Genomic DNA, 72,089 nt, shown 5'->3' on the forward strand with positions numbered 1-72,089 from the left:
TGGTATGGTGACAAGGAACAAAGCTCGACTCGTAGCCAAAGGGTATTCACAAGTCGAAGGTTTGGATTTCGGTGAAACCTATGCACCCGTAGCTAGGCTTGAGTCAATTCGCATATTATTGGCCTATGCTACTTACCATGGCTTTAAGCTCTATCAAATGGACGTGAAAAGTGCCTTCCTCAATGGACCGATCAAGGAAGAGGTCTATGTTGAGCAACCTCCCGGCTTTGAAGACAGTGAGTATCCTAATCATGTCTATAGGCTCTCTAAGGCGCTTTATGGGCTCAAGCAAGCCCCAAGAGCATGGTATGAATGCCTTAGAGATTTCCTTATTGCTAATGGCTTCAAAGTCGGCAAGGCCGATCCTACACTCTTTACTAAAACTCTTGAAAATGACTTGTTTGTATGCCAAATTTATGTTGATGATATTATATTTGGGTCTACTAACGAGTCTACATGTGAAGAGTTTAGTAGGATCATGACACAGAAATTCGAGATGTCGATGATGGGGGAGTTGAAGTATTTTCTAGGATTCCAAGTCAAGCAACTCCAAGAGGGCACCTTCATTAGCCAAACGAAGTACACTCAAGACATTCTTGCTAAGTTTGGGATGAAGGATGCCAAACCCATCAAGACACCCATGGGAACTAATGGGCATCTCGACCTCGACACGGGAGGTAAGTCCGTGGATCAAAAGGTATACCGGTCGATGATTGGTTCATTGCTTTATTTATGTGCATCTCGACCGGACATTATGCTTTCCGTTTGCATGTGTGCAAGATTCCAATCCGACCCTAAGGAATCACACCTTACGGCCGTAAAACGAATTTTGAGATATTTGGCTTATACACCTAAGTTTGGGCTTTGGTACCCTCGGGGATCCACATTTGATTTGATTGGTTATTCGGATGCCGATTGGGCGGGGTGCAAAATTAATAGGAAGAGCACATCAGGGACTTGCCAGTTCTTGGGAAGATCCTTGGTGTCTTGGGCTTCAAAGAAGCAAAATTCGGTCGCTCTTTCCACCGCCGAAGCCGAGTACATTGCCGCAGGACATTGTTGCGCGCAATTGCTTTGGATGAGGCAAACCCTGCGGGACTACGGTTACAAATTAACCAAAGTCCCTTTGCTATGTGATAATGAGAGTGCAATTAAAATGGCCGACAATCCCGTCGAGCATAGCCGCACTAAGCACATAGCCATTCGGTATCATTTTCTTAGGGATCACCAACAAAAGGGGGATATCGAGATTTCTTACATTAATACTAAAGATCAATTAGCCGACATCTTTACCAAGCCACTTGATGAACAATCTTTTACCAGACTTAGGCATGAGCTCAATATTCTTGATTCTAGAAATTTCTTTTGCTAAGCTTGCACACATAGCTCATTTGAATACCTTTGATCATATCTCCTTTATATGCTATGACTAATGTGTTTTCAAGTCTATTTCAAACCAAGTCATAGGTATATTGAAAGGGAATTGGAGTCTTCGGCGAAGACAAAGGCTTCCACTCCGTAACTCATGCTTCGCCATCACTCCGAGCAACTCTCTATTCCTTGGGGAGAAATGAGCATCAAAGAAAAGGACTTCATCCTTGGAGGAGAGAGTAAAAGCTCAAAAGCAAAAGGACCGGATTTCGTCTTTGGTATAATCTTAACTCATTTACTTATGACCAAAGGGGAAGAAATTACTAAGGAGGGCTCTAATGATTCCGTTTTTGGCGATTCATGCCAAAAAGGGGGAGAAATGAGCCCAAAGCAAAAGGACCGCACCACCACCACCAAATTCAAAAACTTAGTGCTTTCCAAAAGTCTTTATCATTTGGTATCCTATTGTGTTCAAAAGGGGGAGAAATTAGTATTTCAAAAATGGTATATCAAAACCCTCTTGAACACTAAGAGGTGGATCTCTTTTAGGGGGAGTTTTGTTTAGTCAAAGGAAAAGCATTTGAAATAGGTGGAGAAAATTTCAAATCTTGAAAATGCTTTACAAACTCTTATTCATTTACCTTTGACTATTTGCAAAAGATCTTTGAAATGGATTTACAAAAAGAATTTGCAAAAACAAAACATGTGGTGTAAACGTGGTCCAAAATGTTACATAAGAAAGGAACATTCCATGCATATCTTGTAAGTAGTTATATTGGCTCAATTCCAAGCAACCTTTACACTTACATTATGCAAACTAGTTCAATTATGCACTTCTATATTTGCTTTGGTTTGTGTTGGCATCAATCACCAAAAAGGGGGAGATTGAAAGGGAATTAGGCTTACACCTAAGTCCTAAATAATTTTGGTGGTTAAATTGCCCAACACAAATCTTTGGACTAACTAGTTTGCCCAAGTGTATAGATTATACAGGTGTAAAAGGTTCATACTCAGCCAATAAAAAGACCAAGTTTTGGATTCAACAAAGGAGCAAAGGGGCAACCGAAGGCACCCCTGGTCTGGCGCACCGGACTGTCCGGTGTGCCACCGGACAGTGAACAGTACCTGTCCGGTGCACCAGGGGACTCAGACTCAAACTCGCCACCTTCGGGAATTTCCAGGGGGACTCGGCTATAATTCACCGGACTGTCCGGTGTGCACCGGACATGTCCGGTGCTCCAAGGAAGCACGGTCTCCGGAACTCGCCAGCCTCGGGTTCGCGTGGCAGCCGCTCCGCTAAAATTCACCGGACTGTCCGGTGTGCACCGGACTGTCCGGTGAACCAGCGGAGCAACGGCTCTCTTCGGCGCCAACGGCTCCCTGCGGTGCATTTAATGCGCGCGCAGCGCGCGCAGACGTCAGACATGCCCATACCGGTGCACCGGACATCAAACAGTACATGTCCGGTGTGCACCGGACACTCAGGAGGGCCCACAAGTCAGAAGCTCCAACGGCTAGAATCCAACGGCAGTGATGACGTGGCAGGGGCACCGGACTGTCCGGTGTGCACCGGACTGTCCGGTGCGCCATCGAGCAGAAGCCTCCAGCCAACGGTCAAGTTTGGTGGTTGGGGCTATAAATACCCCAACCACCCCACCATTCATTGCATCCAAGTTTTCCACTTCTCAACTACTACAAGAGCTCTAGGCATTCAATTCTAGACACATTCAAAGAGATCAAATCCTCTTCCACACAAAACCCTAGTGACTAGAGAGAGTGATTTGCCGTGTTCATTTGAGCTCTTGCGCTTGGATTGCTTCTTTTCTTTCTCACTTGTTCTTAAGACTATAACTCCATTGTAATCAAGGCAAGAGGCACCAATTGTGTGGTGGCCCTTGCGGGGAAGTTTTGTTCCCGGCTTTGATTAGAGAAGAGAAGCTCACTCGGTCCGAGGGACCATTTGAGAGAGGGAAGGGTTGAAAGAGACCCGGCCTTTGTGGCCTCCTCAACGGGGAGTAGGTTTGCAAGAACCGAACCTCGGTAAAACAAATCTCCGTGTCTCTCTTGCTTATTCGCTTGGGATTTGTTTTGCGCCCTCTCTCTCGGACTCATTTATATTTCTAACGCTAACCCGGCTTGTAGTTGTGTTTATATTTGTAAATTTCAGTTTCGCCCTATTCACCCCCCCTCTAGGCGACTATCAGTGTCCCAAGAGGAATCCCCGAGTCTCAGAGCGTGTCCAGGGGATCCAGCCTGCAGCCTCGGCCAGCGGTGGCTTCCTCAAGGAGCCACCAGGCGATGGTAAAAGCCACGCGTGTTTGCGATCGCCTAGCTATTTCGTATTCTTTATTGCGGACGACATGGGCAGCATGGGGCCTGAGCGCCATTATTCGGGCTACACCGACCCCTGGCCTTTGTAACCTGGGGCTCAACACGGTTCGTCTTGTTATGGCCTGGCCGAGGTCTGTGCACTTAGGTCTAATACCGGTAGGTCATGAGTGTGCTGCAGGTCGAAGAGGTGCGCGGACCATAAATGTGCTGCAGTCCAAAGGGTTCGTAAGTCATGAGTGCTCTGTGGTCCGATGGGTTCGTAGGCTAGAGTGAGAGGCGGACCGGTGCCTCTACTGTGGCTCGACACCAGGGGCAGTTAATGCAGCCGGTCACTTATGACGGATCGGTCTCGAGCCATACAATGGATCCACTCGAGTGTTTTCCCTTCGGTACGCAGGCCCATGTTAGACTCTGCCACCTCCAACCCCGGCTCGATGCCGCGGGACTCGTCTGGTGGCAGCGGGTGCCTAAGGGTAGACACTACCTGTCTTCTCTAGCTGACCAACGGGACCCAGTTACCGATGGCTTTCCCCAGGTGCGCTCGCCGCTGGCTGACCGATGGATTCCAAGGACCGCATCCAAGTATATAGAATATTGTTAAAATAAGAATGGAGCTGTCCAATAGTGATAATGAAGACTTCCAAGTAGAAGTTGATCAAATGATCAATCGTAACGCTCAAGCCACAACAATGCTCCTCTCATCATTGGAGAGCAAAGAAGACATGGGGCGCCCTCAAGGTGACTCACGAAGCATCAAGGCCATTAAAAAGATAAGAATCACTACAGTAAACTCAGAAATGTCCGATGGCCAAAGCCGTCGGACATAAGGAATAAACCGTCGGAAATAGATTATTTCCGACGGTAAAGACTTATCTCCGACGGCTTTAAGCCGTCGGAGATAACGCGTCGGAAATAGTGCTATGTCCGACGGCTGCCGTCGGACATAAGTTATCTCCGACGGCTGCCTACGCCCGTCGGAGATAACAAATCCCAACCGTTTTACCGGTCGGGATGTGGGCCCCACAGTGTTAAGTCCGACGGCTCCCACTAAGCCGTCGGAGATAAGCATTGCTTATGTCCGACGGTTGTTAACGCCGTCGGAAATAACAAATGGGTTATGTCCGACGGCTACCATTAAGCCGTCGGACATAACAAATTACAGAATTTACACAAAATTCTGTTTTTTAAAAAATCTGACATTTACAAAACAAAAACAGATTCATGCACATATACAAATTCACATTCACAATCACAAATACACACATTCTAATAAGTATTCACAATCACAAATATTCTCACATAAATATTAACATTCACAAATTTAACATCAACATATAGGTTCGACGGTTGTTACAAACTGAAATTGTGTCTCACAAACAAGTGTTGCAAAGTGTTTCATAAAAAAACATCACGACACATCAATCATATCCATCGTCTGGATGGTTCGAGTAGCCACCTCCTCCGGCTGGACTCTGCGTGTTGAAAATGGTGTTCACCCACGAATTTGTTGTGTCGTCCTGACCAGACCCATCTCCAGGTGCGGCAACTGAAGCGGGTGGTGTCTGAAATCCCTATAACACAAGCACATGAAATAGTAACCACTCAGTTGTTCATTTAAACACATAAGACATTTATGAACATGTCACACACGCATATGTGTACATACCATAGGGAATTGTGACGGAGGCGGAGGCGGAGGTGGAGGCGCCAACATTGGCATTGGCAGTGCAAAGTCCGGAGGCGGCATCCCATATGTCGGCATCGGGACGCCCGCTTGTTGGGCTAGTTGCTACAAATATATACAAGTCATTGTTGAACAAACAAGATACACATCAAGTGTTTTGCAAAATAAGCTACAAAATGTTACTTCAACTTACCGAGAGAAGAGCTTGATTTTGGGCCTGGAGGCTTGCATAATACTCGTCCCTCTTCTTCTGGTACTCGGCTTGTTGTCTCTGGTATTCAGATTGTTGCCTCTGGTACTCCAATTGTTCCCTCAAGACTGATTGATGGTACTCTGCCTGTTGACGCAACACTGCAAGCTCTATCTCATGGGCTGCTGATCGTGAACGGGACGACTGTGAAGACGACGATGTGGATTGTCGTCCATGGCGTCTCAGCTCTCTGGAATCAATCGTAGAATCAAAAATACCCAACCTACAAGAGTGAACCATGCACTTAGTATAGTAACTCATGGCTCAGTTGAATCGCAAGCATATGATGACAATTTTGAAAACCAAATCAAATAATCTCACCGTCCATGGGCTTGTCCTCCTGCGCTAGCATAGGCTGCCTGCGGGTCGATTGGCTGGCTCCTCCAATCGTACTCCTCCCCATGGCGTTGAACCATCTCCTGCCCATACGAAGCCTGGAGGCAAACAATATCAAATATAAGTGCATAACACCTATGCCCTTGCAAACAATATCAACACACATAATAGAGTATCAAAAACTCACTAGACGGTCGGTGGCCGTCTGAGTGCATAACACATCAGGATTCTGAGGATCAGAACCCCTATGCCCTTGCATATACACCTCCACATCCGTGGGCGTACGGCCGGATTTGACTTCCTGTACATAAAAGTTATAATGACACATTTCTATGTGATTCAAAGTTACGACAAACTGTGACTTACCATTCGCTTAGCCAAGCGCACATGACCATCACCGCCGTAGTTGTGGAACGACTCAGTCCCACGGTTTCCCCTGTTCCTTTCGGAAATGGCACGAAAGTCAGGGGAAGCCCACCATCTGCACAATGCCCGATAACCGTCTGATCGGGTGGCCATCCACGGCACGGACACCTACATGAAATTTTTTAAATAAAGCAAGCAAATACATGGCTTTGTGCGATATGAGATGCAACAACCTGTTTACCTCTAGGTATTGCTCCTCCGTCAAGTAAATTGATGACCACTCGGCCTTTGTATTTGGCATCGGTCGATCATCAGCATTTGCTCTGTACCATGCCTTTATAGCCTGAATTCGTGCATAGTACATTGCATCTGCAACGACATCGTTCGCGTTAAACTCAAACACGTAACGAGCGTTCATATCATATGATCCATCGTCCGGCAACTTGTACCGTTTCTGCAAAAACCATAGTGTTATCATAAAAGCAAACATATATGGAATAACTAAAATAGTATAAACAAGTCATACCCAGAATGCATCCCAAACTAGTGCCTGTGTGTTGCCAAACGTTCTACAGACACCATAGCGATAATGCTCCCAAGTGGTGGCGGGGACAGACTCGCCAGTAGGCAAAGTCACAAGACCAGGCCAGTGCAGACGAACAAGATTACCAAGAACCATGTTCACCTGCCTGTAGTGTCCTGTGCCTGTGAACGAGTCGTCGATCCAAGTCCTGCAAACAGAAATCAATGTAGAAATTAAAACATAACTTTCAATAACATTTAAGCAAAGATATGTCACTCACTTTCCACTAGGCTTTATCACAACCCGAGATTCGGGTGGAAGCTCTGGAGGTGGTCCAACAAAATGCAGCTTCCTCGTTCTCTTAACTCGAGAAGTTCCAGACCCAGCTGCAGAATCTCCACCAGCCCCAGAATCCCCAGCCCCAGAATCCCCACCAGCGTCGTCTCCAGCATCATCTCCCACATTATCTCCACCATCATCTTCAACATCATCTCTTGCATGATCCTCTACCACTGGTTCCTCAATTTCAGCATCCTATGAAACAAATAGCTTACATCATATAATATTAAGTAACTCAAATAATGTAATTTAACAACTAACTTACATCTTGTGGAGGCAAATGTTCTGCCAGCGCTCTCCGTCTGCTCATGGTAGAACCTGTGCCCTGAAAAACTGAATCCTCACCCCTCGAGCTGCTCCTCGAGCTACTCCTTGACCCAAGCAAACTACGAGCTAAAGACTTCATTTTCTTTGACATCCTATTTTAACAAAAACAAGTTAGTACATAAATCGACAATAAAATAATAAAATATGCAATAAAATCATAAAATATGCAATAAAATCATGATCCATACTCGTCAATCGTAATCGTAATCAAAATCAGGATCTAGTTGCTTTCGTCGATTTAATGGACGCCAAGTAGCTTTCTTCTTTCTCGTCACTCGTTTTCTTTTTGGAGGAACCTCTACATCATTTTGATCGCCTAATAAAGATTCTTCCAACATTTCAGCTTGTACATTAAACGTGCTTGTAAGTTCTTCGTCTTGGAAAATCTCAGCAGCCCCCACTTCCTGCTCGATTTGACTTTCAACATAACCAGCATCACCAGGAGCATATAGTCGTTCACGCGGATTAACTTTGTACACTACCCTCCAATCAACCAAACCGTTTTTCTTAGATGGATATGTCATATAATACACCTGCTCGCATTGGTGGGCAAGGATTATAGTGTCGTGGCCTTTTAATCTATCGTTGTGTTTGACTTCCACCATGCCATATTGATTTTCTCGCGTTGTACTTGGAGAAAACCAATCACAATCGAAGAACACCACTTTGAGTTGTTTATCTCCAAAAAACTTGTACTCGATTATATCATTAATGACTCCATAATAATTAGTCACCTTCCCTTCATCATCGACAGCTCTAGTTACAACTCCGGAGTTTGTCGTGGCTGCTAGAGGATGATCATCTTCGAACCTTGTGGAACGGAATCTAAAACCATTGACATCATACCGACCATAACGTCTGCCAGTTACTGCTCCTAGGGATAATTGTCGAAGGTCCGGGTGTATATTGTCATTTTTATCTACATAATCTCGAAACCAACACAAGAAATTAAGTCCCCCATCTTTTCCCTCTCGACGAATCTGGTCACGTTCACAGCCAGAGATGCAATTTTGAGAATCAAATTCCCTGTTAGTACAAGGAAACAAACCTTTTAGTATCACAACAAAAATTCTAGCGGCAATGACTAAAATAAAGTTTACACTTACAGGAGAAACTGACTCATCTCTTCCATGTTGTTATACATGTAAAGTAAAGCAGTCTTCCATTCGTCGTTGGTGAAACAGTATGTTGTGCTGGGTCCTACAGTTTTGCCCCTCCATTGAAAAATTTCAATATCACTAATAGGGGGCTCGTCGACATGATACCGCAACGTATGGGCATTGACATTGTGTTCCTCTGCAAAGTACAGGCCCGTGAACGATGCTATCTCTTTGTATTTGAATTCTTCAGCGATGCACCCTTCAACTCGTCTCTTATTACCAACCATTGCACGTAGCTTTTTTAGTGTCCTTTCGATGTGATACATCCATCTATATTGCACAGGACCTCCTACCTTAGCTTCGTATGGTAGGTGAACAAGTAGATGTTGCATCGGATTGAAGAAACCTGGTGGAAATATTTTTTCAAGTTTGCATACCAAAATCGGTATTTCTTGCTCAAGCTTCTCCATCATCTCTTTCTTTATTTCTTTGGCACAAAGATGTCTATAAAAGTAGCTTAGCTCCGCTAATGCTTTCCAGACATCATTTTTTACAAAACCACGAAACATAACAGGAAGGAGTCTTTCCATTATTATGTGGTAGTCATGACTCTTCAACCCAGAAAACTTGCCCGTCTTCAAATTCACAGACCGTCTAAAGCCCGCGGCGTAACCATCTGGGAACTTTAAGTTTTTCAACCATTTCATCAATTGTTTCTTCCTTTTAGGTTTAATACTGAAAGGAGCACGTGGCTTCTTCTGATTCTCTCCTATCTCCATAGTTGGTCTTCTACAGATTAAGGCCAAGTCTTTCCTTGCCTTAGGGTTGTCTTTTGTTTTGTCGGTGATATTCATGCAAGTGCTGATAATGCTTTCACCCATATTTCGTTCCTGGTGCATGACATCAATGTTATGCATTAGAATCAAGGCTTTCATATAAGGGAGTTCCCATAGACCACATTTGTGAGTCCAATTATGCTCGGTTCCATAACCTTCAAAACGATTTCCATGTTCGTTTAGTTTCAAATCATTAAGTCTCGCGAGAATCTCTGGACCACTTAGACGCTTGGGTGGTCCCCTCGTCACAATCGTGTCCTTTTTAAAAGCGTTCCTATCGAACCTGAATGGGTGATCCTCTGGCAAAAAACATCTATGGCAATCGAAGTAACATATCTTTCCACCAAACTTTAGTCGAAAGCATAAAGTGTCTTCAACGCATATAGGACATGTCAAAATCCCATGACAACTCCATCCAGCAAAGATACCATAAGCCATAAAATCATGAATAGACCATAAAAACGCGGCTCTCAGGTTGAACTTCTGTTTCTTGTAACAATCGTACGCCTCGACTCCTTCCCACAAAATTTTCAATTCTTCAATCAGGGGTCTCATCATCACATCGATCTTTGTTCCAGGATGATCCGGACCAGGTATTACAAGACACAAGAAAATAAATTCATATTTCATGCAAAGAGCTGGTGGAAGGTTGTATGGAACAGCAAAGACGGGCCAACATGAGTACGACGTTGCAGTTAGATTGAATGGTGAGAAACCATCTGTTGCCAAACCGAAGCGGACATTGCGCACTTCATCAGCAAAGCTGGAATCAAAAGCATCTAGTGCCTTCCATGCATCTGTATCAGCTGGGTGCACCATGACATTTGGATTCTCACGTACCCCTTCTTTGTGCCACCTCATGTGTCTGGCTGTATTCTTGGAGATGAACAAACGTTTCAACCGAGGTATGAGAGGCATGTAACGAAGCTGCTTACGTGCAATCTTCGTAGTCACGGTCAAACCATCGTCATTTTCAACCTCAACGAATCTACGCTCACCACATACAGTACACTTCTTCTCACCTGCGGTCTCCTTCCAGAAAAGCATACAATTATTTTCACAGACATCGATTTTTTCGTAGTCCATACCAAGGCCAGATAACAGCTTTTTAGACTGATACATGTCCTTTGGCATCTTGTGATTCTCCGGAAGTACATCACTGATCAAGTTCAAAAGTTCCTTGTAACAGTTGTTTGAGAATGCAAACTTAGACTTAATAGCCATAAGTCGAGTCACAAATACAAGGACAGTCACTTTAGTGTGTTCATGCAACGGCTCTTCGGCAGCTTTAAGGAGCTCGAAGAACTTCTGAACCTCAGGTGTAGCTGGATCCTCAAACTCGGTGGGTTGACCGGGGTTCTCCGAATCGACGGTTAGAAACTCATGGCGTACATCGTCAAGCATCTCTTCCATCCTATCGTAGTCCTCCTCTTCATGTGACTGAACTTCCGATACAATACGAGGAGGTGGGTCCTCACCGTGGTGCACCCACACCTCATAGCCTGGCATATAACCGTTCTTGCAAATATGTATCGACATAGTCCTCCTGTCAAGGAAATTAATGTTCCGACACTTGCTACAAGGGCACCTAACATCGGTTCCAGTCTCTGACCGAGCAAAAGCATGGTCGAGAAAAGCATCAGTCTTGGCCACCCACTCACTTGATAGAGCACCTCTTTTCTTCCAACCTTCATACATCCATCGACGATTCTCCTCCATACTAGATACGAGACGTTAACTTAATTAGATAAGTAATGCACGTGCCATCCGTTTTTACGAAGAAATCACGCCCCTACATCTGTAGGAAAGGATAGGTCCTAAACCCACCCAGGAGTGACCGACGAGGCCGTGTTTATGACAAGACATATGGTCGTGCGAAATTTCGGCAGCATAACCCCGTTGTTCTCCAATCGCACGCCTAAAAATGGTGCAATTGGAGAACAGAGAGGTTATGCTGCCGAAACTAAGCAGGAGCACATGCTTTTGTCATAAACACGGACTCTGTCGGTCACCCCGAGGCTGTCCAATAAAGGGACAATTCCGGCCCAACATACCTCACATGCGTCGCATGTAAGGTGTGTTGGACCGAAACGGGTGACGCCTAAGTTTCGTTTGTTGACACTACGATACACTATGAATAACTAGAATCATCGTTAACCAAACTAATACAATAGCACTACAAAAAATCATTTCACGGGACCCTAAATCAAATAAAACAACCTTATTTCCGAGGGCTAATAATTACCCTCGAAAATTAAAAGTTTAAATTATATAGACACCACTACATAACATTATTACGGGTGACAAATCATATAAACTGACCTTAATTCCGAGGGCATAATAATTACCCTCGGAAATTAAAAATTTAAATTATCTAAGCAACACTAAGTAAACGAAAACAAACTTAATTAATTATATAACCAAATTTCGCCATATAATCAAATTTAGGCCCTCGGATATAATAAGATAAACATTATTTAACATACTAATAATTTAATAAAAACAGTGAAAACTACAAAATAAAAATAAAAATACTTACTTAGCAGTGGGCAGGGCAGTGGCGGCCGGCAGCGGGTGTCGACGGGGGGCGGGCGGCGGGTGTGGACGGCGGGCGAGCGGGGCGGCGGCGGCGACGGGCGGTGACGGGGCGGCGGCGGCGCCGGGCGGAGACGGCGCCGGGCGGTGACGGCGCTGGGCGGTGACGGGGCGGGCGGCGGGTGGGCGGGGCGGCGGCGGCGACCGGCGGTGACAGCACGGCGGCGGCGGCTACGGGCAGAAAGAAAGAGAGGAGAGAGCGAGCGCGCATGAAAATGAACCGCGTGCCGGGCTTGCCGTGTTAAAAAACATTACCTCCGACGGCTACGTACGAGGCCGTCGGACATAAGCTTATGTCCGACGGCTGTCAGGGTAGCCGTCGGAGATAAGGCGATATTTCCGAGAGTGCTTGGTGGCCGTCGGACATAACGCTATGTCCGACGGCATCGTAGACAGCCGTCGGAGATAAATTGACCGTCGGATTTTTGTTAGTTTACTGTAGTGAATGGAGCGAATTGAGGGTGAGATTGAAAGATTTGTGATGCTTGATGATGAGTAGCCCAAAGAGATGTATACAAGATAGAAGAAAATCATTAAAAGATACGAAATCACGGAAACAAATTATCGAGCTAAGGCTACGGAAGCAAACGACCACTTAGTTTTGTTGAGACCTGAGGTTTATGTTGATCAAATGGTAATTATCTGGCCTGGAGCAAATAACACGGCCTGATAATAATCATATTTCCATTGTTTCTTTGACAGCAACCCACCAAGGTATAATCTTGGTTACAATAACCAGATAAAATAGCTTTTCCTCTACAGGACAGAATATAACATATTGCAGTTAATTTTGGTTACAATAATAAGAGCAGAGCACCAAATTCACAGTGCACTGCTTTCCCTGACGAGAACATGGTCCCGGCATGATCACCACCACCAGTTCGAAAGTTTATTGCTGTATGTTTTGACAGGTCAAAATGGTAAATGTGTAAAAAAGGTGTCGAACGACTGCTATACCCCCATCACTGAGGGAATGATCCACGTGTTGAACTAAAATAAACAGCCCACAGGTCTGGCCGGACAAGAGGCGCCATCAACTTCAACTTACCTGCTGTAGATACACGACCCTACTTTGTAGCTAAACAAGAGAATCATGGCCGACATAAAGAAAAGGTAAAAACCACTGCGCAGCACCATGGGAACGGTGCTAATCCGAGTAGCACGCCCAAGACCAACAGGGAGCTTGGATGCCACGTCGCCCTCCACAGCAAAAGAGACAAGCAAACTCAAGTCTCCATTCTTCTGCAAGGGCCACTGACCGGAGCCGCTGCTGAAAGTGAGGCCATCAAGTTGGATGATACCAGCAGTAAAACGAATTGAGCTCGAGCTGACAGCCGAAAGCATCCCAGCAGATTTCCCTGTTGACGGCGGGAATTCTGAGGCCATTGCAGGTGGAGCTGGGATAGAGCCTAACATGCTGGCCAGGCGATTTCCGTAAGTTTTATCAGCAGTGTCATCTGTTGGTACACCTGGAGAAAATGCAGTTACAAACTTAGTCAAACTGCAGATATGAATTTATGTGCAGACAAATTCAAGAATAGGCACCACAACATTCAAAATGAAGCTCTACAATGTAAGTATACATCGCTAAGTATTGGTAAATAAATAAAAGGAATATAACTAATGTACCTAGAAATTCAGTATCAGTATACAGATCTTCATGTGAACCAGATGAGGATGCACCGTACTGAGGATTTGCTTCCGGAACCTCAGAGATCCCTTCGAATGTAAACTTGTCTTCCTTGTCACTCTGTAAATTAGTAAACAATGTGGGTGTATCACCAGAAAGAGAAGAAAGAAGACATGCTTAGTGATCACAAATTAGCTCCTTAGCATACAGAATTAGTTATCACTAACTATGTATTTAGCCTAATCGTCAGAGAACTACAAAGGAAATGCAATATATATAGCAGTTACAAGGCACACCTTTTGGGCAAAGTTCAACGGCATGTCTGCAAGTGGATAATCCAAACCCTGACCAGAGCCCAAAATGTCATACTTGAAATCATTCTCTGTGGCATCAAAGTAAGCCATCATATCATCTCCATCAAAGAGCGATTCATTTCCAAGTGGCTCATTCAGAATGTCGTTCAGATATACGAAGTCATCTTTTCCATCCACCAAGTTGTAATCAGATGGGGCATCATAAAATACCATACTTTCATCAACTTGGCGAGGTGCTGGGAAGCCATCAGCTTGCTGCTGCCTGGAATATGCAACCCCATTGGTATCATTCCCTGTGTCAAAGAACTCATCAGCAAGAGGGCCATTGACATAATTCTGATTACTATATGTTCTCAAAGGCCAGCGTGCGTGAGCTTCATCTGCTGGAGCACTCCCATTCATAGTGTTATACTGGCCTACGTAGCCATTATCTTTCGTGGGATATGCTGATAACAAGTTATCAACACTGATGTTATCATCAGTGGCATTCTGCCCTTCAAGTCTATGCATATTCTCCACACTAATATTTGACAAAGGTTCCTGCAAAATCTCTTCCAGAGAAATAGCAACATCAGAACAACTTCCATCGCTTGTCTCTTTAGAATCTTGACCTTGGAGAGGAGCCATCTCTGGTGGATTGAGCATTTCATGGACCTGAATTTAAGGGACATGATAACGGAAGTAAATATCAACATGTTTAACTGGAGCTGCAAGGCGACACTCAAATGATATTGCATGCCAGAAAATACGATGACATTTAGTTTCCATAGGAAGAGTATAATATGAGCAAATAAACATTTACCGAAGGCAGATGAGATGGTTCTACTCGAGCAGGTCTGTTTGTTTCACAATATGCATTCTCATCGTCCTCATTTGACTCCTCATCTACAGCACAGGTGGTTGCAGCAATTTGACCAGATGCATCGTGGGTAGAACCATTCTCAATAGCATCATCATCCTCTTCCCATTCCTCTTCCATGTATGGTGCACCATACTGCGCACCGTTCTGTGGTCCAGACCCATGCTTCTGGAAGATTCTACAAACCACATGCAGATCCTACAGGCTCAGCAGAAAATAAAAATCAGGATTTAAGCAGAACATGGGGCAAGCCACAAAAGCATGTTCTCCTAAGCAGCATACATAATATGAAAAGGAAAACATAGCCAAAGAGATTCTGTGTGATTTATCTCTTGATCAAGAGCTAGTATCATAGACACATTCCAAGATCATGTGAAGTTGTCATAAAGGCTATCCATATTATAAACTATTGCTAAAAGTTAACACCATTGGAAAGGTTGTCTTAGAGGTGGTAACTAGCTCATACTGTTGAAAGTGCTCCTATACAAGTCCCTTAGGACATTTATAAAAACACACTAATTTAAACAGCAAGAATGATAGTAATAATGAAGTTATTTGCATAAGCATATCTATTAACATGAATCATATGAAGTCAATCTATAGACTTTTATAGAAATAGATGGCAAATCTCAAGAAATTTGAGTTAGGACAAACTCAGATGAACTTGTATTAGGGTTCAAAAGTAATCCATTACACCGTCCTAACGTTGTTTGATAGAACCATCCAATGACATGAAAACAAGGGCTATGTATACTGTATTGTCATAGCATAATATGCAGCATGATGATAATACACAATGTGTTGTTGCATATTTCAGGTTACAGATTTTTTACAGAAGGCATAATCAATTATCTATCTAGTAAACCCTTTTGGTTTGCATGCTGCCATACAAAAAATGGTAAGGTGAAGCAGCAAGCTCACCTTCCATGAATGATTCGATGTATTGTATGGGGGACAAGGATAGTCTCACAGAAAAAGGGTTGCTAATGATATCATGTTGTTGTAGAAGTAAATCACCATACAGTATGAACTATGAAGTGAGTGATTGAACCAAAAGGGTTTTGCATGGCATCCTACCATAAATTGTGAGAACACAAAACCATAAGGGGAGCTTCTCCTCTTAAGCGGCTGATGATCGATCTATTGTATTGCAGATCGTCCTTAAACCGACAAAAAATATATATACACTGCCGCTTGGTGTATGCAAATAGCTAACTGGGCAGTCAGCCAAGCGCGTGCACTGTAGCTGAATTGGGGCGGATATCATCCTGCAGAGATGGGAGGTGGTGTGTTTGGGGATCGGATCATAAGTAGTACATACATACACACTATAATTTAGATACACACCCTAATTGATTAGATGAACACTCTAATTGATATCGACTGAGGATGGCTGGGCTGGTTGATTGATTTGGAAGGAAGGGTAAAACAACCTGAGGTCCGTCTGCATCGAGGAGGCGGTACTCGTGCATGACCCAGTTGGTCCTCTCGCCCTTAGGCGCCCTCCCGGCGTGGAAGACGAGCGTCTTCTTCATCCCGACGGGCTTGCCGCGGTGGTGCACCTCGCGGTCCTTGCCCGTGGTCTTCCAGTACCCCCTCGGCGTAGCGCGGTTGGTCCTGTTGCCGGGACCGCCCCGGCCCCCGGCGCCAGCGCCGGCGACCTTGCGGTCGAGACGGGCGAAGAAGTACCACTGGGCGTCGCGGCTGCGGATGCGGGAGAGGGAGGGGAGGTCCCAGGGCTCGAGGCGGTAGAGGTCGATCTCGGCGATGGCGTCGACGCGGAGGCGGCGGCCGAGGACGCGGCGGCGGAGGTAGTAGGAGACGAGCTCCTCGTCGGTGGGGTGGAAGCGGAAGCCCGGGGCGAGGGGCACCTCCGTAGCAGCAGCCGCAGCCGCGGCCGGCGGGGAGGAGGAGTCGAGCGGTGACAGGCTCATCGTAGTCTCAATCTACAGATTGACTGAGACTACAAGGGTTGGTGGCCGGCAGGTGGGCAAGCGATGGATCGATCTGCTAGTGCTGGGCTAGGATCTCGGGGAATTTCGCATAATTCCTCGGGTGGGAGGAGCGGATTTGGGTTCGATCGTGGGTTGCTAGGGTTTGGGAGAGGCAGGCGGCGAACACGATTAGGTGGGAGCCCGAGGAGGAATTCGTTGGTATACTTTGGCGTCGGCGTGAGGAAAGGGGATGGAGGAAGCAACGAGCCGCGTGCGTCGGCTCGCGGCCTCGGCTGCCTTTCGCATTTCGCTTCCCTCTCCCGGTCTCCCCATCTTCTAGAACACTGGCATAGCGTATTTCTGATACATACCTACGGTGAATGCGATCTAGGCTCCCTTACGGTAACGGTAAATGCGATCTAAGCTCCGTTTATTATGTTGGAATTGAATTTTATTCTAATAATCATAATTTAGACATAAATTAATCAAGTTAATATATACAATTTCTTTATATATTATTCTAAATCATATGAAATATATAGTTATACACTATATTTAGAAGAGTGTTTTATAAGTTATATCTATAAAATCAATTTATATCTCTTATCCCATGAAATTAAGATAGAATTATATATAAATAAACTTTGAAAAGTTGTGAAATATTATATTCTAAAAAATAGTCTACTACATTAGTTAGATTTCAATTCCTCAAATTAGAGAAACAAACGGACCCTTAGGCCCCGTTTGTTTCCTTTCATTTTGAGGAATTAGAAGCTTACTATTGGAATAGGCTATTTTTTTAGAATGTGACATTCCACCACTTTCTAAAGTTATCATATAAACCTATCTCAAATTCATGGGGTGAGAGATGGAAATTGATTCTATAGATTCACATGTTATTTTTCTGATGTACAACTTATAGCGCACTCTTCTCCTTGCTTCGTTATAACATGAATGTAGTATATAACTATCTCTCTCATATGATTTAAGATAATATACAAATATATTTGTCGGGGACCATAATTAGGGGTACCCCCAAGACTCCTAATCTCAGCTGGTAACCCCATCAACACAAAGCTGCAAAGGCCTGATGGGCGCGATTACGGTCAAGGCTCAGTCCACTCAAGGGACGCGATCCTGACGCACGCTCTTCAGTCGACAGAGCCGAAGTGACCGCAGTCACTTCGCCGCTCCACTGACCGTCCTGACAAGAAAACAGCGTCGCCTGCGTCGCTTCGACTGCTGTGCCACTCGACAGAGTGAGGCTGACAGCAGCTAAGTCCAGCCTCGGGCGCCATAGGAAGCTCCGCCTCGCCCGACCCCAGGGCTCGGACTCAACCTCGACGCTGGACGACGGACTCCGCCTCGCCCGACCCCAGGGCTCGGACACAGCCTCGACCTCGGAAGACGGTCTCCGCCTCGCCCGACCCAGGGCTCGGACACGGCCTCGGAAGACGGTCTCCGCCTCGCCCAACCCAGGGCTCGGACTCGACCTCGACCTCGGAAGACGGTCTCCGCCTCGCCCGACCTAGGGCTCGGACCGACCACGTCACAGGGGGGCCATCATTACCCTACCCCTAGCTAGCTCAGGCTATGGTAGGGCTGGAAACGAGCCGAGCCGAGCCAGGCTCGGCTCGGCTCGGTGAGGCTCGGTGGAATAGCGAGCCGAGCCAGGCTCGGCTCGGTCACTTAGCGAGCTCGGTAATGAGGCTCGGCTCAGCTCGATATAGGCTCGCGAGCCTGTACACTCAAATACTCAACAACAGTAATTATAGTCATTAGCTCAAATTTGAAGCACAATATGTTCCATATAATAAAAAATTATGTCCCTGCACTCTAGTTCCTTGTGAATTGTGACCAAAATAGCACACTTACACACTGGTCAACGGAGATACGAGTAAGCAGTAGTTTGGACCGAGCCTCGAGCCGGCTCGCGAGCCTCACCGAGTCGGCTCGGCTCGGCTCGTTAGTGTAGCGAGCCGCAGAATTAGGCTCGGCTCGGGCTCGTTTAGGCTCGCGAGCCTCACCGAGCCGAGCCGAGCCTAATCGAGCCCGAGCCGGCTCGCGAGCCTCGAGCTTTTTTTCCAGCCCTAGGCTATGGGGAACAAGACCGGCGTCCCATCTGGCTCGCCCCGGTAAACAAATAATGATGGCGCCCCGCGCGCTCCATGACGACGGCGGCTCTCAGCCCCTTACGGAAGCAAGGAGACGTCAGCAAGGATTCGATAGCCCCGATAGCTGTCCTTCCGTAGGGCTCCAGCTCTCCTCCGACGGCTACGACATCACATGAACAGGGTGCCAAAACCTCTCCGACTGCCACGACGGCATGTACTTAGGGCTCTAGCTCCTCTCTGCTAGACACGTTAGCACACTGCTACACCTCCCATTGTAAACCTGGACCCTCTCCTTACGCCTATAAAAGGGAGGTCCAGGGCTCTCGTACGAGAAGGTTGGCCGCGCGGGAGAACGGGCCGACGCATAAAGGCTCTCGCTCTCTCTCTCCCACGCGAACGCTTGTAACCCCCTACTGCAAGCGCACCCGACCTGGGCGCAGGGCAACACGAAGGCCGCGGGTTTCCCCTTTGCCTGTTTCTTCCCCCCTTCGTGCTCCGTCTCGCGCCGACCCATCTGGGCTGGGACACGAGGCGACAATTCACTCGTCGGTCCAGGGACCCCCCGGGTCGAAACGCCGACAGTTGGCGCGCCAGGTAGGGCCTCCTGCGTGTTGACGAACAGCTTCCCGTCAAGCTCCAGATGGGTAGTCTCCAGCAACCTTTCCAGCCCGGGACGGTGCTCCGTTTCGGGAGTCTTGAGTTCATGTCCCTCGACGGCAGCTACGACATGATACTCCTTCCTCCGCCGCGCGACAGCGACAATGGCGGCCGTCAGCCCGCCCGCCGGGGGCGGAATCAACGACGTCTTCCCCACATGGCGGAAGAACAACATCCGGGTTTGTCCCGTCACCTCTCCCGCCGACGGAGGAGGAGGCGGGGCAACCATGGCCAAGCAGGAGGCGGCACCTCGTCGGCTGTCGAGCAAGTCGACGACGTCGGCGCCCCAGCGGGGGACATGTCGGGCTTCGACCTTGCGTCTGAGACGAAGACGAGCGCCGTTTCCCCGCAACACGCCAACCCCAAGCAGACGAACTACGCCAGCACGCTCGCGAAGGACTTGCTGGGCGTCGCCCTCGTACCTGAGATAATGGTGCAGTCCGCCCCTGACGCGACTTCGTCACCGCCCGTCGACTAAGAGGTACCGACCGATTCCCATCTCATGCCTTTTGGATTCAGCTCCGACCCACCAAGCGACCTCGCTTCGGTGGAAGCCTTCATAGAGGCATGTACCAACCCTCCGGGGTACCGTATGCGGTCGCCCCAGGACAGACTGACGACCGTCTCGACCTACGGACCCTCGGGTTCCGAGGAAGATGACGAGCCCGACTTTTGTTGGGATTTCTCCGGGCTCGGTAACCCCAGTGCCATGCGGGACTTCATGACCGCATGCGACTACTGCCTCTCCGATTGTTCCGATGGTAGCCGCAGCTTCGGCGACGAGGACTGCGGTCCAAGTCATGAATGTTTCCACGTCGATCTAGGGGGTCCCAGCGAAGGCAACCATCTTGGTATGCCGGAGAGCGCGATCCCCCTAGGCCTGCGCCTCGCGTTGACATCCTTCGGGAGCTAGCTGTGGTCCCAGTCCCTGCGGGGGGGTCAGGACGCACAGCTCGAGCAAATCCGCGAGATGCAGGCCAGGCTCGACGAGGGAGCAGGAACACTTGAGCAGTTCCGGCGGAACATCGGGCAGGAATGGGCAAACCAAGCTCCGGCCGGAGAAGCGCGTCATCTACCCCAAGGCATCCAGCATCGCGTTGCCGACGACGTCAGGGCAAGGCCCCCACCGGCTTCCAGTGGGGTCGGCCAGAACCTGGCTGCAGCAGCAATACTACTCCGCGCGATGCCGGAACCATCGACCACCGAAGGGCGGTGTATCCAGGGAGAGCTCAAGAAACTCCTGAAGGATGCCGCGGTCCGACGGGCCGAAAGCTCTGCCTCCCGAAGGCAGGGGTACCCCTCGGAGCATCGCGCCACGACTTCCCGATTTATGCGGGAAGCCTCGGTCCACACCGGGCGCACGCGCAACACGGCGCCTGCGGCCCCGGGTCGCCTCAGCAACGAGCACCACCACCGCAACCGTCGAGCCCACCTCGACGAGAAGGTGCGCCGAGGCTACCACCCCAGGCGTGGGGGACGCTACGACAGCGGGGAGGATCGGAGCCCCTCGCCCGAACCACCCGGTCCACAGGCTTTCAGCCGGGCCATACGACGGGCGCCGTTCCCGACCCGGTTCCGAACCCCGACTACCATCACAAAGTACTCGGGGGAGACGAGGCCGGAACTGTGGCTCGCGGACTACCGACTAGCCTGCCAGCTTGGTGGAATGGACGATGACAACCTCATCATCCGCAACCTCCCCCTGTTCGTCTCTGACACCGCTCGAGCCTGGCTGGAGCATCTGCCTCCGGGGCAGATCTCCAACTGGGACGACCTGGTCCAAGCCTTCGCCGGCAACTTCCAGGGCACGTACGTGCGCCCTGGGAACTCCTGGGATCTCTGAAGCTGCCGCCAGCAGCCAGGAGAGTCTCTCTGGGACTACATCCGGCGATTCTCGAAGCAGCGCACCGAGCTGCCCAACGTCACCGACTCGGACGTCATCGGCGCATTCCTCGCCGGCACCACCTGCCGCGAACTGGTGAGCAAGCTGGGTCACAAGACCCCCACCAGGGCGAGCGAGCTGATGGACATCGCCACCAAGTTCGCCTCTGGCCAGGAGGCGGTTGAGGCCATCTTCCGAAAGGACAAGCAGCCCCAGGGCCGCCAGTCGGAAGACGTCCCCGAGGCGTCCGCTCAGCGCGGCACCAAGAAGAAGGGCAAGAAGAAGTCGCAAGCAAAACGCGACGCCGCCGACGCGGACCTTGTCGCCGCCGCTGAGTACAAGAACCCTCGGAAGCCTCCCGGAGGCGCCAACCTCTTCGATAAGATGCTCAAGGAGTCGTGCCCCTATCATCAGGGGCCCATCAAGCACACCCTTGAGGAGTGCGTCATGCTTCGGCGCCACTTTCACAAGGCTGGGACACCGGCGGAAGGTGGCAGGGCCCACAACAACGACAAGAAGAAGGATCACAAGGCAGAGGAGTTCCCCGAGGTCCACGACTGCTTCATGATCTACGGTGGGCCAGTGGCGAACGCCTCGGCTCGGCACCGCAAGCAAGAGCGTCGGGAGGTCTGCTCGGTAAAGGTGGCGGCGCCAGTCTACCTAGACTGGTCCGACAAGCCCATCACCTTCGACCAGGGCGACCACCCCGACCGCGTGCCGAGCCCGGGGAAATATCCGCTCGTTGTCGACCCCGTCATCGGCAACGTCAGGCTCACCAAGGTCCTCATGGACGGAGGCAGCAGCCTCAACATCATCTACGCCGAGACCCTCGGGCACCTGCAGATCGATCTGTCCTCGATCCGGACAGGCGCGGCGCCTTTTCACGGGATCATCCCCGGGAAACGCGTCCAACCCCTCGGACAACTCGATCTGCCCGTCTGCTTCGGGACTCCCTCCAACTTCCGAAGAGAAGCCCTCACATTCGAGGTGGTCGGGTTCCGAGGAACCTACCACGCAGTACTGGGGAGGCCATGCTACGCCAAGTTCATGGTCGTCCCCAACTACACCTACCTCAAGCTCAAAATGTCGGGCCCCAACGGGGTCATCACCGTCGGCCCCACGTACCGACACGCGTACGAATGCGACGTGGAGTGCGTGGAGTACGCCGAGGCCCTCGCCGAATCCGAGGCCCTCATCGCCGACCTGGAGAGCCTCTCCAAGGAGGCACCAGATGTGAAGCGCCACGCCGGCAACTTCGAGCCAGCAGAGACGGTTAAATCCGTCCCTCTCGACCCCAGCAATGACGCCTCCAAGCAGATATAGATCGGCTCCGAGCTCGACCCCAAATAGGAAGCAGTGCTCGTCGACTTTCTCCGCGCGAACCCCGAAGTCTTTGCGTGGAGTCCCTCGGACATGCCTGGCATACCGAGGGATGTCGCCGAGCACTCGCTGGATATCCGAGCTGGAGCCCGAGCCGTGAAGCAGCCTCTGCACCGATTCAACGAAGAAAAGCACAGAGCCATAGGCGAGGAGATCCACAAGCTGATGGCCGCAGGGTTCATCAAAGAGGTATTCCATCCCGAATGGCTTGCCAACCCTATGCTTGTGAGAAAGAAAGGAGGGAAATGGCGGATGTGTGTAGACTACACTGGTCTAAACAAAGCATGTCTGAAGGTTCCCTACCCTCTGCCTCGCATCGATCAAATCGTGGATTCCACTGTTGGGTGCGAAACCCTGTCTTTCCTCGATGCCTACTCAGGGTATCACCAAATCAAGATGAAAGAGTCCGACCAGCTCGTGACTTCTTTCATCACACCTTTTGGCATGTACTGCTACGTTACTATGCCATTTGGTTTGAGGAATGTGGGTGCGACGTACCAAAGGTGCATGAACCACATGTTCGGAGAGCACATTGGTCGAACGATCGAGGCTTACGTCGATGACATCATAGTCAAGACGAGGAAAGCCTCCGACCTCCTCTCCGACCTTGAAACGACATTCCGGTGTCTCAAGGCGAAAGGCGTGAAACTCAATCCCGAGAAGTGTCTTCGGAGTCCCCCGAGGCATGCTCCTGGGGTTCATCGTCTCCGAGCGGGCATCGAGGCCAACCCGGAGAAAATCGCGGCCATTACCAACATGGGGCCCATCAAGGACTTGAAAGGCGTACAGAGGGTCATGGGATGCCTTGCGGCTCTGAGCCATTTCATCTCGCGCCTCGGCGAAAGAGGCCTACCTCTGTACCGCCTCTTGAGGAAGACCGAGCGCTTCACTTGGACCCCCGAGGCCGAGGAAGCCCTCGGGAACCTAAAAGCGCTCCTTACCAGCGCGCCCATCTTGGTGCCCCTCGCTGCCGGAGAAGCCCTCTTGATCTACGTCGCCGCTACCACTCAGGTGGTCAGCGCCGTGATCGTGGTTGAGAGACGAGAAGAAGGGCATGCATTGCCCATCCAGAGGCCGGTCTACTTCATCAGTGAGGTACTGTCCGAGACCAAGATCTGCTAGCCACAAATTCAGAAGCTGCTGTACGCGGTGATTCTGACGCAGCGGAAGTTGCGACACTACTTTGAGTCTCATCCGGTGACTGTGGTGTCATCCTTCCCCCTGGGGGAGATCATCCAGTGCCGAGAGGCGTCGGGTAGGATTGCAAAGTGGGCGGTGGAAATCATGGGCGAAACAATCTTGTTCGCCCCTCGGAAGGCCATTAAGTCCCAAGTCTTGGCGGACTTTGTGGCTGAATGGGTCGACACCCAGCTCCCGGCAGCTCCGATCCAACCGGAACTTTGGACCATGTTTTTCGACGGGTCGCTGATGAAAACAAGGGCAGGCGCGGGCCTGCTCTTCATCTCGCCCCTCGGGAAGCACCTCCGCTATGTGTTGCGCCTCCATTTCCCGGCGTCCAACAACGTGGCTGAGTACGAGGCTCTGGTCAACGGGTTGCGCATCGCCATCGAGCTAGGGGTCCGACGCCTCGACGCTCGCGGTGACTCGCAGCTTGTCATCGACCAAGTCATGAAGAACTCCCACTGCCGCGATCCGATGATGGAAGCCTACTGCGACGAGGTTCGGCGCCTAGAGGACAAGTTCTATGGGCTCGAGGTCAACCACGTCGCCCGACGGTACAACGAGACTGCGGACGAGCTGGCAAAGATAGCCTCGGGGCGGACAACGGTTCCCCCGGACGTCTTCTCCCGAGACCTACATCAACCCTCAGTCAAGACAAACGACATGCCCGAGCCCGAGGTACCCTCGGCTCAGCCCGAGGCACCCTCGGCTCAGTCCGAGGCACCCTCGGCCCTCGAGGGTGAGGCACTGCGCATCGAGGAAGAGCGGAATGGGGTCACGCCTAATCGAAACTGGCAGACCCCGTACCTGCAATATCTCCACCGAGGAGAGCTACCCCTCGATAGAGCCGAAGCTCGGCGACTGGCGCGGCGCGCCAAGTCATTCGTCTTGCTGGGTGACGGGAAGGAGCTCTACCACCGCAGCCACTCCGGCATCCTCCAGCGATGCATATCCATCGCCGAAGGCTAGGAGCTCTTACAAGAAATACACTCGGGGGCTTGCAGTCATCACGCAGCGCCTCGAGCCCTTGTTGGAAACGCTTTCCGACAAGGTTTCTACTGGCCGACCACGGTGGCCGACGCCACTAGAATTGTCCGCACCTGCCAAGGGTGTCAATTCTACGCAAGGCAGACGCACCTACCCGCTCAGGCTCTGCAAACAATACCCATCACCTGGCCGTTTGCTGTGTGGGGTCTAGACCTCGTCGGTCCCTAGCAGAAGGCACCCGGGGGCTACACGCACCTACTGGTTGCCATCGACAAATTCTCCAAGTGGGTCGAGGTCCGACCCCTAAACAGCATCAGGTCCGAACAGGCGGTGACATTCTTCACCAACATCATCCATCACTTCGGGGTCCCGAACTCCATCATCACCGACAATGGCACCCAGTTCACCGGCAGAAAGTTCCTGGACTTCTGCGAGGATCACCACATCCGGGTGGACTGGGCCGCCGTGGCTCACCCCATGACGAATGGGCAGATAGAACGTGCCAACAGCATGATTCTACAAGGACTCAAGCCGAGGATCTACAACGACCTCCACAAGTTCGGCAGGCGATGGATGAAGGAACTCCCCTCGGTGGTCTAGAGTCTGAGGACAACGCCGAGCCGAGCCACGGGCTTCCCACCGTTCTTTCTAGTCTATGGGGCCGAGGCCATCTTGCCCACAGACTTAGAATACGGTTCCCCGAGGACGAGGGCGTACGACGACCAAAGCAATCGAACCAACCGAGAAGACTCACTGGACCAGCTGGAAGAGGCTCGGGACATGGCCTTACTACACTCGGCGCGGTATCAGCAGTCCCTGCGACGCTACCATGCCCGAGGGGTTCGGTCCCGAGACCTCCAGGTGGGCGACTTGGTGCTTCGACTACGACAAGACGCCCGAGGGCGGCACAAGCTCACGCCTCCCTGGGAAGGGTCGTTCGTCATCGCCAAGGTTTTGAAGCCCGAGACGTACAAGCTGGCCAACAGTCAAGGCGAGGTCTACAACAACGCTTGGAACATCCGACAGCTACGTCGCTTCTACCCTTAAGATGTTTTCAAGTCGTTCACACACCTCGTTTACATATGCCAATAAAGTCTAACCATCAAGGAAGGGTCAGCCTTGCCTCGGCAAAGCCCGACCCTCCCTCGGGGGCTAGAAAGGGGGGAACCCCCTCCGCGTCAAAATTTTCCTCGGAAAAGGTCTTTATGCCAGAATATCTTTCGTGTTTTTCGACTACTTCGGTAGTGGGATCATGAAAACGACGGAGTACACGTAAGCAGGCAAGGCCGACCGAGCCGAGGGACTCCTATGCCTCCGGGATATGGATACCTCACTCATCGCCTTCTGTGAGAAGTAACTCGCGTTCGGATGAGCGATCCCGCTGACCGAACAAGCCTGAACGCTCAAAAGACTTTCTGCCGAAATGGTTTTTCAGGTTTTCTCGGCTACGTCGATAGTAGAATCCTGCGGACGAGCAAGAGTACACGTAAGCGGTAAGGCCGACCGAGCCAAGGGATTCCTACGCCTCCGGGATACGGATACCTCACTCATCACCTTCCATGAGAAGTAACTCTAACTCGGATAAACGATTCTGCTACCGACGAGCAAGCCCTGATACTCGAAACAAGAGGAAAAGAAACGCAGCTTTACAATGCGACGACAGTATGTTTGGGCCTCGGCGGCCGCAAAAAACATATGCACACTACAAACAAAGCTGATCCTGCAGGCTCAGACGTCGATGAAGGGGGAGCAGCAGCACCCTCGGCGCCAACTCCACCTTCGGCGAAGTCCGACCGAGCCTCGGACGGTAACACGGGCGAAGGATCTCCGCTCCGAAGGATGACGTCAGCACCACGCCCGGGCCATCACCGCCAGGGTTTCCTCCAGGAACCCGGCCCGAGCAGCGGCTCGGCCGGCTGCCCCGTGGCCTCAGCCAGCTGTCCCCCGAGGACACTAGCCCGGCTCATGGCCTCGGCAACTCGACTCCGGCGCTGGTCCCGCCAGTGGACGGTCCGGCCAGGCTCCGGCCGACGAAGTCTTCTTTTCGAGCCAACTCTGCCTCTGTCCATGCTGACACAGCTGCCTTCGGCCCCGGCTCACCGCAGAGCGGCCAAGGGTTCCTTTAACTAAGCAAGAGAAGCCTCGGGCGGCAAGGCCGACCGAGCCGAGGGACTCCTACGCCTCCGGGATACGGATACCTCACTCGTCACCTTCGCACGAGGCAACTCACACTTGGTTAAGCGGTTCAGTTAGCCGACAGGCGAGTCCTAGTGCTCGAAATGAGGAAAAAACACGGCTTCATGCCAAAAATACATACATGTTCAGGCCCCGACATCCATAATGAACAGACACCGGCACTCAAGGTGCCATTACAAGCGGAACTCTGGTTCCACCCCCGCAGGTACGAACAACCCCCCACATTGGAGGGCCTGCGGGGCGACGAAACCCCAGGTGGCTCACCGCCACCCGCTCCGGCAGCAGCGACAACGACCTCCGCTCCGGGCGGCCAAACAGCAGCAGCGATGACCTCAGGGCAGACGCTGCTGCGACAAGGCCCTCGCCCACGTCCCCGCTCGAGGGGCGAGGACATGCAGAAGGCCGTAGAGTTGGAGGTCAGTCCGGGTGACGCCGACAATCTCGTCGGCGGAGAAACCTCTTTCGGCTGCCTCGGTGGGAGGTGGCACCGGAAGCAGCGCCGAAGCCGCTCAGGCCGGAGAGCCAGACACGCGGCAGCTGCCAGCGCCACGAACGGCGAGCGCCCTTCCCCCCGATCACTGAGGGAAGGAGCGGGCCGCTGCCCGCGCGGAGACAGGCCCCAACTCGGCGCACTCCCCTCCCCAGCACTGATGATGAACATTCTTGAAGCTGAGGAAGGGGTAGAGGCCGCAGCCCGGCTTGCTTCTCCCCACCCACGAATTGGTGGTCACCGTCTTGGGTGACCACCGGCGAGGGGATGCAGCCGGGCTGCCTGATGAAAATCCTTGAAGCCGAACGATGGCTGAAAGGTACCAACTTCCGCAAAGTTGCGTTCCTCCAACGACAGCAAGACGAAAGAGACGCGAGTGCTCCCCATCCGGGGGCTCGGAAGGTGGAAGGACGCGATGCATGAAGGGAGTGTGAAGACATGGTTGCCGTCCAAGGGGGTCACCCTCCTTTTAAAGGCAACTCTCCCCACTTGCGTCCTCAGCCGTCGCGGACTGAGTCTTCACCAACACGCTCCAAGGTCCTCCTCCTACGACACGGGGGCTGGACCCCACGCGTCATGCAAGCTGGCCTAGGACAGAAGGAGCCAAACCGCCACGCGCGGAGCGCACAACGGCCCAGCGGTTACAAGCTTTCCTCCACTATCGCTGAGAGCACCTAGAGGGGGGGTGAATAGTGAGAGCACCTAGAGGGGGGGGTGAATAGGTGATCCTGTATACTTCAACTTAAGCCACAAAACTTTGATTAAGCGTTAGCACAGTTAATGCCAAGTGGCTAGAGAGAAGATCTTGCACAATATGATAACCACAAGGAGTTCAACGCAGAGAAGACACAGTGAGTTATCCCGTGGTTCGGCCAAGTACAAAACTTGCCTACTCCACGTTGTGGCGTCCCAACGGACGAGAGTTGCACTCAACTCCTCTCAAGTGATCCAATGATCAACTTGAATACCACAGTGTTATGCTTTTCCTTTCAATTTCCCGTTTGCGAGGAATCTCCACAACTTGGAGTCTCTCGCCCTTACACTTGAGATTCACAAAGAAATACGGAGTAAGGGAGGGAAGCAACACACACAAATCCACAGCAAAATGCGCACACACACGGCCAAGAATCGAGCTCAAAAGACTATCTCAAAGTTCTCACTAGAACAGAGCTCGAATCACTTAGAATGACAAACGAATGCGCAAGGAATGAATGTGGATGATCAAGAATGCTCTTAGGTTGCTTAGTGTAATCCTCCATGCGCCTAGGGATCCCTTTTATAGCCCCAAGGCAGCTAGGAGCCGTTGAGAGCAAATCTGGAAGGCTGATCTTGCCTTCTGTCGTCGGGCGCACCGGACAGTCCGGTGCACACCGGACAGTGTCCGGTGCCCGATTCCTTTCCTTAAATGGCGAAGCCGACCGTTGCAGATCTAGGAGCCGTTGGCGCACCGGACATGTCCGGTGCACACCGGACAGTCCGGTGCCCCCTTCCGACCGTTGGCTTGGCCACGTGTCGCGCGCAGAATCCGCGGCCGACCGTTGGCCCGGCCGACCGTTGGCTCACCGAACATTTTGCTTCGGACGAGGCACCAGTGTCCAAACTTCATTGCGCTTGAAGTTGTTGAGCTCCTCCTGCATGGCCAATACCGAATCCGGATCTAGCAAGGCCTCCTCTACCCTGAAAGGCTCAATAGAAGAGACAAAGGAGTAATGCTCACAAAAATTAACTAATCGAGATCGAGTAGTTACTCCCTTGCTGATGTCACCCAGAATTTGGTCGACGGGATGATCCCTTTGAATCATCGCTCGAACTTGGGTTGGAGGTGCCGGTTGCGCATCTTCCTCCATCACATGATCATCTTGTGCTCCCCCTTGATCCTCCGCCTCCTGTTGATGAACCTGTTCATCGTCTTGAGTTGGGGGTTGCACCATAGTTGAGGAAGATGGTTGATCTTGTTCCTGTGGCTGCACTTCTCCAATCGCCATGGTTCGTATAGCGGCCGTCGGAACATCTTCTTCATCTACATCATCACAATCAACAACTTGCTCTCTTGGAGAGCCATTAGTCTCATCAAATACAACGTCGCTAGAAACTTCAACCAAACCCGATGATTTGTTGAAGACTCTATACGCCTTTGTATTTGAGTCATAACCTAATAAAAACCCTTCTACAGCTTTGGGAGCAAATTTAGAATTTCTACCCTTCTTCACTAGAATGTAGCACTTGCTCCCAAATACACGAAAGTAGGATACATTGGGTTTGTTACCGGTTAGTAGCTCATACGACGTCTTTTTGAGGAGGCGATGAAGGTAGACCCTGTTGATGGCGTGGCAAGCCGTGTTCACGGCTTCCGTCCAAAAGTACTCGGGGGTCTTGAACTCTCCTAGCATCGTCCTTGCCATGTCGATGAGCGTCCTGTTCTTCCTCTCTACCACACCATTTTGCTGTGGTGTGTAGGGAGCGAGAACTCGTGTTTGATCCCTTCCTTTTCAAGGAACTCCTCCACTTGAAGGTTCTTGAACTCGGACCCGTTGTTGCTCCTTATCTTCTTTACCTTGAGCTCAAACTCATTTTGAGCTCTCCTGAGGAAGCGCTTGAGGGTCCCTTGGGTTTCAGACTTATCCTGCAAAAAGAACACCCAAGTGAAGCGGGAAAAGTCATCAACAATAACTAGACCATACTTACTCCCTCCTATGCTCAGATAGGCGACGGGTCCGAAGAGGTCCATATGCAGCAGCTCCAGAGGTCTTGAGGTGGTCATCACATTCTTGCTGTGATGCGCTCCTCCCACCTGTTTACCTGCTTGACAAGCTGCACAAGGTCTATCTTTTTTCGAATTGAACGTTAGTCAATCCTATCACGTGTTCACCCTTTAGAAGTTTGTGAAGGTTCTTCATCCCCACATGTGCTAAGCGGCGATGCCACAGCCAGCCCATGCTAGTCTTAGCTATTAAGCATGCATCTAGACCGGCTTCTTCTTTTGCAAAATCAACTAAATACAGTTTGTCGTCTAATACACCCTTAAAAGCTAGTGAACCATCACTTCTTCTAAAGACAGACACATCTACATTTGTAAATAGACAGTTATATCCCATATTGCACAATTGACTAACAGATAGTAAATTATATCCTAGTGACTCTACTAAAAACACATTAGAGATAGAGTGCTCATTAGAAATTGCAATTTTACCTAACCCTTTTACCTTGCCTTGATTCCCATCACCGAATATGATTGAATCTTGGGAATCCTTATTCTTGACGTAGGAGGTGAACATCTTCTTCTCCCCCGTCATATGGTTTGTGCATCCGCTATCAATAATCCAGCTTGAACCCCCGGATGCATAAACCTGCAAGGCAAATTTAGGCTTGGGTCTTAGGTACCCAACTCATGTTGGGTCCTACAAGGTTAGTGCAAATATCCTTAGGGACCCAAATGCAAGTTTTGTCTCCCTTGCATTTTGCCCCTAGCTTCCTATCAACAATTTTCTTATCCTTTCTACAAATTGCAAAGGAAGCATTCAAAGCACAATAAATTGTAGAAGGTTCATTCACTACTTTCCTAACAACATTTCTCCTAGGCATTTGATGAACAACATTTCTTCTAAGCACATTTCTACCATGCATAACATGAGAACTAGAAGCAGTCATAGCATAAGAGTCATAAGCATGTGAATCAAAAACATCATGACCTCTAAAAGCATTTCTAGAATATCTCCTATCATAGTACATGAAAGCATGATTCTTCTTAACACTATTAGCCATAGGAGCCTTCCCTTTCTCCTTGGTGGAGATGGGAGTCTTATGGCTTGTTAAGTTCTTGGCTTCCCTCTTGAAGCCAAGCCCATCCTTAATTGAGGGGTGTCTACCAATAGTGTAGGCATCCCTTGCAAATTTTAGTTTTTCAAATTCACTCTTGCTAGTCTTAAGTTGGGTATTAAGATTAGCTAATTCATCATTCAATTTTGAAATGGAGACTAAATGTTCACTACACGCATTAATATCAACATCCTTACACCTAGTGCAAATTTCAACATGTTCAACACAAGAGTTGGATTTATTTGCTTCTACTAGTTTAGCATTTAAGTCATCATTAATGCTCTTTAATTTAGAAATTGTCTCATGGCAAGAAGATAGTTCACAAGAAAGCATTTCATTTCTTTTAACTTCTAGAGCATGAGATCGTTGAGCTTCTACAAATTTATCATGCTCTTCATACAATAAATCCTCTTGTTTCTCTAAGAGTTTATCCTTCTCATTCAATGCATCAATCAATTCATTGATTTTATCAATTTTATTTCTATCCAATCCCTTGAACAAACTAGAATAGTCTATGTCATCATCATCACTCGACTCATCACTAGAAGAATCATTAGTACTAGCGTTACGAGTGATTACCTTCTTTTCCCTTGCCATAAGGCAAGTGTGATGCTCGTTTGGGAAGAGGGATGACTTGTTGAAGGCGGTAGCGGCGAGTCCTTCGTTGTCGGAGTCGGACGAGGAGTAGTCCGAGTCCCACTCCTTGCCTAGATGCGCCTCGCCCTTTGCCTTTTTGTAATTCTTCTTCTTTTCCCTCTTGTTTCCCTGTTCCTGGTCACTATCATTATCGGGGCAGTTAGCGATAAAATGACCAATCTTACCGCACTTGAAGCATGAGCGCTTCCCCTTTGTCTTGGTCTTGCTTGGCTGCCCCTTGTGACCTTTTAGTACCGTCTTGAAGCGTTTAATGATAAGAGCCATCTCTTCATCGTTGAGTCCGGCCGCCTCAATTTGTGCCACCTTGCTAGGTAGCGCCTCCTTGCTTCTTGTTGCTTTGAGAGCAAACGGTTGCGGCTCGGTGATCGGTCCATTTAAGGCGTCGTCCACGTATCTTGCTTCCTTGATCATCATTCGCCCGCTGACGAATTTTCCTAGGACTTCCTCGGGCGACATTTTGGTGTACCTGGGATTCTCACGAATATTATTCACCAAATGAGGATCAAGAATGGTAAAGGACCTTAGTAATAGTCGGACGACGTCGTGGTCCGTCCATCGCGTGCTTCCATAGCTCCTTATTTTGTTGATAAGGGTCTTGAGCCGGTTGTATGTTTGGGTTGGCTCCTCGCCCCTTATCATCGCAAATCTTCCAAGCTCGCCCTCCACCAACTCCAATTTAGTGAGCATGGTGATATCGTTCCCCTCGTGAGAGATCTTGAGGGTGTCCCATATCTGCTTGGCATTGTCCAAGCCACTCACCTTATTGTACTCGTCCCTGCACAAAGAGGCTAGCAACACAGTAGTAGCTTGTGCATTTTTATGAATTTGTTCGTTAATAAACATAGGGCTATCCGAGCTATCAAATTTCATTCCATTCTCTACAATCTCCCATATGCTTGGATGGAGAGAGAACAAATGACTACGCATTTTGTGACTCCAAAATCCGTAGTCCTCCCCATCAAAGTGTGGAGGTTTGCCGAGAGGAATGGAAAGCAAATGCGAATTCGAACTATGTGGAATACGAGAATAATCAAATGAAAAGTTCGAATTGACCGTCTTCCTGTAGTCGTTGTCATCGTCCTTTTGGGAAGAAGAGGATTCGTCGCTGTCGTAGTAGACGATCTCCTTGATGCGCCTTGTCTTCTTCTTCTTCCCATTTTTACGTCTGTGGCCCGAGCCAGAGTCGTTGGATTTATCATCTTTTGGCTCGTTAACGAAGGACTCCTTTTCCTTGTCGTTGATCACGATTCCCTTCCCCTTAGGATCCATCTCTTCGGGTGGTTAGTCCCTTTCTTGAAGAGAACGACTCCGATACCAATTGAGAGCACCTAGAGGGGGGGGGGTGAATAGGTGATCCTGTATACTTCAACTTAAGCCACAAAACTTTGATTAAGCGTTAGCACAGTTAATGCCAAGTGGCTAGAGAGAAGATCTTGCACAATATGATAACCACAAGGAGTTCAACGCAGAGAAGACACAGTGAGTTATCCCGTGGTTCGGCCAAGTACAAAACTTGCCTACTCCACGTTGTGGCGTCCCAACGGACGAGAGTTGCACTCAACTCCTCTCAAGTGATCCAATGATCAACTTGAATACCACAGTGTTATGCTTTTCCTTTCAATTTCCCGTTTGCGAGGAATCTCCACAACTTGGAGTCTCTCGCCCTTACACTTGAGATTCACAAAGAAATACGGAGTAAGGGAGGGAAGCAACACACACAAATCCACAGCAAAATGCGCACACACACGGCCAAGAATCGAGCTCAAAAGACTATCTCAAAGTTCTCACTAGAACGGAGCTCGAATCACTTAGAATGACAAACGAATGCGCAAGGAATGAATGTGGATGATCAAGAATGCTCTTAGGTTGCTTAGTGTAATCCTCCATGCGCCTAGGGATCCCTTTTATAGCCCCAAGGCAGCTAGGAGCCGTTGAGAGCAAATCTGGAAGGCTGATCTTGCCTTCTGTCGTCGGGCGCACCGGACAGTCCGGTGCACACCGGACAGTGTCCGGTGCCCGATTCCTTTCCTTAAATGGCGAAGCCGACCGTTGCAGATCTGGGAGCCGTTGGCGCACCGGACATGTCCGGTGCACACCGGACAGTCCGGTGCCCCCTTCCGACCGTTGGCTTGGCCACGTGTCGCGCGCAGAATCCGCGGCCGACCGTTGGCTCACCGGACAGTCCGGTGCACACCGGACAGTCCGGTGAATTTTAGCCGTACGCCGTCAGCAAATTCCCGAGAGCGGCCTCTTCGGCCGAGGCAGCCTGGCGCACCGGACACTGTCCGGTGCACCACCGGACAGTCCGGTGCCCCAGACCGAAACAGCCACTTGGCTGTACACAAAACTCTCCTCTTTTCTTTTTCTTCCTGTTTCTGATACTTAGACAAGTATATTAGTACATAAAACCAATGTACTAAGACTTAGAAACATACCTTAGCTCTTGATTTGCACTTTGTTCATCCATGGACATAGATTCACATTTAAGTACTTGTGTTGGCACTCAATCACCAAAATACTTAGAAATGGCCCAAAGGCACATTTCCCTTTCAAATAGGTGATCCTATAAAACTTAAACTTATAGCCACCAAAAACTTGATTAGAGTGTTAGCACAGTAATTGCCAAGTGGCTAGAGAAGAGTCTCAACACAACACAACACAACACAACAACCACACAGATATCAATCACAGAGATGGCACAGTGGTTATCCCGTGGTTCGGCCAAGACCAACGCTTGCCTATTCCACGTTGTGGCGTCCCTACGGACGAGGGTTGCAATCAACCCCTCTCAAGCGGTCCAAAGACCAACTTGAATACCACGGTGTTGCTTTGCTTTTCTTAATCCTGTTTGCGAGGAATCTCCACAACTTGGAGCCTCTCGCCCTTACAAAAGATATTCACAAAGAATCACGGAGTAAGGGAGGGATGAGCAACTCACACAAGACTCACAAATCAGAGCAACAACACGCACACAAGTCGTAACAAGAGCTCACAACACAACCCAATGAGTTCACAACTCCACAAGAGCTCTATATGCTATCACAAAGAAACAAATGCGCGGAATCGATGACTTGGTGCTTAGGAATGTTGTAAGTATGCTTGGTATTCTCCTCCATGCGCCTAGGGGTCCCTTTTATAGCCCCAAGGCAGCTAGGAGCCGTTGAGAGCAATCTAGGAAGGCTGATCTTGCCTTCTGTCGACTGGCGCACCGGACAGTCCGGTGCACACCGGACACTGTCCGGTGCCCGATTTCTTTCCTTTTTCAGCGAAGTCGACCGTTGGCAGCCAGAGAGCCGTTGGCGCACCGGACATGTCCGGTGCACACCGGACAGTCCGGTGCCCCCTTCTAGCCGTTGACTCGGCCACGTGTCCCGCGCAAATCGCGCGGCCGACCGTTGGCCCGGCCGACCGTTGGCTCACCGGACAGTCCGGTGCACACCGGACAGTCCGGTGAATTATAGCCGTACGTTGCCGGTGAATTCCCGAGAGCGGCCACTTCGCTCGAGGCAGCCTGGCGCACCGGACACTGTCCGGTGCACCACCGGACAGTCCGGTGCTCCTAGACTCAGCAGAGTCTTGGCTGCTCGAGCCAAGACATTTCCAATTGGATTTTTCCTGTTTCCAGCACTTAGACACAATACATTAGTCCATAAAACAATGTACTAAGTCTGAGAAACATACCTTAATCCTTGGTTTGTACTTTGTCCACCATTTTACATTTAAGCACTTGTTTAGACACTAAATCACCAAAATACTTAGAAATGGCCCAAGGGCACATTTCCCTTTCAATCTCCCCCTTTTTGGTGATTTATGCCAACACAATATAAAGCAAGTGGAACAAATACAAACTTACTTCAAATAAGAACTCAAATTGTTTTGATTCAAATTTGACATATATGGATCATTCTATGCCACCACTTGGTTTGTTTTTGCAAATCAAACTCAAATTCCTATCTCTAAGTCAAATCCACTTGTAGAGACATAAAGAGAGGTTTTCCAAAGAAATTTGATCAAGGATTTTAAAACTCCCCCTTTTTCCCATAATCAACACTTCTCCCCACAAGAGGCCAACTTTTGACATAAGAGACAATAAAAGAGTTTTGACACCCAAAAGCTCTAATCTACTATTTTCAAAATTTCTCAAGTGGTAGCTGATCCATCTATTGCTTTGGCCTTTATTTTCTCCCCCTTTGGCATCAAGCACCAAAACGGGATCAATCTTGGCCCTAGAACCCCATTGCCTCACCAAAATCGTCAATAAGAATACAAAGGCAATAAGAGTACATGAGATGAACTTGGAATAAGTTACCCTCTCATCGGAGTGTAGTGGAAGTCTTTCATGGTCCAAGTCCACCTTTTCCCTTTCAAACCTCCTTTGAGACACCTTTGTTGAGGTCGGTGTGTCCGTCGGTCCCCATCGGAGTCTTTGCGGGCTTGGCATCCTTCATCCCAAACCGCTTCAGCAAGTCTTGCGTGTACTTCGTTTGAGAGATGAAGGTGCCGTCCTTGAGTTGCTTCACTTGGAACCCAAGGAAGTAGTTCAACTCGCCCATCATTGACATCTCGAATTTCTGCGTCATCACCCTGCTAAACTCTTCACAAGACTTTTTATTAGTAGAACCAAATATTATGTCATCGACATAAATTTGGCACACAAAAAGATCACCATCACAAGTCTTAGTGAAAAGAGTTGGATCGGCTTTCCCAACCTTGAAATTATTAGCAATTAGAAAGTCTCTAAGGCATTCATACCATGCTCTTGGGGCTTGCTTAAGTCCATAGAGCGCCTTAGAGAGCTTACACACATGGTCGGGGTACCGTTCATCCTCGAAGCCAGGGGGTTGCTCTACGTACACCTCCTCCTTGATTGGCCTGTTGAGGAAAGCGCTCTTCACATCCATTTGGAACAACCTGAAAGAATGGTGAGCGGCATATGCTAGCAAAATACGAATGGACTCTAGCCTAGCCACAGGAGCAAAAGTCTCCTCAAAGTCCAAACCTGCGACTTGGGCATAACCTTTTGCCACAAGTCGAGCCTTGTTCCTCGTCACCACTCCGTGCTCGTCTTGTTTGTTGCGGAACACCCACTTGGTTCCCACAACATTTTGCTTAGGACGAGGCACCAGTGTCCAAACTTCATTCCTCTTGAAGTTGTTGAGCTCCTCTTGCATGGCCAACACCCAGTCCGGGTCTAGCAAGGCCTCTTCTACCCTAAAAGGCTCAATAGAAGAGACAAAGGAGTAATGCTCACAAAAATTAACTAATCTTGAACGAGTAGTTACTCCCTTGCTAATATCACCCAATATCTGGTCGACGGGATGATCCCTTTGGATCGTCGCTCGAACTTGGGTTGGAGGTGCCTGAGGTGCTTCTTCCTCTTCAACTTGAACATCTTGTGCTCCCCCTTGATCATGCGCCTCCACTTGAGGTACCTGTTCGTCATCTTGGGTTGGGGAATGCACCATAGTTGAGGAAGACGGTTGATCTTGCTCCAATTGTTCCTGAGGCAGCACATCTCCAATCGCCATGGTGCGTATCGCGGCCGTTGGAACATCTTCTTCATCTACATCATCAAGATCAACAACTTGCTCTCTTAGAGAGCCATTAGTCTCATCAAATACAACGTCGCTAGAGACTTCAACCAAACCCGATGATTTGTTGAAGACTCTATACGCCTTTGTATTTGAGTCATAACCTAACAAAAACCCTTCTACAGCTTTGGGAGCAAATTTGGAATTCCTACCCTTCTTCACTAGAATGTAGCATTTGCTCCCAAATACACGAAAGTAAGATACATTGGGTTTGTTACCGGTTAGAAGCTCATACGACGTCTTCTTGAGGAGGCGGTGAAGGTAGACCCTGTTGATGGCGTGGCAAGCCGTGTTCACGGCTTCCGACCAAAAGCACTCGGGGGTCTTGAACTCTCCAAGCATCGTCCTCGCCATATCGATTAGCGTCCTGTTCTTCCTCTCTACCACACCATTTTGCTGTGGTGTGTAGGGAGCGGAGAACTCGTGCTTGATCCCTTCCTCCTCAAGGTACTCCTCCACTTGAAGGTTCTTGAACTCGGACCCGTTGTCGCTCCTTATCTTCTTCACTTTGAGCTCAAACTCATTTTGAGCTCTCCTTAGGAAGCACTTGAGGGTCCCTTGGGTTTCAGACTTATCCTGCAAAAAGAACACCCAAGTGAAGCAGGAAAAGTCATCAACAATAACTAGACCATACTTACTTCCTCCTATGCTTAGATAGGCGACGGGTCCAAAAAGGTCCATATGTAGCAGCTCCAGGGGTCTTGATGTGGTCATCACATTTTTGGTGTGATGCGCTCCTCCCACTTGTTTACCTGCTTGACAAGCTGCACAAGGTCTATCTTTTTCGAATTTCATGTTAGTCAAACCTATCACGTGTTCTCCCTTTAGAAGCTTGTGAAGGTTCTTCATCCCCACATGAGCTAAGCGGCGATGCCACAGCCAGCCCATGCTAGTCTTAGCTATTAAGCATGCATCTAGACCGGCCTCCTTTTTTGCAAAATCAACTAAGTAAAGTTTGCCGTCTAATACACCCTTAAAAGCTAGTGAACCATCATTTCTTCTGAAGACAGACACATCTACATTTGTAAATAGACAGTTATATCCCATATTGCATAATTGACTAACAGATAGCAAATTATATCCAAGAGACTCTACTAAAAACACATTAGAGATAGAGTGCTCATTTGAGATTGCAATTTTACCTAACCCTTTTACCTTGCCTTGATTCCCATCACCGAATATTATTGAATCTTGGGAATCTTTGTTTTTGACGTAGGAGGTGAACATCTTCTTCTCCCCCGTCATATGGTTTGTGCATCCGCTGTCGATAATCCAGCTTGAACCCCCGGATGCATAAACCTGCAAGGCAAATTTAGGCTTGGGTCTTAGGTACCCAACTCATGTTGGGTCCTACAAGGTTAGTGCAAATATCCTTAGGGACCCAAATGCAAGTTTTGTCTCCCTTGCATTTTGCCCCTAACTTCCTAGCAACTATTTTCCTATCCTTTCTACAAATAGCAAAGGAAGCATTTAAAGCACGATAAATTGTAGAAGGTTCATTCATTACTTTCCTAGGAGCATGAATAATATTCTTTCTAGGCACATGATGAATAGCACTTATCCTAGACATATTTCTACCATGCATATAGGAAGAACTAGAAGCAAACATGGCATGAGAATCAAAATCATCATAAGCATTATAACTCCTATAAGCATTTCTAGTTTGTCTCCTATCATGGTACATAAAAGCATGGTTCTTTTTAGCACTACTAGCCATAGGAGCCTTCCCTTTCTCCTTGGCGGAGATAGGAGCCTTATGGCTTGTCAAGTCCTTGGCTTCCCTCTTGTAGCCAAGTCCATCCTTAATTGAGGGGTGTCTACCAATTGTGTAGGCATCCCTTGCAAATTTTAGCTTATCAAAATTACTCTTGCTAGTCTTAAGTTGAGCATTAAGACTAGCCAATTCATCATTAAGTTTGGAAATTGAAACTAGGTGTTCACTACAAGCATCAATGTCAAAATCTTTACACCTATTACAAGTTTTAACAATTTCTACACAAGATGTTGATTTACTAGCTATTTCTAACTTAGCATTCAAATCATCATTAACACTTTTTAATTTAGAGATGGATTCATGACAAGTAGATAATTCACTAGAGAGCATTTCATTCCTTTTAATTTCTAGAGCAAGAGAATTTTGTGCACTAACAAATTTATCATGCTCCTCATATAAAAGATCCTCTTGTTTTTCTAGTAATCTATTCTTGTCATTCAAAGCATCAATCAACTCATTAATCTTATTAATTTTAGATCTATCTAATCCCTTGAATAAGCATGAGTAATCTATCTCATCATCATCACTAGACTCATCCTCACTTGAAGAAGCATAAGTACTAGTATCATGAGTGCTTACTTTCTTCTCCCTTGCCATGAGGCAAGTGTGACGCTCGTTGGGGAAGAAGGATGACTTGTTGAAGGCGGTGGCGGCGAGTCCTTCATTGTCGGAGTCGGAGGAGGAGCAATCCGAATCCCACTCCTTTCCGATATGTGCCTCGCCCTTGGCCTTCTTGTAATGCTTCTTCTTCTCCCTTTTGTTCCCCTTTTCCTGGTCACTTTCATTATCGGGACAGTTAGCAATGAAATGACCAATCTTACCACATTTGAAGCACGAGCGCTTCTCCTTTGTCTTGGTCTTGCTTGACTATCCCTTGCGACCTTTAAGCGCCGTCTTGAAGCGCTTAATGATGAGGGCCATCTCCTCATCATTTAGCCCGGCCGCCTCAACTTGCGCCACCTTGCTCGGTAGCGCCTCCTTGCTCCTCGTTGCCTTGAGAGCAATGGGTTGAGGCTCATGAATAGGACCGTTCAACGCGTCGTCCACGTATCTCGCCTCCTTGATCATCATTCGCCCGCTTACGAACTTCCCAAGAACTTCTTCGGGCGACATCTTGGTGTACCTAGGATTTTCACGAATGTTGTTCACCAAATGAGGATCAAGAACGGTAAAGGACCTTAGCATTAGGCGGACGACGTCGTGGTCCGTCCATCGCGTGCTCCCGTAGCTCCTTATTTTGTTGATAAGGGTCTTGAGCCGGTTGTATGTTTGGGTTGGCTCCTCGCCCCTTATCATCGCGAATCGTCCAAGCTTGCCCTCCACCAACTCCATCTTGGTGAGCAAGGTGACATCATTCCCCTCATGAGAGATCTTGAGGGTGTCCCAGATCTGCTTGGCATTGTCCAAGCTGCTCACCTTATGGTACTCGTCCCTGCACAAAGAGGCTAGCAACACAGTAGTAGCTTGTGCATTTTTATGAATCTGTTCATTAATAAACATGGGACTATCTGTACTATCAAAGTGCATTCCACTCTCTACAATCTCCCATATGCTAGGATGGAGAGAGAACAAGTGACTACGCATTTTGTGACTCCAAAATCCGTAGTCCTCTCCATCAAAATGAGGAGGTTTACCGAGTGGAATAGATAATAAATGAGCATTAGTACTTTGAGGAATACGAGAGTAATCAAAAGAAAAGTTCGAATTGACCGTTTTCTTTTTCTCGTGGTCGTTGTCGTCCTTTTGGGAGGAGGAAGATTCGTCGCTGTCGTAGTAGACAATTTCCTTGATGCGCCTTGTCTTCTTCTTCCTCCCGTCTTTTCTTTTGTGGCCCGAGCCTAAGTCGGTGGGCTTGTCATCATTGGGCTCGTTGACGAAGGACTCCTTCTCCTTGTCGTTGATCACCATCCCCTTGCCCTTAGGATCCATCTCTTCGGGCGGTTAGTCCTTTTCTTGAAGAGAACGGCTCCGATACCAATTGAGAGCACCTAGAGGGGGGGTGAATAGGTGATCCTATAAAACTTAAACTTATAGCCACCAAAAACTTGATTAGAGTGTTAGCACAGTAATTGCCAAGCGGCTAGAGAAGAGTCTCAACACAACACAACACAACACAACAACCACACAGATATCAATCACAGAGATGGCACAGTGGTTATCCCGTGGTTCGGCCAAGACCAACGCTTGCCTATTCCACGTTGTGGCGTCCCAACGGACGAGGGTTGCAATCAACCCCTCTCAAGCGGTCCAAAGACCAACTTGAATACCACGGTGTTGCTTTGCTTTTCTTAATCCCGTTTGCGAGGAATCTCCACAACTTGGAGCCTCTCGCCCTTACAAAAGATATTCACAAAGAATCACGGAGTAAGGGAGGGATGAGCAACTCACACAAGACTCACAAATCAGAGCAACAACACGCACACAAGTCGTAACAAGAGCTCGCAACACAACCCAATGAGTTCACAACTCCACAAGAGCTCTATATGCTATCACAAAGAAACAAATGCGCGGAATCGATGACTTGGTGCTTAGGAATGTTGTAAGTATGCTTGGTATTCTCCTCCATGCGCCTAGGGGTCCCTTTTATAGCCCCAAGGCAGCTAGGAGCCATTGAGAGCAATCTAGGAAGGCTGATCTTGCCTTCTGTTGACTGGCGCACCGGACAGTCCGGTGCACACCGGACACTGTCCGGTGCCCGATTTCTTTCCTTTTTCAGCGAAGTCGACCATTGGCAGCCAGAGAGCCGTTGGCGCATCGGACATGTCCGGTGCACACCGGACAGTCCGGTGCCCCCTTCTAGCCGTTGACTCGGCCACGTGTCCCGCGCAGATCGCGCGGCCGACCGTTGGCCCGGCCGACCGTTGGCTCACCGGACAGTCCGGTGCACACCGGACAGTCCGGTGAATTATAGCCGTACGTCGCCGGTGAATTCCCGAGAGCGGCCACTTCGCTCGAGGCAGCCTGGCGCACCGGACACTGTCCGGTGCACCACCGGACAGTCCGGTGCTCCCAGACTCATTAGAGTCTTGGCTGCTCGAGCCAAGACATTTCCAATTGGATTTTTCCTGTTTCCAGCACTTAGACACAATACATTAGTCCATAAAACAATGTACTAAGTCTGAGAAACATACCTTAATCCTTGGTTTGTACTTTGTCCACCATTTTACATTTAAGCACTTGTTTAGACACTAAATCACCAAAATACTTAGAAATGGCCCAAGGGCACATTTCCCTTTCAATCGCCCGGACCAGTGGTTGAAAGGGCGGACCGCCATGCAGGCGGCATGCAACCGCACCAAGGGGGCGCACCCTTTCAACTTCGACGCGTCCAGCATGGAGGCCCAGGCCCACACGTCATGTAACCTGCGCGCCGGTTACTACGTGCGAGAAACTGCATCGCCACTCGCGCCAGTACCGCGCCTCCTCGACTGCGGAACCAGTGCCGCGACTCGAGGCGACCCTGCGCATGACCCAACAGTGCCAACCGAGCACATCGGTCATGGGTCAGTCAGCCGCGGGAGAAAGCGCGACGGTCGATACGGCCAGAAATGGGCCGGCAGTAATGGCGGTGGCAGGCGGGCGGAAGCGGCAGTCAAATCGTCTACAAGCTCATGTCCCCTCATGAGGCAGCAGGAGAACCCTCTCCCACGGCGTGAAGACGACGCGCCCGTGTTCCGTTCCTCGAACGGCTCGCGCACGCACAACGGCTGCCCCGCGAACCACTCGTCCCGTCGCATTAACTCTACGGAAGGACAGGCGGCACCTTTGGCAGGCGAAGCAGGCGACGCTTCACCTCCGCCATAATGACCGCGTCAAAAAAGGTGCACCACGTCATTCGATTTCGTATCCTTTTCCACTTCCTCTTTCTCTCTCTTGCCACAGGGACCGGGAAAGGGGATACTCCGAAAGGGATCCTTCTCCGCGAAGGAAGCGGGCCCCGAGCCCCCCTACTGATCAGAGGTTCGCAGGCTGGCCCCTCGGAAGGGTTGAACAGCCGCCTCATAGCACTCGGGCTCCGCGCCCACTACTGGTCAGAGGTTCGAAGGCTGGCCCCTCGGAAGGGTTCAACGGCCGCCTCAGGCCACTCGGGCTCCACGCCCACTACTGATCAGGGGTTTGTAGGCTAGCCCCCGAAGGGTTCTGACAGCCGCCTCAGAGCACGCAGAGCGAGGGATGACCCTGGGTACGTTCGATACATAACCAAGGCTCGGGCTACGCTCCCGAGGTACCCTAGGACATTTCCGAGACCGACGGGAATGATTTTGTAACGGAATCCCACCAGAGGGAGGCATCGAGCCCTCGGACCCCGTCAAAAGGGGACCGGGTTCGGCGAATCACCCGCAGGTACTTTTGGAGCGCACCTCCGGGCCACTAGCCGACCCCTAACGAATGGGGCACGAGCGTCCACTCGGATTACCCATTAGCAACTCACTGGAGACACCATGTTCGGCGCCCTCCGAGGGCAACATGGCGCTTTCCCCCCTCCTCCTTGCGGAAAGGCGACGCAGGGGCGTATGAAAAAAGCCGAGTCTGTCCTTGACCGTCCTCTCGCTCTGTGCAGAGGCTCGGGGGCTGCTCTCGCAAACCTAGCTCCGGCCAAACCGTTGACAGCGTCAACATACCAGCCCGAGAACTTGGGACTCGACTATGCACCCGGGCTACGGCAGTTCGCATGAGGGAACAACCAGACCGGCCAAAGCATCACGAAACGCGCTAAGACCTCGAAGGAGTCAAACCACTCCTCCGAGGCCTCGGGGGCTACACCCGGTGGGTGCGCTCGCGCGCACCCACCGGAACGAAACGCAACCGAGAAAGGCCGGTCCCCTTGCAAAAAAGTGCGACAAAAGCCTCCAAGCGAGTATCAACACTCCCTTCGAGACTCGGGGGCTACTGTCGGGGACCATAATTAGGGGTACCCCCAAGACTCCTAATCTCAGCTGGTAACCCCCATCAGCACAAAGCTGCAAAGGCCTGATGGGCGCGATTAAGGTCAAGGCTTAGTCCACTCAAGGGACGCGATCTCGCCTCGTCCGAGCCCAGCCTCGGGCAAAGGCAGCCGACCCCGGAGGATTCACGTCTCGCCCGAGGGCCCCCTCAAGCAACGGACACACCTTCGGCTTGCCCGAGGCCCAGTCTTCGCAGAGAAGCAACCTTGGCTAGATCGCCATGCCAACCGACCGTATCGCAGGAGCATTTAATGCAAAGGATCGCCTGACACCTTATCCTGACGAGCGCTCTTCAGTCGACAGAGCCGAAGTGACCGCAGTCACTTCGCCGCTCCACTGACCGACCTGACAAGAAAACAGCGTCGCCTGCGTCGCTCCGACTGTTGTGCCACTCGACAGAGTGAGGCTGACAGCAGCTAAGTCCAGCCTCGGGCGCCATAGGAAGCTCCGCCTCGCCCGACCCCAGGGCTCGGACTCAACCTCGATGCTGGACGACGGACTCCGCCTCGCCCGACCCCAGGGCTCAGACACAGCCTCGGCCTCGGAATACGGTCTCCGCCTCGCCCGACCCAGGGCTCGGACACAGCCTCGGCCTCGAAAGACGGTCTCCGCCTCGCCCGACCTAGGGCTCGGACTCGACCTCGACCTCGAAAGACGGTCTCTGTCTCGCCCGACCCAGGGCTCGGACTCAGCCTCGACCTCGGAAGACGGACTCGACCTCGACCTCGGAGGAGCCTCTGCCTCGCCCGACCTAGGGCTCAGACCGACCACGTCACAGGGGGCCATCATTACCCTACCCCTAGCTAGTTCAGGCTATGGGGAACAAGACCGGCGTCCCATCTGGCTCACCCCGGTAAACAAATAATGATGGCGCCCCGCGCGCTCCATGACGACGGCGACTCTCAGCCCCTTACGGAAGCAGGGAGACGTCAGCAAGGATTCGACAACCCTGACAGCTGTCCTTCCGCAGGGCTCCAGCTCTCCTCTGACGGCCACGACATCACATGAACAGGGTGCCAAAACCTCTCCGACTGCCACGACGGCATGTACTTAGGGCTCTAGCTCCTCTCTGCTAGACACGTTAGTGTTAGAAATATGCCCTAGAGATAATCATAGAGATGAGCATATTTCTTTGTATCCATGATATATATATTGCTTAATTGAATATCCATGGAAGGCACCTTGTATTGATTAGCAATTATGTGAATTGTTTGTGAGATTCTTTACTTATATGGTTATTCTAAATGATGTCCCTAGTCAGAGTCGATGACTAGCACATGTATTAGTTGATGACTACATTTCACAAGTCATGAACATGGAGATGTTAAACTAATAATGTGGGCGCATGTATGACATGAGGCTGGACCGACCCAACGTGAGATATTGTAATATAGTTCTCCTTTTGCAACATGAATACTGTATCCTTAGACCTGAGATTGTCGCATGTTCTTAAGATGTGAATTGACTTACTTAGGGACTATCAAACACTATTTCGTAACTGGGTAGTTATAAAGGTAGTTTTGGGTTTGTTAGAAAGCATGCTGTGAGGCATGGTCAGTCAAGATGGAATTTGTCCCTCTCTTTGTGAGAGAGATATCTCTGGGCCCCTCGAGTGATTGGATCAAGAAATGCATGGCCGTGCTAGGGTTAAGAGTTAACCATTGAAAGGATTCCAATTCACAGTATCGAGAAAGAGAGGTCAGCTTAGAGCCAGACCAAATATCGTGAGACAAAGGGAACAGCATGTACGTAATGTTGCAATGGTTTGTCTGATATGATCTTTACGTGCGCATAGGAGTTGACATGTCTTGCTAGAGGCCGCTGTCAATTATTGGGCCAAGTAAGAGTACTCGGGCTATGTCTATTTGTACGTGAACCTATAGGGTCACACACTTAAGGGGAAGGAAGCCTAACTCAGATTAGATCCGAAATTAGACTGGGCTTTAGGGTTACTGATGGGCCTCAGTGTCAGAAGCCCACCATAACGCCTATATAATGAGGGGCGGGGGCGCGGTTAGGCTTACCCTAATTCGCCACCAGCAAACGAGTAGCCGCTCGCCTCTCGCCCTTGCCAAGCCGCCTTGCGAACCTAGCAATTCGGTACGCGGCGCTTCCTCCCTGTACGTGTGGATACCTCAGAGGTGCTGCATCTGGAGCACTAGGACGAACCGTGCGAGGACGTGAAGGACGCCGACGACTGCACGGCACTGCTCGACGCGTTCGTCTACATCGAGACGTCTTCCGCTGCTCTGCGCGTCTAGTGGTAATTCCATGACCTATAACCGCAGTAGTTCTTGGTTTTATGGCGTTGAAAATTTTGTTTTGCACTAGCGTAGCCTCCCCGTAATCCTACAGTGGTATCGGAGCCAGGTTCTGCGTAGTTTTAGGTCTGGATCTAGGTTCATGAGATAGATCTACTTGATGCACAGTTTGATTAGATCAATTGGTTATAAAGGGTTGAAGTAGATTACATCGGATATGACTGAAGAGATTAGTTCGTCCTTCTCTGTTATGTGCGCGACTTGCCCCTACCGGCCGGAATCACCATCGGGGCTAACTGCGTACACAACCAGCAGATTGACGTAACAGATCGACGTCATGAGTGTAATCTTCTTCGGGTCGAAAGTCTCGGATTTGGGTTGATTTGATCAACCGCATGAGATTTTCAGTGGAATTTTCATACATACGATGCATGGAATCCTGTAGTGGCGAACATATAGAAACGTTTTTGTCTAACCTGTTTTTGCAGGACATCTTGTGATCGGTATGGCTATTGTGTGTATATGATGCATATTAATGAATTATTCATGACCTGCGTGTCGTGACCAGGGCAATACGGCTGTAGCCACATGTATTGTCCAAATTTAATGTAATGACTTGCTTGTCAACATGTGATGATCCAAAGCGTATATGTAATTTGTTTACCAGCATACGTTAGATAGGTCTTGAAGGACTCATCACCTGAAGGATGGCATACCTATATCATGGAGATGGAGATCATCGTGATGGACAGATTATTGGAGATGGGGATCACCATGTGACAGCAAGCCATACCGAATCACAACTGTTGTGTGAATGCCATTCTTAATGTTCTACTTGTTCATATTGCATATATGTCCTTGCGTGCGATGATATAAGTAGGACGATCCCTCATAAATGTTTAAGCTTAAATGCCTCTCCAAACCTTGCACTATCATAAGTCTTGTACAATTGGTGGTGGGTCTATGAAATTAGGGTGCCACCAGTTTTCCTTGACTAGATAGGTTTGTATCGGATACGAACTGCAGAAAGGGTTGGTTAACTTAAACAAAGTCAGCTTAATGGTTAAGGACTTTGGGGCATAAGGTTGGGAGCCGGGACATAGAGATGTCACCCAACAACAGAAGTCATATATATGATATGATTAGCAAGGAGTTGCTTACCGATCTACCTTGTCTCCTAGCGGTGATGCTAAAGCTCACTAGTAGACTTGTTAGTTGTGGGTTCTGAATCACTAAGTATCAATCGAGGGATATTGATTTTAGTGGGAGTAGACTATTAAATGTTTAATATGATTTACTCTGTCATGGATATTTTTGTCTTAGTATTTTGCATTATTTTGTTGTAGATAAATGGCACCTAGCACACCAACATTTACTTTGCGATCAATTCTTGAAAAGGATAAGTTAAATGGAACAAACTATACGGATTGGATCCGTAACCTGAGAATTGTTCTCAGGGCTAAAAAAAGGAAGACGTTCTAGACACCCTACTGCCAGAGGATCCTGGTGAAAATGCAACTGCTACAGCTAAAACCGCTTACAAGAAAGCAATGGATGCTAATCTTGAAGTGAGTTGCCTAATGCTTGCTTGCATGGAGCCTGAGCTACAGATGCAGTTTGAGACAAACCATGAGGCGCACGATATGATCGTGGCGCTCAAGGATATGTTCCAGACTCAGGCTAGGACTGAAAGGTTCAATGTGTCCAAAGCCTTTCTGGAATGCAAGCTAGCAGAAGGCGCAACAGTTGGGCCACACGTAATCAAAATGGTTGGTTACAGTCAGAGGTTGGAGAAGCTAGGCTTCCCAATAAGCCAAGAGTTGGCCACTGACTTCATTTTGGCATCTCTTCCGCCCAGCTATGGAAACTTCATTACGAACTATCATATGCATGGGGCGGAGAGGGGCCTCAATGAACTATGTGGCATGCTGAAAACAGCAGAGGGGGACATAAAGAAAAGCGCTGGCAGCAGCGGCCATGTGATGGCGGTCCAAAACAAACCCAACTTTAAGAAGAAGGGTAAATCTCAAAAGAGGAAGGGCAAGGCAAAGGATACAGTATCCAAGCCAAATCAAAAGCCCAAGGCTGGACTAGCTGCAGATGCAGAGTGCTTTTATTGCAAAGAACTTGGTCACTGGAAAAGGAATTGCAAGCAGTACTTGGCCTCTATTAAGGATCGCAGCGGTAAGGGTACAGCCGCAGCAGGTACACTTGCTATTCACATTACAGAAATTTTTCTTGCTGATTCTTATATTAATTCTTGGGTATTTGATACCGGATCGGTTGCCCATATTTGCAATTCGATGCAGGGAATGATAAGAAGTAGAAGCGTGAAAAGAGGAGAAGTTGATTTCCGGGTAGGCAATAATGCAAGAGTTGCTGCGTTGACCGTCGGGACGATGCAACTCCACCTTCCATCAGGATTTATTTTGGAGTTAAATAATTGTTATCTAGTTCCTAGTATGAGTCGAAACATTATGTCTCCTTCATGTTTGATGAAGGATGGTTATTCATTTGCGAGTGAAAACAATGGTTGTGTGATCTCTAAGAATGGCATGTTTGTGGCTTTTGCATCCATTATGAATGGGTTATTCATTTTAAATCTTGATGATGCACCTATCTGTAATATTAGTGCTAAAAGGCCTCGGCCTAATGATTTAAGTCCTACCTACATGTGGCACTGTCGTTTGGGTCATATAAGTGAGAATCACATGAAGAAGCTTCATTCTGATGGGCTTTTAACTTTGTTTGATTTTGAATCATACGAGACATGTGAAGCTTGCTTACTTGGTAAGATGACCAAGGCACCCTTCACGGGTTTACCGGAGAGGACATTAGATTTATTGGAACTCATACATACTGATGTGTGCGGACCAATGAGTACGACAGCTAGGGGAGGATTCCAATACTTCATAACCTTCACTGATGATTTTAGTAGATATGGGTATGTCTACTTAATGAAACACAAGTCTGAATCCTTAGAAAAGTTCAAAGAGTTTCAGAATGAAGTAGAAAATCAATGTGGCAAGAAAATTAAAGCACTGCGATCGGATCGTGGAGGTGAATATTTGAGTCATGAGTTTAGCAATCATCTAAGGAGTTGTGGAATTGTTCCAAAGCTTATGCCGCCTGGAACGCCTCAGAGGAATGGCGTGTCTGAGCGACGTAATCAGACTTTATTGGATATGGTTCGATCAATGATGAGCCAGTCGGACCTACCTTTGTCGTTTTGGGGATACGCTCTAGAAACATCAGCTTTCACACTAAATAGGGTACCGTCTAAGTCCGTAGTTAAGACACCATATGAGATGTGGACTGGGAAGACTCCCAGTTTGTCTTTTCTGAAGATTTGGGGTTGTGAGTTTTACATCAAGTGACTTCAGTTGGATAAACTCACTCCAAAATCGAACAAGTGCATGTTCGTGGGATATCCAAAGGAAACTTTAGGATATTACTTTTACCACTGGTCAGAGGGCAAAGTGTTTGTCGCCCGGAACGGTGTGTTCTTAGAGAAAGAGTTTCTCAAAAGAGAGAAAAGTAAACAAAAGGTGTATCTTGAAGAAGTTCAGGATGAGCCAGTGGGACAAGATTCAACAAGTGATGCTAATGTAGCAGAACAAGTTGAGACGTCTATGGCAAGAGAATCACCACCACAACCACGAAGGCCAGTAAGGCTTCACGAGGCACGAGGAGAAGTGCTATTGTTGGGCAATGGGGAAGTGTTGTTGTTAGACAACGACGAACCTGCAACATATGCAGAAGCGATGATGGACCCAGATTCCGAGAAATGGCAAGTCGCCATGAGATCCGAGATAGATTCCATGGGAGAAAATCAAGTTTGGAACTTGGTTGACCCGCCTAATGGTGTTAGACCCATAGAATGCAAATGGATCTATAAGAAGAAGAAAGACATGGATGGAAATGTTCACATCTATAAGGCTCGACTTGTTGCAAAGGGTTTTCGACAAGTTCAAGGAGTTGACTATGACAAGACATTCTCGCCAGTAGCGATGCTTAAATCTATTCGGATCATTCTAGCTATTGCCGCATATTTCGATTATGAGATTTGGCAGATGGATGTCAAAACAGCTTTCCTTAATGGAAACCTAGATGAGGACGTGTATATGATACAGCCCGAGGGTTTTGTCGATCCGATCAATGCTGGAAAGATATGCAAACTTCAGAAATCCATTTATGGGTTGAAGCAAGCATCTCGGAGTTGGAACATTCATTTTGATGAAGTGGTCAAAGGGCTTGGTTTTCATCAGAATGAAGAAGAAGCTTGTGTTTACAAGAAGGAAAGTGGGAGCACTGTTGTATTTCTGATCTTGTATGTGGATGACATATTATTGATTGGGAATGACATTCCTATGCTGGAGTCCGTCAAGGCTTCACTGAAAAAGAGTTTTTCTATGAAGGACTTAGGGGAAGCAGCATATATTTTGGGCATAAGGATCTATAGAGATAGGTCGAAGAGGCTTATAGGATTAAGTCAAGATACGTACATTGACAAGGTTTTGAAACGGTTCAACATGGAACAGTCCAAGAAAGGGTTCTTACCTATGTCACATGGTATACACCTTAGCCAGATGCAATGTCCTGCGACGGCTAATGAGCGGGAGCGCATGAGTAAGGTACCATACGCCTCAGCAATTGGATCAATCATGTATGCCATGATAAGTACACGCCCAGATGTTTCATACGCTATAAGTGCTACGAGTAGGTACCATGCTGATCCAGGTGAGGGTCACTGGACAGCGGTAAAAGGCATTCTTAAGTACTTAAGAAGTACTAAAGATATGTTCCTGGTATATGGGGGTAAGGAGGAGCTCGTTGTAACTGGTTACACCGATGCTAGCTTCCAAACTGACCCAGACGAGTTAAAATCGCAATGAGGTTTTGTGTTCACAATAAATAGTGGTGCTGTTAGTTGGAAGAGTTCCAAACAGGAGACTGTGACTGATTCTACAACAGAAGCCGAGTACATTGCAGCTTCTGAATCTGCGAAGGAAGGTGTTTGGATAAGAAAGTTCCTCATCGAGCTTGGTGTGTTTCCTAATGCATCTAGTCCATTGAACCTCTATCGTGACAACAATGGGGCTATTGCGCAAGCTAAGGAGCCAAGGAACCACCAGAAAAGCAACCACGTACTGCGGAAGTTTCACCTCATACGGGAATTCGTTAGGCGGGGTGAGATAAAGATATGCAAAATACATACGGATTTGAATGTTGCTGATCCTTTGACAAAACCTCTTCCACAACGGAAGCATGAGGCACACATGAGATCTATGGGTATTAGATATCTTCTAGATTAACTCTAGTGCAAGTGGGAGATTGTTAGAAATATGCCCTAGAGATAATCATAGAGATGAGCATATTTCTTTGTATCCATGATATATATATTGCTTAATTGAATATCCATGGAAGGCACCTTGTATTGATTAGCAATTATGTGAATTGTTTGTGAGATTCTTTACTTATATGGTTATTCTAAATGATGTCCCTAGTCAGAGTCGATGACTAGCACATGTATTAGTTGATGACTACATTTCACAAGTCATGAATATGGAGATGTTAAACTAATAATGTGGGCGCATGTATGACATGAGGCTGGACCGACCCAACGTGAGATATTGTAATATAGTTCTCTTTTTGCAACATGAATACTGTATCCTTAGACCTAAGATTGTTGCATGTTCTCAAGACCTGAGAATACTGTATCCTAATAAAGGTAGTTTTGGGTTTGTCAGGAAGCATGTTGTGAGGCATGGTCAATCAAGATGGAATTTGTCCCTCTCTTTGTGAGAGAGATATCTCTGGGCCCCTCGAGTGATTGGATCAAGAAATGCATGGTCGTGCTAGGGTTAAGAGTTAACCATTGAAAGGATTCCAATTCACAGTATCGAGAAAGAGAGGTCGGCTTAGAGCCAGACCAAATATCGTGAGACAAAGGGAACAGCATGTACGTAATGTTGCAATGGTTCGTCTGATATGATCTTTACGTGCGCATAGGAGTTGACATGTCTTGCTAGAGGCCACTGTCAATTATTGGGCCAAGTAAGAGTACTCAGGCTATGTCTATTTGTACGTGAACCTATAGGGTCACACACTTAAGGGGAAGGAAGCCTAACTCAGATTAGATCCGAAATTAGACTGGGCTTTAGGGTTACTGATGGGCCTCGGTGTCAGAAGCCCACCATAACGCCTATATAATGAGGGGCGGGGGCGCGGTTAGGCTTACCCTAATTCGCTACCAGCAAACGAGTAGCCGCTCGCCTCTCGCCCTTGCCAAGCCGCCGTCGCGAACATAGCAGTTCGGTACGCGACGCTTCCTCCCTATACGTGTGGATACCTCGGAGGTGCTGCATCTGGAGCACTAGGACGAACCGTGCGAGGACGTGAAGGACGCCGACGACTGCACTGCACTGCTCGACGCGTTCGTCTATATCGAGACGTCTTCCGCTGCTCTGCGCGTCTAGAGGTAATTCCAGGACCTATAACCGCAGTAGTTCTTGGTTTTATGGGGTTGAAAATTTTGTTTTGCGCTAGCGTAGCCTCCCCGTAATCCTACAGTTAGCACACTGCTACACCCCCATTGTACACCTGGACCCTCTCCTTACGCCTATAAAAGGGAGGTCCAGGGCTCTCGTACGAGAAGGTTGGCCGCGCGGGAGAACGGGCCGACACATAAAGGCTCTCGCTCTCTCTCTCCCACGCGAACGCTTGTAACCCCCTACTGCAAGCGCACCCGACCTGGGCGTAGGGCAACACGAAGGCCGCGGGTTTCCCCTTTGCCTGTTTCTTCCCCCTTCGTGCTCCGTCTCGCGCCGACTCATCTGGGTTGGGACACGCGACGACAATTCACTCGTCGGTCCAGGGACCCCCCGGGATCGAAACGCCGACAATATTGTATATATATATAAATATGAACTTAATTAATTTTGTCTAAATTATAGTTATTAAAATGGAATTCAATTCCAACGAAACAAACGCGGCCTTATATTAATTACTACGTATTACTTCCTCTATTCCGAATTAACCACTATTACACCTCGTTCGGATCCTTGAAAATTAAAATATATTTAATTACAAGAGTTTAGTCACATATCAATAAATAAAATATATATGTATATCAGTGTTGGTCACACGAGAGATACTCATGCAATACGTTTGTATCGTGAGGTTATCTCCAGCAGTTTACTCATCCCTATATCCATATTTAAACTTTATATCAGCTCAAAATAATAATATTTTTAATGGCCATATAAGTTAACTATTGGTCACGGTATAATGGAGGAAGTTGAATGGCGTAAACTTCACTATGTATGATTTTAAGATGGACTTACACTTAAACTTTGGTAAATCGTGTAATATCAAATTTCAAACCAAATAACTTAGTTCATTAAGTAGATTATAATTTCTCTAAAATAAAAGTATCCAAGCGGCCCTAGGATGTTTTGGATTCTTGGGTTTTACTATGCAATTAATTACATTATATTTAAATATACATTAGAAATTTCTCTGGCCTCCTTTGAATTGCAGGATTTTTTCACGTTTCCTACATTTCTATATTATACTTAAAGCATCAGTTTCAACGGTCGTCCCACGTTATCTTTTTACAAATAACTGTGAGCACCTAGAGGGGGTGAATAGGTGATCCTGTAAAATCAAACACTAAATAGCCACAAAACTTAGTTATTAAAGTGTTGGCACGACTAAGTAGTTTTGAAACGAGTTCTTGTGGATAAAACAATCACAGAGAAGGCAACACAAGAGACACGCGATTTTTATCCCATGGTTCAGCCAAGTAACACTTGCCTACTTCCACGTTGTGGCGTCCCTGAAAGTCGCCTAGAGGGGGGTGAATAGGCAAATCTGAAATTTATAAACTTTAAGCACAACTACAAGCCGTGGTTAGCGTTAGAAATATAATCGAGTCCGAAAGAGAGGGCGAAAACAAATCACAAGCAAATAGCGAGAGTGACACGGTGATTTGTTTTACTGACGTTCGGTTCTTGCAAACCTACTCCCCGTTGAGGTGGTCACAAAGACCGGGTCTCTTTCAACCCTTTCCCTCTCTCAAACGGTCACCTAGACCGAGTGAGCTTCTCTTCTCAATCAATTGGGACACTTAGTACCCGCAAGGACCACCACACAATTGGTGTCTCTTGCTTTGATTACAAAGAACTTGGATGCAAGAATAGATGAAGAAGAAAAGCGATCCAAGCGCAAGAGCTCAAAAGAACACAACAAAACTCTCTCTTCTAGTCACTAATGCTTTGAGTGGAATTGGGACTTGGAGAAATTTTGATTCACTCTATTTGTGTCTTGTATTGAATGCACTAGCTCTTGTATTGAATGTGTTGGCTGAAAACTTAGATGCCTTGAAGTGTTGGTGGTTGGGGGTATTTATAGCCCCAACCACCAAAGTGGCCGTTGGGGAAGGATGCTGTCGAAGGGCGCACCGGACAGTCCGGTGCGCCACTGGACACTGTCCGGTGCGCCAGCCACGTCACCCAACCGTTAGGGTTCGACCGTTGGACCTCTAACATGTGGGGCCACCGGACAGTCACTGTTCACTGTCCGGTGCGCCATCTGCGCCTGCTCTGACTTCTGCACGCGCTGTCTTCGCACTGTAGCTCACTGTTCACCTTTTGCAGACAACCGTTGGCGCTGTATCCGTTAGTCCGCTTAACACACCGGACAGTCCGGTGCTACACCGGACAGTCCGATGAATTATAGCGGAGAGGCAATCCCAGAAACCCGAAGGTGGCAAGTTCGGAGTGATTCTCCCTGGTGCACCGGACAGTCCGATGCGCCAGACCATGGCAGCCTTCGGTTGTCTTTTGCTCTTTTTATTTGAACCATTTCTTGGACTTTTTATTGGTTTATGTTGAACCTTTGGCACCTGTAGAACTTATAATCTAGATCAAACTAGTTAGTCCAATTATTTGTGTTGGGCAATTCAACCACCAAAATCATTTAGGAAAAGGTTTGAGCCTATTTCCCTTTCAATCTCCCCCTTTTTGGTGATTGATGCCAACACAAACCAAAGCAAATATATAAGTGCAGAATTGAACTAGTCTGCAAAAGGTAAGTGCAAAGGTTACTTGGAATTAAACCAATTTACATTTCATAAGATATGCATAGATGCTTTCTTCTAATTTAACATTTTGGACCACGCTTACACCACTTGATTTGTTTTTGCAAATATTTTTGGAAATTCTTTTCAAAGTCTTTTTGCAAATAGTCAAAGGTATATGAATAAGATTTCGAGAAGCATTTTCAAGATTTGAATTTTTCTCCCCCTGTTTCAAATGTTTTTTCTTTGACTAAACAAAACTCCCCCTCAATGAAATTCTCCTCTTAGTGTTCAAGAGGGTTTTAGATATTAATTTTGAAAGGTGTCATACCAATTTGAAATTATATCAAAAATAAGATACCAGTTTGAAAAACTTCTTTAATGCAAATTGAAAGACTACATTTTTTAAAATTGGTGGTGGTGCGGTCCTTTTGCTTTGGGCTAATACTTTCTCCCCCTTTGGTATGAATCACCAAAAACGGATACTTGTGAGTGAAATATAAGCCCTTCAATACTTTCTCTCCCTATGGCAAACAATATATGAGTGAAGATTATACCAAATTGGAGAGCATTGTGGAGTGACGGCGAAGGATGAATAATTTGATGGAGTGGAGTGGAAGCCTTGTCTTCGCCGAAGACTCCTTTTCCCTTTCAATCTATGACTAAGCATAAAATACACTTGGAAAACACATTAGTCATAGCAAGTGAAAGAGATATGATCAAAGGTATATAAATAAGCTATGTGCAAAATATCAATCAAAATTCCTAGAATCAAGAATGTTTAGCTCATGCCTAAGTTTGGTAAACGTTTTCTCATCTAATGGCTTGGTAAAGATATCGACTAATTGTTCTTTGGTGCTAACATATGCAATCTCGATATCCCCCCTTGTTGGTGATCCCTCAAAAAGTGATACCGAATGGCTATGTGCTTAGTGCGGCTGTGCTCAACGGGATTATCCGCCATGCGGATTGCACTCTCATTATCACATAGGAGAGGAACTTTGGTTAATTTGTAACCATAGTCCCTAAGGGTTTGCCTCATCCAAAGCAATTGCGCGCAACAAAGGCCTGCGGCAATGTACTCGGCTTCAGCGGTAGAAAGAGCTACATAATTTTGTTTCTTAGAAGCCCAAGACACCAGGGATCTTCCCAAGAACTGACAAGTCCCTCATGTGCTCTTTTTATCAATTTTACACCCTGCTCAATCAGCATCTGTATAACCAATTAAATCAAAAGTGGATCCCTTGGGGTACCAAAGACCAAACTTAGGAGTATGAACTAAATATCTCAAGATTCGTTTTACGGCCCTAAGGTGAACTTCCTTAGGATCGGCTTGGAATCTTGCACACATGCATACGAAAAGCATAATATCCGGTCGAGATGCACATAAATAGAGTAGAGATCCTATCATCGACCGGTATACCTTTTGATCTACGGATTTACCTCCCATGTCGAGGTCGAGATGCCCATTGGTTCCCATGGGTGTCTTGATGGGCTTGGCATCCTTCATCCCAAACTTGGTGAGTATGTCTTAATGTACTTCGTTTGGCTGATGAAGGTGCCCTCTTGGAGTTGCTTGACTTGAAATCCTAGAAAATACTTCAACTCCCCCATCATAGACATCTCGAATTTTTGAACCATTATCCTACTAAACTCTTCACAAGTAGATTTGTTAGTAGACCCAAATATGATATCATCAACATAAATTTGGCATACGAACAAATCATTTGCAATAGTTTTAGTAAAGAGAGTAGGATCGGACTTTGAAGCCATTAGCGATAAGAAAATCTCTTAGGCATTCATACCATGCTCTTGGGGCTTGCTTGAGCCCACAAAGCGCCTTAGAGAGTTTATAGACATGATTAGGGTGCTCACTATCTTCAAAGCCGGGAGGTTGCTCAACATAGACCTCCTCTTTGATTGGTCCATTGAGGAAGGCACTTTTCACGTCCATTTGATAGAGCTTAAAGCCAAGGTAAGTAGCATAGGCAAGTAAAATGCGAATTGACTCAAGCCTAGCTACGGGTGCATAAGTTTCACCGAAATCCAAACCTTCGACTTGTGAATAGCCCTTGGCTACAAGTCGGGCTTTGTTCCTTGTCACCACACCATGATCATCTTGCTTGTTGCGGAAGACCCACTTGGTTCCTACAACATTTTGATTAGGACGTGGAACAAGATGCCATACCTCATTCCTCGTGAAATTGTTGAGTTCCTCTTGCATCGCCAACACCCAATCTGAATCTCTTAATGCATCTTCCACCTTGTATGGCTCAATAGAAGACACAAAAGAGTAATATTCACAAAAATGAGCAACACGAGATCGAGTGGTTACCCCCTTATGAATATCGCCGAGGATGGAGTTCACGGGGTGATCTCGTTGTATTGCTTGATGGACTCTTGGGTGTGGCGGTCTTGGACCCTCATCATCTTCCTTGTCTTGATCATTGGCATCTCCCCCTTGATCATTGTTCTCCTCTTGAGGTGGCTCTTCTTGATCTTCATTGTCATCCTCTTGAGCTTGATTCTCATCTTGGGTTGGTGGAGATGCTTGATTTGAAGATGACGGTTGATCTTGTGCATGTGGAGGCTCTTCGGATTCCTTAGGACACACATCCCCAATTGTAACACCCTGAATTTGGGGTATAAAAATTTTTTGCTCTTATTCACAAATTCAGGTGTTACTCCTCTCTTCACACCTTTCCCAATCTCCTCCTTCTCTTTTCTATAGAAGAAGAGTGGTCATTTTTAATTGTAAAGGTAATTGTAATCTAGTAGGTTAAACCCTAAGGGAACAATGGTTGTTGCATCATGTTAGAAAGCATTTGTTTTTTTTGTTTGATGAATGGTTTGCTTGATCTTTCATCTAATCATTTATTTGCAAATAATGTCAAACTGAAATAAATAGAAAAGAGAAAGAAAAGAGCAATAAAAGGAAAAATAGAATTCAGCCCACCTCTCCTCCCTGGCCCATCTCGGTCGGCCCAACATCCCCTCCCCCCCCCCGCTCAGCCCACCGCGCCAGCTCCTCCCTCGTGGGCCCACGCGCGCCGTGCGACCCAGCTCCGCGCCGCGGCCAGCCCACGCGCGCCAGCCCAGCCAGCGCCACGCCCCAGCCTAGGCCGCACGACCGTGGCCAGCCGCACGTCCAGGCGTGCGTTGCGCGCACGCAGCGCGTGGAGCGCCTGCCGCCGCCACTACCCAATGGGGCCCACGCGCCAGGACGCAGGAGGCCGCTGTTCGTCTTCCCAGAACCGCCCGCTGCGCAGATTTTCCTCGCCAGACGCACAGATTTTTCGCCCGATGCCCAGTTTTCTCGCCCACGACCTCGTCGCGACCTCGTCGCGACCTCGCCGTGCTCCCGGCCATCGACGCCATTGCGCAGCACCTCCTCGCACCGAGCAGCACCGTGGTCGATCCCCACTCGCCGCGCAACCGCCGTCGTCAACTTCCGCTCGCCGACCTCGCTGCACCCTGCCCTCATCGCCATCGTCGAGGTGAGCTCGCCCCGTCCTCTCTCCCTTTCCCCATTCTCCCTCTCCCACCGTATGCGTTCGCTGCGTCCCTGCAGTCCCTCGTCGCGCCATTCTTCTTCCCCGGCGAGACCTCGCCCTGCCGCTGCCCAGCTTCGCGGCCAGCAGGCCCTGCGCGCGGCTGCTTCCCTGTCGTCGCGACTCGCAGCGCGCAGCGAGCCCGGTGCCTGGCGTGCAAGCCTCGCGCGTCCTCGCCTTGTCCCTGCGCGCAACGGCCGAGTTGCTACGCGCTCGCTGCATGCCCAGCTCGCCCCCGTGCCTCCGGTCGCCGGTGCGCTGCGAGTACGGCCGAACCCAACCCAAAACAGCCGAGTCGCTGCGCTCGCCGCGCTCGCTGCACGCCCAGCACCCCCGCCGTGGCTAGCTAGGGTGACCGAATCGCCGAGCCCGACCCCGCCGACGTCCCTGCAGCCCGCCCCGGCCGTTCGTCTACCTTCGCCGTGCCTCGGACTCACCGTCAGCCGTGTCGCGCATGTTAAGTCGCGCGTGCGCAGTGCCTCTCCGTGCTCTCGCAGCCGTCATCACGCAACTGGTGCGCGCGCTTGCGTTCGCTTGCGCGCAGTGCGTCGACGGGACCCCGTCTACCCCTAGACGACTCCCGTCTACCCCCATCTACCCCTCGTCTAATCCCCGTCGCGCAATAAATCGTCGTGTGCTGTTCGCGCGCGTTGCGCGTGCTGTTCGCACGTGTCGTCGTGCGTTCTACGCACGTTAATAATTCGCCTCACCTAGAATAGCTCGCGCTAATTAAATAGATATTTAAAACAACGGTTACTCGAGTAGTAAATTAAATCGGGACTAAGTAGTGATTTTACTTAGCATACGATTAATGTCTGTCAATATGATTAAGCCGAATTAAATATTATAATTCATATTCGCTTAGTGTAAACGTGATATCCCTCGACCGTAGCGTCAGTCGTCTCAGTTCCGTTCTCGCGTAGTCGTAGATGCGAATTCTATGTCACGTGCATATTCATTTGATCTATATTGTTGTATGGTGTACTGTTTTCTACCATTTCGAGAATGTTGGATGTATGTTTGCACTCGCGTAGATATCGGGCCGTTCGTGGAGTCTGAGGGAATTGCAGGAGAAGACCCTGAGCAGCAGCAGCTTGGCGAAGGCAAGTGTTCTCAGTCCCATTATGTCCCATTTACTTTATAATACACTGTCCCGCATACTATGAACAACCTAAGGATTTACTAGCTTTCTATTTACCTTATCCTTGTTTACCTTTCGGATTACTATGGTTAACTACATGCTAGCGCTTTACTCTAATCAACGAACATGATGAGAATTACTTGATGATACAATGCTTTTATTTTGGATACGATGGTGATATACTTGTGGCATTTTAGGGGACTCGGGCCGTTTCCCGAGCACCTCTCCGTAAGGACCTGTTCGTTGAGAGACCACCCGAGATAACACTGCAACCATAAGGGTGAAATGGGATGCCCTTAGCTAATTAATTAGAGGAACTAGAGGTGTAGTTGCTTCGCCATCGTGCCGTCAATGGGGTCCAGGCACAGTGCTTGCTCTGCCGAGGCTGAGTGCCGAGGTTCTTTCGTTTTGCTTTTTGGTTAGTCACTCTCCTGCGGGGAGGGGTACTGTGTTTATCAAACTGGAGAAACCTAACGGGCGGCTATGATCTCTAGGGAATCTTTGTAAAAGCTACGTAGTGATACCCTGCCGGACCACCTAGGAAGTGATCAATGGGGATTAGCTCTCCCCGGGCAAAACGGGAATCACGGCTCATGGGTAAAGTGTGCGACCTCTGCAGAGGGTAGTGAAACTGATATATCAGTCGTGCTCACGGTTAAGAGCAGCCTTGGGATCCTCTTTGATTAGAGATATTCCGGATACACCTCAGATGATGACTTTAATGATGATGGTTAAGGATGGTGACTTTAATTAGGTACTCTAGTATTTCCTCTCTGAGGAGGTACTTTTGGGACTATAACTTGGGCTTGATGATAAAATCTGGCTTCTACTAACAATAAATACCTGACCAACTAAAAGCAACTGCTTGAGCCTAACCCCACATAAAAGCTAGTCCACTTCAGCCAAACGGGGCATTTGCTGAGTACTTTGATGTGTACTCATCCTTGCTTTACCACAAAACACCAGGTTGTCCACATTGTAACCACTGCTCAGGAGAAGATGAAGCCGTGGAAGGAGACTTCCAGGAGTTCCAAGACTACGACGAGTTTTAGGTGTGGGTTGGCGGCAACCCCCAGTCAGCTGCCTGTGAAGGCCTTATCTTTACTGCGTTTCGCTTAGCACTTTGATTTATCAGTTAAGTTGATGACTATGTGGATGTCTCTGACTCTGTGATGTAATAAGTTAATACTCTTTTATGTTATTATTCGAGCATTGTGCGATGATGTTCATTTATGTAATCGCTGTGTACGTGAGTTCTGATCCTGGCACGTACATAGTTCGCATTCGGTTTGCCTTCTGAAACCGGGTGTGACATAAGTGGTATCAAAGTCGTGCTGACTGTAGGACCGCTGACCTAGAGTAGCACTGGTCGTACTAAGGACTATTGACCTTCACTCTCACCTTGACCTCTGATGTCACTTCAAAAGTCGGTCACCTCGACCAACCCTATGTTTTACTACATATATATATATACACTATATTATACCTTGTTAAAATTTTATTTTGTTCTGACTATGGTTTACTCACTTGTCATATTAGTTCTGTTCTTACTCTTATGCTTACGGTGTCTTTTGTAGATGGCTCGTCTTAGACACACTGCTCGTAAGTCGGTGATCCCTTTCCTGCCGTCTCGCCTTGCAGAGCGTCCTCTCCGCCGCACCGTGTCCGGTCAGTCGAGTCACCTGGAGAGGCTGCACCACCGCCTGCGTGAGGAGCAGGAGCGCCAGCGTCAGCAGAGGGAGCAGCAGGGCTCTTCCTCCCCACCTGAGCAGGAGGTGGAGTCTGATATGCGCCGCTCTCCTGTTCCCCAGCTGGAGGCGCCCCCTGCGCCACCGCAGGGCGCCCCGGCTGTTGGAGGAGCTACTGGAGGAGGTCCTGGAGGAGACCCCGACGACGACGACGATGGCTTAGACCACAGCACCGAGTCCTCTGAGCCGCAGGAGGCAGAGGGATGGGTCGCCCGACCCATCACCCGTGACGCCGCTCGCGGTTGTCACTTCCACGACACACTCGACACCTTGCTGCGCCAGGCTTTCGACCGGCACACCTGGTCGATCGAGTATCGTTGTGTAGTCTACCAGCACAGTCACGGGAGGTACCCGGACCGCTGGGAGGCTACCTGCCTAGTTCGCCGTCCGGAGGATGATCTTCGGGGTGCGGAGGCCTTTTCAGAGCATTACTCCATCTCCGAGAGGGACACTGCGGAGGCGGCTATGCAGGACGCAGCACGACGTGCACTCTCCCAGTACTGTTCTTTGTTCGGTGGGGTGGTTGACGGTCTTAACCTTAGGTACTACCCCCGCCGTCCTACTGGCAGCATAGAGAGTGTGGTTGTCTCGCCTATTGGTGAGGATAACCCTAGGTTGAGCAGCACAGTCAACCTAGTCGCGGTGCTTAACACCGAGCTGGATCACTCTCTGGACGAGCTGAGCAGGGCTTGAACAGAGATTGCTGAGTTGCGTGCTGAGCTGGCAGAGCGCCGCCACCAGGAGGGTGGTTCCCCCACTCCTGTTGGGACTCAGCACCCTTACCGCTAGCCGCCACGTGGTCACCACACTTATGGTTCCCCTGCCTGTAAGACCAGGATAGATCTGGATCCTTAGATCGTTAGCGTCGGAGTTTGTAATAATTCTTAAGTCAGATGTCTCAGTCTTAGATAGTCAGTTTAGTTTGCTTATCAGTTGCTTCCATTCAGTTTAGTTTGCTTATCAGTTGCTTACATGCTTGTTATGATGAACTTGTGCTGGATTTGAATCTTTGTAATGACTGTTGCCAACATGTGGGTTTCCCCTACAGTTTGGCTTAGCTAGTGATGTTAATGAAGTCAGTTATTTAGTTGGGAAACCATTTACTTCTACTTTCCTTTTTATCTGAGAAGCTGTATTGGATCATAATGAGGATCAGTGAAGTTCTTTGTTCACTCAGTGTCATGAAGAATTTTGTATTCCCTTTTCTTATGCTGAAGGATTGTAAGATCAATGCTGATGTGTGAATGTCTTCCACAGATGTCTGACAACAGGCGCCGATGTAACAGGCGTGTTCAGCAAGAGCAGCATGCCCAGCAGGAGGAACATCAGAGGCAGCCTCCCCCGCCACCCCCGATGACAGTGGAGCAGATGTTCTTGATGCAAACTCAGGCAGTGCAGGCTATTGGGCAGACTCTAGCAGCCATGCAGCAGGCTCAACAGCAACCCCAACCCCAGTTGCAAGTGCAGATGCCTCAGATGCCATGGGACAAACGTGGCGAGTTCATGAGAGGGCACCCTCCTACCTTCGCCCATTCTGCTGACCCCATGGATGCAGAAGACTGGCTGCGTGCAGTGGAAAGGGAATTGCGCACCGCCCAATGTGACGATAGGGAGAAGGTTCTGTATGGTCCCTGCCAGCTAAGGGGAGCAGCCCAGTCCTGATGGGAGTCCTACCTCGCCACCCATGCTGACCCCAAAGCCATCACTTGGGAGGAATTCAGCGAGAGTTTCCGCAGGTACCATGTTCCGGAGGGACTGATGATTGTGAAGAAGGAGGAGTTTCTGGCTCTGAAGCAGAGACCCCTATCTGTTAGTGAATACAGGGACAAGTTTCTGCAGCTATCTTGTTATGCACCTGAAGACATCAACACTGATGCTAAAAGGTAGTACAGGTTCATGAGGGGTTTGGTGGATCCCCTGCATTACCAGCTGATGAACCACACCTTCCCCACCTTCCAGCACCTGATCGATAGGGCAATCATGACCGAGAGGAAGCGCAAGGATATAGAAGATCGAAAGCACAAGATGAGTGGACCTCAGTCCGGGAGCATCAGCCGCCCCCGCTTCTCAGGCAGTTCATCTCAGCAAGGCAAGCCTGGTCACCCACAGGGATATCAGCATCAGAGTTAGCGCCCGTATCAGCAACAGTCTCAGAGGCAGTACCCACAGCAGCAGCAGTATCGTCAGAACAGCCAGCAGGGAGGTAACCAGTATCAGAGGCAGAACAACCAGGCACCTCGCCTTCCTGCCCCAGCAGCGAATCAGAACAACCAAGCAGCCCCAGCACAAGGAGGAGGCAGAGGATGTTTCCACTATGGAGAACAAGGCCACTGGGCGATGCATTGCCCAAAGAAGATGGCGCAGCAGCAGGCAAACCCCAATGCTCCGGCAAGGCAAGGTGTACCTCAACAGGCAGCAGGTAATCGTGGCCAAGCGTACAACTGTGGAAAGGTGAACCACTTGGAGGCCGAAGCGATCCAGGATGCACCAGATGTGGCAGTAGGTATGTTCTCAATCGAATCTCATCCCGCAAAAGTGCTATTTGATACGGGTGCAACTCATTCATTTGTCACTGCAACATGGGTAGAAATGCATAACATCTCAGTAGAGGCAATGATGCCGCCCATGAGGATTAATTCGGTCGATGGCAAAGTGCAAACAGATAAAATATGCTCAAATATAAGGGTGGAAATAAGGGGGATAGGGTTCCCCAGCGACCTAATAGTAATAGACACCCCTGGGGTAGATGTCATCTTAGGGATGAATTGGTTAATGAAGTATGAAGCGAATGTTAGCTGTGACAAGAGGACCGTAACATTGAAGTCCCCGCTTGGAGAGGAGGTAGTGGCTGAGCTAAGGATGCCTAAAACAGCGAAGGGAGATTGTCACCAGATTTCGGTTGATAGTAAGGAGGCCAACCCGCTTGAGGCTATCAGGGTTGTGTCGGACTTTCCAGATGTGTTTCCCGAAGAATTAACGGGCATGCCACCCGAGAGAAAGGTCGAATCTGCCATAGAGCTTATCCCTGGTACCGCCCCCATTTCCAAAAGAGCCTATCGAGTGTCTGGACCAGAATTGGTGGAACTCAAGAAGTAGATAGATGAGCTATTAGAAAAGGGCTACATCAGACCAAGTACCTCGCCTTGGGCCGCTCCAGTATTGTTTGTAGAGAAGAAAGATGGTACCAAAAGGATGTGCATAGATTACAGAGCCCTGAATGAAGTCACCGTTAAGAACAAGTACCCCCTGCCAAGAATAGAAGATATGTTTGACCAACTCAGAGGTGCCAGCGTATTCTCGAAGATAGATCTGAGATCAGGTTACCATCAACTCAGAATCCGACCCTCAGACATACCGAAGACAGCATTCATCACCAAGTATGGGTTATATGAGTATACAGTTATGTCCTTTGGTTTGACAAATGCGCCAGCCTTCTTTATGTATCTAATGAACAGTGTGTTCATGGACTACCTAGACAAGTTTGTGGTAGTGTTCATCGATGATATTCTCATATATTCCAAAAGTGAGGAAGAACATGTGGAGCATTTGAAGATGGTATTGCAAAGGCTACGAGAGCATCAGTTGTATGCCAAGCTGAGCAAATGCGAGTTCTGGATTCATGAAGTCTTGTTTCTAGGTCACATCATAAACTGATATGGGTTAGCTGTGGATCCAAAGAAAGTAGCAGATATCCTGAACTGGAAAGCACCGAAGGATGTTCGTGGAATCAAGAGCTTCATTGGAATGGCTAGATACTATAGGCGTTTCATTGAAGGCTTTTCAAAGATTGCTAGACCAATGACAGCGTTGCTAGCGAAGAAAGTTGAGTTTAAGTGGACCCAGAAGTGCCAAGAGGCATTTGAAGAACTGAAGAGTAGATTGACTACAGCACCGGTGTTGGTTCTGCCTGATGTTCACAAGCCATTCTCGGTATACTGCGATGCTTCCTACACCGGTTTGGGATGTGTGCTAATGCAAGAAGGAAGAGTTGTAGCATACTCATCTCGACAGCTGAAGATCCATGAGAAAAATTATCCCACACACGACCTAGAGTTGGCAGCAGTGGTTCATGCTTTAAAGACATGGAGACATTACCTGTATGGGCAGAAGTGCGACATCTACACAGATCATAAAAGTCTGAAATACATATTCACCCAGTCAGAGTTAAACATGAGGCAGCGAAGATGGTTGGAATTGATTAAAGACTACGAGTTGGAGATACATTACCATCCAGGCAAAGCCAATGTTGTTGCAGATGCTCTGAGCAGGAAGAGTCAAGTCAATATGATGGCCACGTACCCGATGTCATATGAGTTGGCCAAGGAGTTCGACAGACTGAGTCTTGGTTTTCTGAACAGTACACAAGGAGTAACAGTGGAATTAGAGCCCACCCTAGAGCGGGAGATCAAAGAAGGGCAGAAGGATGATGAAAACATCAACAAGATCCGGCAGCTGATCTTAGAAGGAAGAGGCAAAGACTTTCGAGAGGATGAAGAGGGAGTAATATGGTTCAAGGACCGATTGTGTGTTCCCGACATCAAACCTATCCGGGAGCTGATCCTCAAGGAAGCTCATGAGACAGCCTACTCCATACACCCTGGAAGTGAGAAGATGTATTAGGATTTAAAAAGGAGGTTTTGGTGGTATGGCATGAAAAGAGAAATCGCGGAATATGTCGCCATCTGTGATAGCTGTCAAAGAACCAAAGCAGAGCATCAGAGGCCCGCCGGACTGTTGCAGCCATTGCAGATTCCTCAATGGAAGTGGGATGAGATCGGGATGGATTTTATAGTTGGCCTACCTCGTACCCGGGCCGGCTATGATTCCATCTAGGTGGTTGTGGACCGCTTAACAAAGGTGGCCCATTTCATACCTGTGAAGACAACATACACCGGAGTAACATTAGCTGAGTTATACATGTCCCAGATAGTCTACCTACATGGTGTGCCGAAGAAGATAGTGTCAGATCGAGGAACACAATTCACCTCTCATTTTTGGCAGCAGCTACAAGAAGCTTTGGGCACGCATTTGAACTTCAGCTCGGCTTATCACCCGCAGACAGACGGTCAGACTGAAAGAACTAATCAGATCCTAGAAGATATGTTGAGAGCCTGTGCGTTGCAAGACAAGTCAGGATGGGACAAAAGGTTACCTTACGCAGAATTCTCCTACAACAATAGTTACCAGGCCAGCTTGAAGATGTCACTGTTTCAGGCGCTCTATGGACGGAGTTGTAGGACTCCGCTGCATTGGGACCAGCCTGGAGAGAGACAGGTGTTTGGCCCCGACATTTTGCTTGAAGCCGAAGAGAATATCAAAATGGTTCGGGAGAATCTGAAGATAGCACAATCAAGGCAGCGAAGCCATGCTGACAGAAGGAGAAGAGAACTGAGTTTTGAAGTGGGAGATTATGTCTATCTGAAGGTGTCGCCTATCAGAGGAGTCAGAAGGTTCGGAGTCAAGGGCAAGCTAGCACCCCGGTACGTTGGACCATATCAGATTCAAGCAAAGCGTGGAGAAGTGGCCTACCAGCTCAACCTACCAGAAAGTTTGTCGGCAGTGCACAATGTGTTCCACGTGTCGCAATTGAAGAAGTGTCTGTGAGTACCAGAAGAACAGTTGCCAGTGGAGGACTTGGAAGTCCAAGAGGATCTGACATACATAGAGAAGCCAACGCAGATTCTGGAGTTTGCAGACAGAGTCACCCGGAGGAACACCATAAGAATGTGCAAAGTCAGAGGGGGCCACCACTCTGAGGAAGAAGCAACCTGGGAACGAGAAGATGATCTGAAAGCCAAATACCCTGAACTCTTTGCTGACCAACCTTGAATCTCGGGGCGAGATTCTTTTAAGGGGGATAGGTTTGTAACACCCTGAATTTGGGGTATAAAAATTTCTTTGCTCTTATTCACAAATTCAGGTGTTACTCCTCTCTTCACACCTTTCCCAATCTCCTCCTTCTCTTTTCTATAGAAGAAGAGTGGTCATTTTTAATTGTAAAGGTAATTGTAATCTAGTAGGTTAAACCCTAAGGGAACAATGGTTGTTGCATCATGTTAGAAAGCATTTGTTTTTTTGTTTGATGAATGGTTTGCTTGATCTTTCATCTAATCATTTATTTGCACATAATGTCAAACTGAAATAAATAGAAAAGAGAAAGAAAAGAGAAATAAAAGGAAAAATATAATTCAGCCCACCTCTCCTCCCTGGCCCATCTCGGTCGGCCCAACATCCCCTTTCCCCCCCCCCCCCCCCCCGCTCGGCCCACCGTGCCAGCTCCTCCCTCGTGGGCCCGCGCGCACCGTGCGGCCCAGCTCCGCGCCGCGGCCAGCCCACGCGCGCCAGCCCAGCCAGCGCCACGCGCCAGCCCAGGCCGCACGACCGTGGCCAGCCGCACGTCCAGGCGTGCGTTGCGCGCACGCAGCGCGTGGAGCGCCTGCCGCCGTGAAGCGTCCCCATCCTCTGGGACTCAAATGTGATACAATTACTAGTCCCAGGAGGCTAGTAAACACATTTATACATCAGATGATTCCAGATCTGCTTAAACGAGACAAACCTATAAAGGTGGCGAACAACTTTAAGAGTTGGTCCACAACTCGGGACATATCATCAGAGTGGGGCTAAAGCAGCCCGATATACGCAGTGAAGCAATTCAGCGGTCCAACAGCCACAGGCAAGGTTGGGAACAGTCGTAACTCTTACTCGATCTCCTTTTTCTGAAAAACAACAAATAAGCAAGGGTGAGTACAAACGTACTCAGCAGCCCACCTTCACTCGCGGAATGGGGAAATCAGATATAATGCATGGAATATGTGGAGCTCAGGATATTTTGCAGAAACAGCAATATTTTATGCAGATTTGTTTTGAAAAACATTTTGTATTTTTGCAAAGCGCATCCTCTCCAAAAGAAGCAGGAAGTTTTTTCAGTATTATAACAAAATCCCCTAGACTAAACCATCCAGGTATCTCAGTAGTTTCCCACTGGTTTTCATTTTCAAAAACAGCTACTGGACTTCTCGTCCACCATAGCTCACGGCTCAACCGCCGGACCTTTTAAAAACCATTTTTCTCAAACACACCCTTTTTTGAAAACAAAACATTAATTGCCATACCATACCAGACTCGTCCATTCCTGTGGACACAGACTATTCGAATAGGTTTGAACTCTGCGCAGAGGTGTACACTTTACCCACTAGTCCGGCTCTGCGATCTCATAGCTAGTGAGACCCAAATCCGAATCTCTTTCTTTCCCCGCACGTCCTAACCTTAATGGTTATACCGGAAGGAGTCAGGCCACCGCCATGTCCAAACCGGACAAAACATTCCCCCTCCTTATCCTCCCGGTGCTCCCCAGCCTTCATAACCCTGGGGTTGGACTGTACGAGTTCAGATTGAGTGACTGCCCACACAGTCTCGAGTGGTTGTACTTATCATGAGTACAGGTAGTGAAGGATGACAAACCGGTCCTTATATGAGGGGACAATCCTTCTGCTCACGCCTAAACCAGCTGAGCCATCACCTTAGGCCCTCCCCTAAACCAGGGAGTCCCTGATCATCCCTATTAAAATGTGATAAGGGTGAAAACCCTTCATCATACACATTTTGAAAAGCATTTTCTTTTGAAAACTCACACCTTTCCTCAAATCATTTATAACAAATATATCAGGGATTGATTGCGGCAAGCGGCTGGGTGGCCATAATAACTTGTCTAAAAATCATATCATGCATAAAATAACAGGCTGAGGGTTGTGGTTGAAAAACATAGGTAATTTATGCATCAAAGGGATCCAGTGAGCTTGCCGTGCTTATTCGGCGAAGGGGGAAGGGAAAGCTCGCGGAACTGGCTCCTAGCTCCACTGCCTGGCGTAGACTTGCAGATCTGGCCTCCACGAGACGACACGAATGCTCCGATAACTATGCAACATGAACAAACAAACATACAAACAAGCAAGTATACCAACAAATATTTAGTATAGTGGTCAGAATAGAGATATATGGATGGGTAGAGTCTTGAGTAGAATCTGTGTCATGGGGTGTTGTGATATTACTGATGGTGGAGTGGAGGTGCTTACCAGGAGGGTGGACTAGAGACGAAGCGACACTATGCGTGTAGCCGGCAGAGCATAGTAACTGAGTGGGTGGGGTGTTTGCCTTGGCTGAGGGTGTTGAGTGTGTGTGGAGAGGGAGAGGGTAGCTGGGTGTATTTATAGCTGAGTGTATGTGGTGTAGCACAGTGAAGTTCACTGTTGGTGAGAATAGTGACGAATGAATCGTCTGACTTAGTATGAACAGGAGAGTTATAGGCAGAATATGGGACAAGAGTATTTTGGGAGTTTTCTGGAATATGGGCCATGCTTAAGGGATGACATGGTTGGATAGGGAATAGTTTGATAAGAATTTAGAAACGAGAATTATTGGAATCTGAGTTTGGGAGCCTGGTTCGAAGGAATCTCAAAGTTAAGCGTGCTCAACTTGGAGAAACCTGGGATGGGTGACCAGATGGGAAGTTCCCACTGGAAGGAAAATCACAGTCACCGGAGTTCGTATGACTGGAATATGGGTCTGGCTGGTCTTAGGTGGACTGGACAGCATGATGGATGAGTAGTTGAAATTTGGGATGACTAGATGACCGATGAATAGTAACGATGATTAGTAACGATGAATAGTGGCGATGGAAAAGTAATTATAGATATCATCGATGAATAGTAACGATGATGAATAGTAATGATAAATAGTAACGATGATGAATAGTAATGATAAATAGTAACGATGATGAATAGTGTATGTGAATAGTAACGATGAATAGTAATGGTGAATAGTGATAGTGAATAGTTCGTATGAACGAACGATGAACGATGAATAGGAACTATGAACGAACGGACGAACGATCGAATGATCGGACGAACGAACGATCGGAATTTCGGCAGCATAACGACAGGAAAATATTATTTGGACGAACGAACGGACGAACGATCGAATGATCGTACAAACGAACGATCGGAATTTCGGCAGCATAACGGCAGGACAAAGATTATCTGGAAGAACGATGAATAGGGACTATGAACGAACGATGAACGATGAATAGGGACTATGAACGAACGATGAACGATCGAATGATCGAACGAACGATCGGAATTTCGGCAGCATAACGGCAGGACAAAGATTATCTGGAAGAACGATGAATAGGGACTACGAACGAACGATGAACGATGAATAGGAACTATGAACGAACGATGAACGATCGAATGATCGAACGAACGATCGGAATTTCGGCAGCATAACGGTAGGAAAAAGATTATTTGGACGAACGAACGGACGAACGATCGAACGATCGGACGAACGGACGAACGAACCATGAAAGATCGGACGAACGATCGAACGATCGGACGAACGAACGAACAAACTAAGAACAGGGGACGAACGATCGAAGAACGATCGAACGATCCTTGTGCTAGTGTGTGCTTGTGTGGAACATGGAGTGGGTGTGTGTGTGGGGGGAGAGAGTTGCCATGAAATGGCTTGGGGTGGGATGAGAGGAGGCCCTTGCCCCTCTATTTATAGCCATGGTGGGGGGATTAGGGGGAGGGATGAGAGGATTAGTGGGAGGATGAGAGGATTAGTGGGAGGTTAGCATGTATTTGTCTTGTATAAGTGTAATTATCTTGTAGAGCTCACCGTATGACACTGGAGGCATACGCATACGTATGGGCATGAGGAAAGTTATGAAGAAAATATTTGTGGGGACTTCAAAAATGATTCAGAAGGTATTTCTCAGGAGAAAAATATTTGGAGGAATATTGGTGGAATATCTGGGCAGTATTTCTAGAAAGAATCAGAGG

The 72,089-nt window shown here is 48.5% G+C and overlaps 2 protein-coding genes across 3 annotated transcripts; both read right to left on the reverse strand.

The window, feature by feature from the left end:
- Positions 1-4,906: 4,906 nt before the first annotated feature.
- LOC118476982 (LOB domain-containing protein 13-like) lies at positions 4,907-5,485 on the reverse strand. Its single transcript, XM_035967416.1, has 2 exons — positions 5,369-5,485; positions 4,907-5,273 (listed from the first exon to the last, which is right to left on the reverse strand). The coding sequence occupies exons 1-2, from the start codon at positions 5,462-5,464 to the stop codon at positions 5,121-5,123; spliced, it is 249 nt and encodes an 82-aa protein (XP_035823309.1). The 5' UTR covers positions 5,465-5,485; the 3' UTR covers positions 4,907-5,120.
- Positions 5,486-12,725: 7,240 nt separating this feature from the next.
- Positions 12,726-17,154, reverse strand: LOC100286171 (NAC domain-containing protein 78). 2 transcript variants are annotated; one of them, XM_008679188.3, is made up of 6 exons: positions 16,295-17,154; positions 14,805-15,059; positions 14,614-14,656; positions 13,985-14,295; positions 13,688-13,808; positions 12,726-13,527 (listed from the first exon to the last, which is right to left on the reverse strand). In XM_008679188.3, exons 1-6 carry the CDS (start codon positions 16,793-16,795, stop codon positions 13,103-13,105), a joined length of 1,656 nt encoding a protein of 551 aa, XP_008677410.1. In that variant the 5' UTR covers positions 16,796-17,154; the 3' UTR covers positions 12,726-13,102. The 2 variants fall into 2 exon arrangements, with proteins under 2 accessions (XP_008677410.1, NP_001152531.2); NM_001159059.2 differs by having other exon boundaries at positions 12,937-13,527; positions 13,985-14,656; positions 16,295-16,997.
- Positions 17,155-72,089: the final 54,935 nt, after the last annotated feature.

The sequence above is a fragment of the Zea mays genome, chromosome 4, assembly GCF_902167145.1.
Source record: "Zea mays cultivar B73 chromosome 4, Zm-B73-REFERENCE-NAM-5.0, whole genome shotgun sequence".
NCBI classification, from domain to species: Eukaryota; Viridiplantae; Streptophyta; class Magnoliopsida; order Poales; family Poaceae; genus Zea; species Zea mays.

Excerpts from the sequence above, each read along its gene's own strand:
- LOC100286171 (NM_001159059.2), bottom strand. The coding sequence starts at position 16,795 with ATGAGCCTGTCACCGCTCGACTCCTCCTCCCCGCCGGCCGCGGCTGCG. Across the intron at positions 15,060-16,294 it reads TCGATGCAGACGGACCTCAG|GATCTGCATGTGGTTTGTAG; the intron begins GTTGTTTTACCC and ends CTGAGCCTGTAG. Across the intron at positions 13,528-13,687 it reads TACTGATACTGAATTTCTAG|GTGTACCAACAGATGACACT; the intron begins GTACATTAGTTA and ends CATTTTCTCCAG.
- LOC118476982 (XM_035967416.1), bottom strand. The coding sequence starts at position 5,464 with ATGCCGACATATGGGATGCCGCCTCCGGACTTTGCACTGCCAATGCCA. Across the intron at positions 5,274-5,368 it reads CTCCGTCACAATTCCCTATG|GGATTTCAGACACCACCCGC; the intron begins GTATGTACACAT and ends CTTGTGTTATAG.